General features: G+C 45.2%; 3 protein-coding genes and 1 pseudogene across 3 annotated transcripts; all 4 read left to right on the top strand.

The window, feature by feature from the left end:
* Window positions 1-642: 642 nt before the first annotated feature.
* LOC112107592 lies at window positions 643-1,589 on the top strand (annotated as a pseudogene).
* A 22,991-nt stretch (window positions 1,590-24,580) lies between these two features.
* LOC112107587 (olfactory receptor 52E2-like) lies at window positions 24,581-25,528 on the top strand. Its single transcript, XM_024201348.1, has one exon. The coding sequence runs from the start codon at window positions 24,581-24,583 to the stop codon at window positions 25,526-25,528; it is 948 nt and encodes a 315-aa protein (XP_024057116.1).
* A 16,914-nt stretch (window positions 25,529-42,442) lies between these two features.
* LOC112107591 (olfactory receptor 52E4-like) lies at window positions 42,443-43,390 on the top strand. Its single transcript, XM_024201353.1, has one exon. It carries the CDS (start codon window positions 42,443-42,445, stop codon window positions 43,388-43,390), a length of 948 nt encoding a protein of 315 aa, XP_024057121.1.
* A 19,645-nt stretch (window positions 43,391-63,035) lies between these two features.
* Window positions 63,036-63,983, top strand: LOC112107595 (olfactory receptor 52R1-like). Its single transcript, XM_024201357.1, has one exon. The coding sequence runs from the start codon at window positions 63,036-63,038 to the stop codon at window positions 63,981-63,983; it is 948 nt and encodes a 315-aa protein (XP_024057125.1).
* Window positions 63,984-72,089: the final 8,106 nt, after the last annotated feature.

Here is a 72,089-nt window from a genome sequence, read left to right on the forward strand (position 1 = left end):
CCTTGGGGAAAATACCTGGGCGTCATTGATAGTGGCTCAAGAGAAACACCTGCTCATTTGCAGCAGTGGACAAAACAAAAGAAATGTTCAGATCCCTAAGATATGGGATGGAGAATAACATGTTCGGGATATGTGATCAGGTTTGGTCACCCAGTCTCTATTAAGGATATAGCAAAAGTTTCTTTTTTTTTCACTCTCTGATTTCGAGCAACTGGATGAATGGGGAACTCCCTTCAGTATAGACTCCCTATCCTGGCTCTCATTGCATTAAGGAATAATGATGGATAACCAGTATCCACACTTGTGTTTCCTGCTTGTGACTCTTAAGGTTCCCCACCACATAGTGTAGGAATTATTAACTAAGGCAGCACCACAAAATATGGAATTGGATTTAGTAGGGTTCGTAGTTATTTTCAATGAATAATGAAAATATAATTTTTCAGTGTGTGAAGAGCGATCAATCTGCTTCTCCCATGAGAACAGTCTCCACTAGTGCATGTAGTGTCTCATATTAACTTTCTCTCCATTCAGGCATTTCTACTCCGACCATCACCCTGGGAACACACAGAAAGTCAGGGGAAGATACGGTAAATGCAGGAGACACCCTTATTCCTTAGAGTTGGACACTTTCTCCACTACGCCATGTCAGATTGGAACACAAGCGACTTCACCAACCCCTCCACCTTCATCCTACTTGGCATTCCTGGCCTAGAGGCAGCCCATATCTGGATCTCCATTCCCTTCTGTGCTATGTACGCCATAGCTGTGTTAGGGAACTTCACCATCCTGTTCATCGTGAAGAGGGAGTCGAGCCTCCACGGACCCATGTTCTATTTCCTCTGCATGCTGGCCGTCACCGACCTGGTCATCTCCACGTCAACCGTACCCAAAATGCTGAGTATCTTCTGGTTTAAATCCAGGGAGATCAGTTTCAGTGCCTGCCTCACGCAAATGTACTTCATTCACTCCTTCTCTGCGATGGAGTCTGGAATCCTAGTGGCCATGGCTTTTGATCGCTACGTGGCCATCTGCAAACCTCTGAGATATTCAATGCCCTGACAAACTCTGTTGTGGCCAAGATAGGCCTGGCCGTGGTGCTGCGAAGTGGCATACTCAGATTACCCTATCCCTTCCTGGCGAGGCAATGGCCATATTGCAGAACCAACATCATCCCCCACTTCTATTGTGGGCATATGGCTGTGGTGAAGTTGGCCTGCGCTGACATCCGCATCAGTAGTTACTATGGCCTGTTTGATCTTTTCTCTGAGATCGGAATGGATTTATTTTTTATTGCCGTGTCCTATACTCTGATCCTCAGGGCCATCTTCCGCCTCCCCACAAAGGATGCCCGGCTCAAAACTTTTCGGACCTGTATCTCTCATCTTTGTGCCATCTTAGCTTTGTACATCCCAGATTTATTCTCCTCTCTCATTCAGCGGTTTGGCCACAATGTGCCACTGCACCTACTTGTTCTCATTGTTAGTGTGTACCTGCTGGTGCCCCCCGTGCTACACCCTATCATTTACGGGGTGAGGACCAAACAGATCCGGGGCAGGCTGCTCCAACTCTTTGCTCATAAAGAGACTTAAATGTTTCTCCTTGTGCTCTGACTCTCAGATTGAACTCTGTGCAGAGATGGCTGGTGCATGGTGCTGGGGCCTCTTCCCTCAATCAGTTACTGGACAGACAGAGAGACATTAAACCCTTTCCTGTCATTACTGTGCTGTGTCAATGTGATGAACTGGGGAATCAGTCTATGTACACTACACTGGGTTGCCACCTTTCTAATTGCTGGTAGCTGGATCCCTGAAATTGCAATCTTGCCCCATCTCTTCTGTCAAGCTTCAACCCTGCTGTGTGTCTTCTCCCCAAGGCCCTTGCCCTTCACTTGCTCCTGTCTTCCCCTCCTCTTGTGAGCTGCGACCCAGTCATCTCTAAAACCAATATGTTTTTCACATCTTACAGCAAGTCACTTAAGGGACACTGGTTAGTGTTAAAATTTTAATGTTTATTCTCAATTTGTTCCTAACTCTGTGGAGAGAGAGACCTCATCAGGACTCCTGGGATCTATCGCAGCTCTGGGAGGGTAGTGGGGTATAGTGTGTTACAGCAGGAGGCAGATACATCTGGGGTCTAAATAAGAAGATCAGAATGGCCATACTGGGTAAAACCAATGGTCCATGTAGCCCAATAGCCTGTCTTCTGAGAGTGCCCAGTGCCAGGTGCTTCAGAGGGAATGAACAGAACATGGCAATCACCATGTGATTTCTGTGGAGCAGCTCAGCAAAAGGGTGCAGAAGCCCCGAGCCTGGGCTTCCTCAGCTTCAGTTGGCAGGAGTTCAAGCCTCCAGCCCCAGAAGGAGCCGCAGGGGAGGGGAAGAGCCCCAGGTGGTGTGGCAGAAGAAGCCATCAACTCAGGCTGCCCCGAGGCCTAGCCACAGGAACAGAGTAGAGGCAGGGGCTGTAGGGGGAGGAGGGGAGAGAAGTCCTACTCATTTTTCTCCCCTCTGTCTTCCATTCTGCTCCCACCCAGGGGTTTTCTCATTTTCCCTGTCCTTGGGCAAACCTCAGGAGGCATTGTTTTGTCTCCTCTCCCTGACCCCTTAGGGGCTGCTTTCCTCCCTTCACCTCCCTTTCCCTTTCTGGAGATAGAGACGGGTTGCATGGCACCACTGGTACATTTGCCACAGCGGTGGTCTGCTCCCTCTTTGCCCATCTTCATGGGCCACAGGGTTGTAACAGGAGCCCAGCCAGAGGATTATTATAGGTCCACGACACCGTCCCACACTGTGCTGTGGGATGAGCTTCACCGTTTTCTGGTGGACACCTGTGGGTTCAAGGGTAAGGTGAAGCTCCCTCTCCAGCATTGGGGAGAATTCCATCTCGTCGTCTGGGCCACAAGGTTTGTTTTGGAGGAGTGGAGGGGAACAGGGAGGGAGGATATCCTGGTCTACCGGTGGGCCCGCCACTTCTGTGACAAGCCTTTCAGGTTGGTCAGCGATTGTTGCATGGCTGGATGGGGATTTCCTGCCCACGAGGATCCTCCTCAGCCCTCCGAATGAACCCAACCATCTTTCAACATTGAACACCAGAGGCTCTAGGGTGGGTCTCCACAGTAGCCAAGTGCTCTCCTTCCTTTGTGATGTAGGGTACCCTGTGGTTTGCCTGCAGGAAACCCACATGGATCCAGCCGCCGAGACTAGTTGGCGGCTGGAGTGGGGGAACAGGGTATATTTTGGACACCTCAGCACTCAATTGGCTGGGGTGGCCACCCTATTCTCCCCTAACCTACACCCTGAGATGCTGGGAGTTGCCGAGGTCATGCCAGGTCACCTTCTGCACCTCCAGGCCTGGGTGGACAGGCTGACATTGAATCTGTTCAATGTCTACCCCCCAAATGCAGACCTGGAGTGGGTGTGTTTCTATCAACAGGTGTCTGCCTTCCTTGGCACTTTGGATCCTCACTAGTGCCTGGGCCTAGGTGGGGATGGAAATTCCATCTTTGAGTACCAGAATCGTTCAGGGATTAAGAGCAGCCAGGTTGCTGCAGGCATCCTCAGAGAGATCATCAATCATCACTCCCTGGTAAACATCTGGGACGATCAATATGCGGATGACAATTCCACCTTTATCTATGTCCAGGTGGAAGTCGATCGGTTGCACCACTCCTGATTGGACCGCATGTATGTATTTTGTTTCCATCTTGCCCCAGCCCACTCCTCCAGCATTTAACCGGCCCAGTTCTCGGCCCACCATTTAGTGGCCATGATGGCCTCTTTCATCTTGGAGCTCACCTTGGGCTCTTCACCCTTCAGACCCCTCTACGCATACTGCAGGAGATGGTGGCCACTGTATTGCCTACAGCTTGCGTTTTCCTTGAACAGGTCCTACAAGAGGGTGCTCCCCACCCATCCCTCTCCTCAGGACCTCTTGAATTCTTGATTGGGCTCCTGTCCCATGAGTCCCCCGGCCCCCACCCTTTCATAACCCGAGCCAGCTGCACACCCTGCAGCTGGTTCATTTCTGAATTCCACCAAGGGAACAACTTTACATGCTCATGCTCCACATGCTTCACTTTCTCAGATGCCCTGATATCAAGTGGTGGACCTAGTAACACCTTCGGATGGTGAAGAACCCCGGTGGGCCAGAAATTACTCCACCCTGGTCCCACGGCCCACTGGGGATATCGGTTGGTGGCTCCTTCATGGAGCCATGAGCACAGACATGTATGTGGCACAGTTCACCCCCATTCCAGATGCCTGCCCATTTTGTGGCATGAGGCAGACCCTGGTGCATGCCTATCTAGAATGAGCAAGGTTACAGCCCCTATTCCAACTCCTCCACAACTTCAACAGGAGGTTCTGGCTGCACTTTTCCCCACACCTTTTCATATATGCTACCTGCTTTAGCTCAACATACAGGATGTGGCCTGCAGGTCCCTTGTGTTACAGGTGAAATATACTCTAATCTAAATCTGTAAACTTATTAATAAAACAAATAATCAAACCCAGAAGGAAATAAGAAACTTAGGCAGGCAACTAGAGTAGACTATAGGCTACCACAGCTGCAGGCTTCCACCCAGACAGCAAAGTCAAGTGTGATGATTATTGAAAATCTTGTTCATCATATAATAAAGTTCTACCGATCCCAAAGGATTATACACATCACCTTCCAGGTGAATGAATATTTCAGATATTACCCAAATACTCACTTAGAGCCAATTCTTATTAACTGATTTAAGATGCATTTAAAAAAAGAGAGTATTGGTTAAAAGATAACTATACACAGAGACATGATTAGAGTTTTTAAGTCAGTTTCATAGTAGAGATGGCTGCCTTCAGAGTTCCACAGAGTTCTTTCAGAATTAGTCAAGAGATTATAGTCCAGTGTTGAAATATTCATTATCAGGGTGGTCCAGGGTGTAATTGTCATAGACTGCAAAAGTCCACATTCCTGACCAGCCCTTGTACAGAACAGGCAACTTGGCTGTAGGCAAGGTTAAAGAGTTTGACATGAAGCATTGAATTGTCACCAGAGCCTCTGGACTGATGAATTTGGGGTCCAGTAGGGATTGGTGGATAGTCAACACTTGTGCTCCAGTGTCCCTCCACGTGATAACCTTCTTTCCGCCCACTCTCAAGGTTTTCCTTCGCTCCGAGGGTATGAGAGAGGCATCTGGGCCTGGGGAACTTTGGTGTGATTGTGGTGTAATGAACTGTAATTGGTTGGGGTTCTTGGGACAGTGGGCCTTTATATGTCCCAGTTCATTACATTTAAAACATCCCCCTGCTAAGGTATCACCGGGATGAGGTGGGTTACTGGAGACTGGTCTGGTGGGACGATAAGGGGTTTGGGTTTTACCTTGGGATGTAGGTGGGGCCTTGGGCTGCCCTCGGTGGTAGGGTGTGGTTTGAGGGTTCCCCTTCTGATCTTCGCTCATACTGCAACCTGGGTTTTTCCTCTGTGCTCCCTCCACCCATTTTGTGTTGATTTTCCCCGCCTCACTGGTGGCCTGGGACTGCTCGTATTGATCAGTGTAAGAAGCAAGACTTTCGACTGAGTCCATGTTCTTATCCCACAACCACTGTTTAATATGATCCTTGGTCATATTCATGAATTGTTCCTGAGTCATCAAATCAATCATTCCTTCAAAGGCAGTTACACCCCTGCCGTCAACCCATTTCTGTAACAGATCCTTTATCAGGTGTGCATAAGCCATATTACTTAGTCCAAGCCCTCTCTGTGACTCTGTAAGTGTCAGGTGTAACTTGAAATTGTTTTAAAACCAAATCCTTAAATTTACCATAGTCAGAAGCCTCCCCAATAGGCATCTTGTTGAATACGTCCAGAGCTCTTCCTGTCAATTTTGCTACCAATGTGGTCATCTTTTGATCTTCAGGAATGGTATGGAGGGTGCACAGTCTCTCAAAGGTGAGGAAATATTCAGCAATATCACTGGATTCAGTGTACTGTGGACATAGTCGCTCCCACCCGTGGACTTTTGGTAGAGGATGGTTAGGATTAGGTGGTGCATTTGCCTGAATATTTGCTAACTCCAGTGCCTGCTGTCTTTCTTTTTCTTTCTCCTCCATCTCTTTTTGTTTCTCCTCCATAGCTCTTTTGTGGGCATCCTCTTTGGCTTTTTCTTCTTTTTCCCTCTCCTCCATAGCTCTTTTGTGTGCAGTCTCAGCCCTGGCCATCTGTCTGTCATGTTCCTTTTTGTTCTCCTCAGCCTGGAATTTGGCTAATTCTAGGTCCTGTTGCATAGTATTTTCTCCTTTGCCTGACATTTCCCCCCTGTTCTCCCTTAGCTATCTGGGGGGGGGGGGGGGGGGGACAGCTTGGAATGTTTGGTTACTGTAATGTGACTGTTTAGAAAAAAAAAAGTAAAACACATTTTTGTGACTTGTCTTGGCAATATGTTAATGACCCTTCAGTGATCACAGCTGGAGATTCCCTTCTAACAAAAAGCCCTCTGTTACAAGCTCTTATCTGTTTGCTGTCAGGGTATCTGCTTCCCCAGCATTTCAACACAGGGAAAAAAATCTGGCTTTTGGTTCCTTTAAAATCCCTCATCGCTGCTCACCATGTCATAGGTTTCACCCCCACTCTGAACTTTAGGGTACAGATGTGGGGACCTGCATGTGAACCCCTAAGCTCAATTAACAGCTTAGATCTGGTCTGGCTGCCACCACCCAAATGATTTATGAGTTATTTGAGAAACTCTGTCTTCCCCCCCAAAACCTTAACCTCCCTGGGTAGCCTTGAGAGACTCCTCCACCAATTCCCTGGTGAACACCGATCCAAATCCCTTGGATCTTAAAACAAGGAAAAATCAATCAGGTTCTTAAAAATAAGACTTTTAATTAAAGAAAAGAAAGGTAAAAGAAAACCCTCTGGGAGAGATTAGCATACCAGCTACTGTCACAGAAAACAGATTCAAAACACAGAGGATGTTCCCCTGGGCAAAAACTTAGTTATACAAATGAATACCCAATTTGATTATTCCTCTAATTGCACAAGAAAAGTTACAAAACAAAATAAACATAAACCTATTTATTCCCTTCAGTAATACTCACTACTTGATAAGAGGCTGAATTCTGGAGCTTTCCCACTCCGGTCAAAAGTGAAACTGACCCAGACAAAGGGAACTTCCCTCCTTCCTTTTGAAACATTTTGTCCCCCCATTGGTTCCTCTGGCCAGGTGTCATCTAGGCTAGGTGAACTACTTAACCCTTTACAGGTAAAAGAGGCATTAACCCTTAACTATCTGATTATGACAGAAGGAGATTCCACCACCTCCCTAGGTAACCCATTCCAGTGGTTCACCACCCTCCTAGTGAAATAATGTTTCCTAATATCCAAACTAGACCTCCCCCACTGCAACTTGAGACCATTAGTCCTTGTTCTGGTATCTGCTACCACTGAGAACAGTCTAGATCAATCCTCTTTAGAACCCCCTTTCAGGTAGTTGAAAGCAGCTATCAAATCCCCCCTCATTCTTCTCTTCTGCAGACTAAACAATCCCAGTTCCCTCAGCTTCTCCTCCTAAGTCATGTGTTCCAGCACTCTAATAATTTTTGTTGCCCTCTGTTGGACTCTTTCCAATTTTTTCACATCCTTCTTGTAGTGTGGGGCCCAAAACTGGCCACAGTACTCCAGATGAGGCCTCACCAATGCTGAATAGAGGGGAATGATCATGTCCCTCGATCTGCTGGCAATGCCCGTACTTATAAAGCCCAAAATGCCATTAGTCTTCTTGGCAACAAAGGCACACTGTCGACTCATATCCAGCTTCTTGTCTACTGTAACCCCCAGGTCCTTTTCTGCAGAACTGCTGTCTAGCCATTAAGTCCCTAGTCTGTAGCAGTGCATGGGATTCTTCCGTCCTAAGTTCAGGACTCTTCACTTGTCCTTGTTGAGCCTCATCAGGTTTCTTTTGGCCCAATCCTCTAATTTGTCTAGGTCCCTCTGTATCCTATCCCTACCCTCCAGCGTATCTACCACTCCTCCCACTTTAGTGTTGTCTGCAAACTTGCTGAGGGTGCAATCCATGCCATCCTCCAGATCATTAATGAAGATATTGAACAAAACAGGCTCCAGGACTGACACTTGGGGCACTCCGCTTGATACTGGCTGCCAACTAGACATGGAGCCATTGATCACTACATGTTGAGCCCGACAACTTAGCCAGCTTTCTATCCACCTTATAGTTCATGCATCCAGCCCATACATCTTTAACTTGCCAGCAAGAATACAGTGGGATACAGTATGAAAAGCTTTGCTAAATTCAAGGAATAACACATGCACTGCTTTCCCCTCATCCACAGAGCCAGTTATCTCCTTGTAGAAGGCAATTAGGTTAGTCAGGCATGACTTGCCCTTGGTGAATCCATGCTGACTGTTCCTGATCACTTTCCTCTCCTCTAAGTGTTTCAGAATTGATTTCTTGAGGACCTGCTCCATGATTTTTCCAGGGGCTGAGGTGAGGCTGACTGGCCTGTAGTTCCCCGGATCCTCCTCCTTCCCTTTTTTAAAGATGGGCACTACATTAGCCTTTTCCCAGTCATCCAGGACCTCCCCCGATCGCCATGACTTTTCAAAGATAATGGCCAATGGCTCTGCAATCACATCCACCAACTCCTTTAGCACCCTCGGATGCAGTGCATCTGGCCCCATGGACTTGTGCTCATCCAGCTTTTCTAAATAGTCCCAAACCACTTCTTTCTCCACAGAGGGCTGGTCACCTTCTCCCCATATTGTGCTGCCCAGTGCAGCAGTCTGGGAGCTGAACTTGTTGGTGAAGACAGAGGCAAAAAAAGCATGGAGTACATTAGCTTTTTCCACATCCTCGGTCACTAGGTTGCCTCCCTCATTCAGTAAGGGTCCCACACTTTCCTTGACTTTCTTCTTCTTGCTAACAGACCTGAAGAAACCCTTCTTGTTACTCTTAACATCTCTTGCTAGCTGCAACTCCAAGTGTGATTTGTCCTTCCTGATTTCACTCCTGCATGCCTGAGCGATATTTTTATACTCCTCCCTGGTCATTTGTTCAATCTTCCACTTCTTGTAAGCTTCTTTTTTGCGTTTAAGATCAGCAAGGATTTCACTGTTAAGCCAAGCTGGTTGCCTGCCATATTTACTATACTTTCTACACATCGGGATGGTTTGTTCCTGCGACTTCAAAAAGGATTCTTTAAAATACAGCCAGCTCTCCTGGACTCCTTTGCCCATCATGTTATTCTCCCAGGGGATCCTGCCCATTAGTTCCCTCAGGGAGCCAAGTCTGCTTTTCTGAAGTCCAGGGTCCATATTCTGCTGCACTCCATTCTTCCTTGTGTCAGGATCCTGAACTCAACTATCTCATGGTCACTGCCTCCCAGGTTCCCATCCACTTTTGCACCTCCTACTAATTCTTCCCAGTTTGTGAGCAGCAGGTCAAGAAGAGCTCTGTCCCTAGTTGGTTCCTCCATCACTTGCTCCAGGAAATTGTAACCTACAAAAAATTTCCTGGATTGTATGTGCCCCGCTGTATTGTTCTCCCAGCAGATATCAGGGTGATTAAAGTCTTCCATGAGAACCATTGCCTGTGATCTAGTAACTTCTGTTAGTTGCCGGAAGAAAGCCTCGTCCACCTCATTCCCCTGGTCTGGTGGTCTATAGCAGACTCCCACCATGACATCACCCTTGTTGTTCACATTTCTAAACTTAATCCAGAGACACTCAGATTTTTCTGCAGTTTCATATGGGAGCTCTGAGCAGTTATACTGCTCTCTTACATACACTGCAACTCTCCAAAATTTTCTGCCCTGCCTGTCCTTCCTGAACAGTATATATCCATCCATGACAGTACTCCAGTCTTGTGAGTTATCCCACCAAGTCTCTGACAGATTGTGAGCCCATACCAACTCCGCACGAACTCGGGTGCTGGAGAGGTGAGTAAGGACTTGCTTTTTACCTAACATTGGTATGGGCTCACAATCTGTCAGAGACCAGACACCAATTCATTGATCAACGAGCTCACACTATCCTTAGCTTAAAAGGATTCAGAGTAATGTGGCAAGTTTATTAGGGGTGAGCATCAATATTTATACACAGAAGTAAACAAAGTGATTCACAGATCATAATGGTCATGCATAATCAATCAAGATTCTACAGGATAAAACAGGTTAAAATGTAGATTCAAAAAGACAAAAGGGGAGATGGCTACTTAAGGGGAGGAGGGTGTCATGAGTACAGGGGCGGCTCTAGGCACCAACAAAGCAAGCACGTGCTTGGGGCAGCCCATTTGCAGGGGCGGCAAGGATCCAGCATGGGAGCTGAGAACCAACAAGGAGCCCTGGGAGCTGTAGTTCCTTGGTTAGCTCCCTGCCTATAGAGCCAGCCCTGGAGCAGGGAAAGAACTACATTTCCCAGCATTCCCTTGGCCACTACCAACAGGAAAGAGGGGGAGGGAGTGAGGTAGCTGAGACCTCATGCTGCAGCTTGCTACGAATGGAGAGCTGCGCTGTGAGTAGGGATTCCATATTTTAACATTCAAAAAATAGGACACGCCACGGGGAGGGAGGGTAGCCCCACCCTGCCACCATCCACTCCCTCTGACTGCCCCCCCCAGAAACCGTCCAACTCCTCTGCTCCCTGTCCCCTGATCACCCCCTCCCGGGACCCCTGCCCCAACTGCCCCCCAGGACCCCACCTCTATCTAAGCCCCACTGGTCCTTGTACCCAACTTCCCCCTTCCTGAGACCCCCCCCCCAACTTCCCCTCTAGGACCCCACCCCCTACCTGTCCCCTGACAAACCCCTGGGACTCCCATGCCTATCCAACTGCTGCCTGTCCCCCCAAACCCCTGACCCATCTAACCCCCCCTTCTCCCTGTCCCTGACTGCCCCCCTGAACCTCCGCCCCATCCAACCCCCCCTGCTCCCTGTCCCTTGACTGCCCCACCCCCCCCGGAACCCCCTACCCCTTCTCCAACCCCCCAACCCCCTTACCGTGCCACTCAGACCAGCGTGTCTGGCTTCGTGCAGCACCAGACACGCTGCTGCATACATGCTGCCGTGCTCCCCTGCGGAGCCACAGGCTCCCCCTCTCTCCCCCAGCACCTGCCTTCCAGATTTGAACACCTCAAAATTCAGGAGTGCTCAAGCTCAGTTTGGGCAGCTGTTACTTCATTTCTACCAAATTAAATATACTGATCCACTGTAACTTGCTGTAGAAAAAGTAGGATAACATTGAGCAAGAAATGCTTCTCAGTGGTTATTAGGCCTGGAATTGCTATTTTCAACAGCCATTGCCGTTTGTTTGTTTGTTTGTTTGTTTAAAAGGAAGACAGTGATATTGCATTGGCAAATTCCCCATAGAAAGAAAGAATGGAACAAAAGAATAATAAAGGCACCTCAACTTTTCCTCATTTATGTAGGACAGTCTTATAATATGCATCCAGATATCCTCCAATCACACAAGCTGAAAATTGTTCCACTTTACTGCAGTTCTGTAACCATATGGGAACCAATCCTGTCTGTGTTCTGTGCACATCTAAAATTCCTGCTGAATGACCTGCTGTGGGAGCGAGTTACCAGTGGCCCAGGGCTGCAGCGGAAGGAGGGTGCAGGGGGGGGGGGGGGGGCCGGGGGGGGTGTGTGTGTGTGTCGGGGGGGCAATGGTGGGGGGGTAGGGGGAACCCAGAGCTGGGGCAGCAGGGTGTGTGTGTGGGAGAGCCCAGGCCTGGGCGGCAGGGGGGTGCGGGTCAGGGGGGTGAGAGCCCAGGGCTGGGGAGGCAGGGGGGTGCGGGTCAGGGGGTGAGAGCCCAGGGCTGGGGAGGCAGGGGGGTGCGGCAAGGAGCCCAGGGCTGGGACGGGGGGCAGCCAAAAATTTTTTTGCTTGGGGCGGCAAAAAACCTAGAGCCGGCCCTGCATGAGTAGTTCGCAGGTCAGAGCTTTGATTAAAAGTTCAGACAGAGACATCAAGTCTGGGTTAAGTTTAAGCTTATCAAAAGTTCAGACTCAACATTCCTCCATTTGTAGCTTTGGGATAACTATATACCAAAAGCTACACCCCATTTTAAGGAGCCAAGGGCCGCTTGGCAATTTCAGCCTGGGCCAACTCGAAGAGAGTAAGGCCCTTGGCTGAAGTAGGAAAAGAATAAACTGACCCACATGAGTCTATGAGGGAGGGGACACACTGAATACAGCAACACAGTATTATAAGGATTACTATGGCCCCAACAATACCCACCAAGAGTTTTTTAACCCACCCAAATCCAGGCAGCCAATTCCATAAGGCTCCCCACCAATCATAAGGTGGCTGGCCAGAGGAGTAGTTCTTAGCCATTTCCCTTAGATGTTTGGTACGTTGAAAAGTGTCAGAGTAGGTGTCATTTACAAAAACACAGCATTCTTCATTTATGAGGGCGCAAGTTCCTCCCTGGGCTGCTAACATTATGTGTAAAGCCATTCGGTTTTGCAAAGCTAACTGGCGCAGCTGGGACATTTCCCCGGCCTGATTCTCAAATAGGGTCGCAGTTTCATTGGTTAAAGATTCTAGTAGTCCCTGTTCTGCATTTACTGGAAATTGAGTACATACCCAGCAATTACTTCTATTTCCTAAAATACGAGTTTTAACCTCGTGGGAATATCTAATAAAAGCATTATCTTCATAAGCAGAAAATAAACTAAAAAGGCATAATAAAAAACATACAGTTGTCAGAATAAAAGGTCCTCTCATTTTTTCCGAGTCAATTTAAGTCTGATGTCTGAAAGAGGTAAGCTGGTCCACTGGTCAGAGGCAGTGTCCTCAGTGGTGGCAAGAGCTGCTGGTCCACTACGGCTGGCTTGACGTGGGAGTGGTGGATCCAGGATTTGCGTCCTTCCAGGAACACTGCAGTCTGGGTTGTTAAAAGAACCTGGTGGGGTCCAGTAAACCTCGGCTGGAGGGTGTCACCACGAATGAACTTTTTGGCCCAGACGAAGTCCCCTGGTTGGAACGGGTGGATCTGTTCTTCCAGGGGCACGGTTTGGGAAAACTGCGAGGCTTTCCAAAGGGTACGGAGGCCAGCCTGTAGGGAGAGAAACTGGCACGCGGTCATATGATCCCCTCCCAATAGTGAAACATCAGCACGTGGTAGCGCCCCGCCTTTGAAAGGGGGGTGTCCATAGAGCAGTTCAAAGGGGGATAATCCCAATACACGGGTTGGGCGAGTACGAAGGTGAAACAGGACCAAGGGAAATACCTGAGTCCACTTTAACCCTGTTTCCTGACAGTATTTAGCCAATGTAAACTTAAGCTCCCTATACATACGCTCAACTTTCCCGCTAGACTGGGGGTGGTAGGGTGTATGAAAGGAGTGTGAAATGCCCACTCCTTGTTCTAAACGGCCAAGGACATGACCAGTAAAGTGAGGTCCGCGATCTGAGTCAAGCATGAGAGGGATGCCAAAACGGGGTACAATGTCTCTAAGGAGAATCTTCGCCACTGTGGCAGCAGTACAATTAGCAGTAGGAAAAGCTTCGACCCAGGAAGTCAGAGGGCAAACCAAAACAAGGAGGTACTTTTTCCCAAAAGCCTTTGGCATATCTGCAAAGTCAATTTGAAGATGTTGAAATGGAGCAGCAGGCGGAGGTCTTCCACCCTTAATTTTGTTAAAAGGCGGAGCAGGTCCATTACGCTGACATGTGCTGCATGCTTTCACTATTGACAGGCAGTAGGGTTGAATGCCTGGAGCATACCAAAAGCGAGCGATGGTGTCCACAAGGGCGTGTGTTCCGTAGTGACCCCCCTTATCATGGTGCCAGCGAACTGCCACGGGGTATGTGGAGCGAGGGAGGCAGGCTCGGCCATCCGGCATAAGCCAGGTCCCTTTGACCAGAGTGGCTCCGAGGCTCTCCCACAACTGTAGTTCAGCAGCGGGTACTGGTACGGGGTGCGGTGAAGTAAAGGAGGAGGCTGCAATAGCCAACGTGGGCATGGCTAAGGGTAAGACGGCAGCCGTCTTGGCGGAGGCGTCAGCCAGGGCATTCCCACGGGTGACGGGGCTGTCATTTTTAGTATGGGCCCGGCAGTGAACTACAGCCAGGACCGAGGGTTCTTGGAGGGCGTCCAAAAGCTTGTGGATGAGGGGGAGGTGCTGAATGGGTTTTCTGGCAGCTGTCTGGAAACCTCGAAACTTCCAGAGGTCGATGTGACAATGCACAACTGCAAAAGCATACTTGCTATCAGTAAAAATGGTAACGGTCTTACCAGCGGCCAACTGGCAAGCTCGGGCCAGGGCATAGAGTTCTGCGGCTTGGGCTCCCCAGTTGTCTGGTAGTGAGGCGGCCTCTTGAATGTCCCATTCAGAGGTGACTGCATAACCGGTGAAACGCTTGCCATCAACATAGAAGGAGCTTCCGTCCGAGAAAAGGATGCAATCAGGGTTGTCCAGTGGCACGTCAAACAGGTTGTCCCTTATCTGTAAGATGCTATAAACTACTTCCACACAGTCGTGCTGATCCTGGAGGACTGGCAGGTCAGGAAGCAAGGTAGCTGGATTAAGGGGCCCACACCTTTCAAAAATTAGGTTAGTGTCTTCTAAGAGTTCGGCCTCTAGCTGTTGCTGACGATGGGCCGAAAAGACTTGGGTTGTGCCCCTACGCAGAAGGGCTGACAAGGCATGAGAGGTCCAAACCGTGGTAAAATGACCCAGGGTCAGGCTCTTTGCCTTTGTGATCAGCAGGGCAGCTGCTGCCAGAGTCCGGGTGCAGGATGGGGTTCCCTGAGCGACAGGGTCGATCTGCTGAGAGTAAAAAGCAAGCGGGAAATGGTGGGGCCCGCTCAGCTGGGTAAGGACGCCACTAGCAATTCCGCCCCTCTCGTGGACAAAAAGGTGAAAGGGTTTGCTGTAATTGGGGGGGCGGAGAGACATGGAGGAGGCCACACTGTCCTTGAGTAACTGAAAGGCTTGGATCGTGTCCGGGGACCACTGCAAAGGGTCAGGAGCAAGGTTAGCAGTGAGTCGGTGGAGCGGTTTGCTTAACTCCCCGCAGGACGGCAACCAGGGGCGACAGAAGCCAATTAATCCTAAGAAACCTCGAAGTTGTTTCTTGGTGTTTGGCAGAGGGCAGTTTTGGATAGTCTTTATGCGGACTGGGTCCATTTGTCTCCCCTCTGGGGTTAACAGGAAGCCCAGATATTGGACCTTCTGTGAGACCCACTGAATCTTGTTAGGGTCTACCTTGTGGCCTCTGGTGTGTAGGTATAATAAAAGTGCCTTACCATCGATGCGGAGGGCAGCTTCTTCGCGGTTACCTAATAGGATGTCATCTACGTATAGGACTAACGTGGATCCCTGCGGACTGGTGAAGCCTTCCAAGTCGTGGCGGAGGCATTGGCTGAAAATCGTGGGGCTGTCTCTGTAGCCTTGAGGAAGTCGTTGCCAGACATAACTTTGTCCCTCCAAGGTGAAACCAAAGAGATACTGAGAGTCTGGGTGCACAGGAATGCTGAAAAAGGCTGATTTTAAGTCAATAACAGTGAACCACTCAGCATCCCAGGGGATTTGGCTGATGATAGTAGCTGGATCAGGAACTACTGCATGAAGAGGGACCACATACTGATTAACAACCCGTAGATCCTGTACAAAGCGCCAACGAATAGGGTCTCCGTCCTTTTTAGGAGGCTTTTTGACAGGCAGTATAGGGGTGTTACAGGGAGTGCGCTGAGGGCGGACTAGCTTTTGTGCAATGAATCCCTCGATAATGGGGCGGATGCCCTCCCGGGCTTCCAGCGACAGGGGGTATTGAGGGACTGACGGGGGGGTTAAGGAGGGCTTCACTTGAATCCTTACTGGCTCTGCCGAAAGGAGCAGGCCAACATCAGTGTCACAAATTCCCCAGAGGGTTAAAGGCAAGTCAGTGAGGTCAGGGGAGAGAGAGGGGGGGGTTTCCCAATTACCCTGAGTTGGGGCCGAATCTCCTAACACTGTCATCAATAATCCTACCCCTTCAGGAGTGCAGGTTAAAGTAGCCTCAAGCTTACAGAGTACATCCCGGCCCATCAAAGGGATCGGACAAGCTGGGGAAAAAAGAAAACGGTGAGAAAAACATTTATCAGCATAAATAACATTTAGAGGCAAAGTGAGTCCCAGAGACTGTGGGTTGCCCTCCACCCCAGTTGCAGTTTTAACCTCAGAGGATAGCCAGGGAGAGGGGGCATGATTTAAAAGAGAGAAAGTAGCTCCAGTATCAATGAGGAAAGAGACAGGCAGTCCTTGGACTGAAAGGGTTAGAGGAGGCTCTTTGCTGGGAGGGGAGAAAGTGAGGAAGGAGCCGGCTAAAGACATTAAGGAAATAAGACCATCACATTGTTTGCCTTCGCCCCCGGGATACCGTCATTGAGGAGGCTGAGTTTGCTGCAGCTGCTGCTGTTGCCCGTAGTTGATCCAGGCCTGGGGAACGGGCTGAGCTGGTGGTGCAGGGGTGTATTTGTCCCTGGTGTAAGTATCTGCGGATGCGACCGGACCCTCTGGGCATCCCCAGGGGCATTCACGTTTAAAGTGACCAGGCTGTCCGCACTGAAAACAATTTCCTGGTGCCTGGGGTTGCCAGGACCCTCTTCCCCGAGCGCCCTGAAATCCCCTGCCACGGCCACGGCCTCTGCCTCGAACACCGCCGCGAAAAGCTAAAGCCATCAACTTATATTCTTCCTTTTTCTCTTTCTTTTTACTACTTTCCCTTTCTTTCTCCCATGCAAAATCAGCTACGTCCAACACTGAAGTGACTGACTCACCTCCCCAACCAGGGCGAAACTTTAAGAAATAATCCCTTACAGGGGGCACTGACTGATTCACAAAAAACGAAATAAGAGTAGGGTGGTCTGCTTCTCTCTCAGGATCCATCTGAGTGAACATTCGGGCCCCCTCCAATAGCCTCGACCAGAACTTTCTGGGTGGCTCATCAGATTCCTGCCGAATCTGCATGAACTTAGCCTGATTAGGCGAGCGGCGAGCCATTTCTTTGAGTCTCTCTAACAATCGCTCTCAATCTGTTCGCAGCTGAGTCAGCCTTGGCTGACTCCAGTCTAGGGGATTCCAGCCAGCGGCTTGATCCCGCCTATCCATCCAAGTGGTATTAACCGCATCGCTATCCCCCCATGTCCTTTCTGCCATCCACAATCTACTACGTTCTTCTCCGGTCAAAACTCTACTTAACAACTGATCTACATCCGTATAAGTAGGATTATGACTTGAAAACAATCTTTCTAAAAGTTCTGTGATCTTTCGGGGATTTTCCCCAAAGGACCCTGACAACCGTCCCCACTCTTTCAAGTCCCATTCTAGCCATCCTTTATATTCCACAATATTAGTATGTTGTAACTGGCCATTATTGTCCACAAAAGGTTGGTCGTGCACCTGTAAAGGCATTTCTCTACTTACACCTTTATCACTCACAAAAGGTTTGGCGGAGGCAGCCTCTGGGCTATCCTCAGGGGAGGGGTATGCATCCTGCTGCATCTGCTTGATCTTTTGCCTAGTAATTACTCCTCCCGAGGTGTGCCCCTCCATTTCCCCCTTATCCCTCTGCAGAGATTCCGATCTGGAGTCCTGCAGATTCCCCTCTGCGCCCTGGAGAGAGTCCCCCTGCGGAGGAATAGGGGCAGGTGCAGTGGGGACCAACTGACGAGTCAAAACACGCCGTGGTTTACACCCTTCATTGAAATAACATGGAGGGGGTTCACTCTCGGGAGAATACCTGACTGCCATAATTTTTAAAGATTTCCACAGCTCTGCTGCTGTGTCCCAACAAAACCAGTAACATAACTGTCCCGGATGGTCTTTTTCGATCTGGCTCCTTACTCCTCTTAAGGCAGCCTGTTCGAAAGAGCCATACGAAGGCCACCTCACCTCCGGGTCAGCCAATACCACGGTATACCCAGTCCAATTCCTTACACACAGTGTGTACAACTTCCTTCTAGACATTCCTGTCTGTACTGGGAGTTTCCCTTCGTTCCATAACTTATTTACAATCCCCAGCGGACTCTCAAGAGGCACGCTAGTCCCTTGACCCATGGTGTCTGACAGGAGCCCTCCAACTGGCGTTTATCCTGCTGTCCAGTACACGACCCCTCAATATTGAATTGGCTGGGAGAAATCTCCCGTGGCGCCTGCCAATTCGTATATGAGTGGTCTGACCACTGGACAGAGGCACCGCACCAGAAGGAAATCCCGGACGAGCCCCCAAATTGTTAGGTAAAAAGCAGGTCCTTACTCACCTCTCCAGCACCCGAGTTCGTGCGGAGTTGGTATGGGCTCACAATCTGTCAGAGACCAGACACCAATTCATTGATCAACGGGCTCACACTATCCTTAGCTTAAAAGGCTTCAGAGTAATGTGGCAAGTTTATTAGGGGTGAGCATCAATATTTATACACAGAAGTAAACAAAGTGATTCACAGATCATAATGGTCATGCATAATCAATTAAGATTCTACAGGATAAAAGAGGTTAAAATGTAGATTCAAAAAGACAAAAGGGGAGATGGCTACTTAAGGGGAGGGGGGTGTCATGAGTAGTTCGCAGGTCAGAGCTTTGATTAAAAGTTCAGACAGAGACATCAAGTCTGGGTTAAGTTTAAGCTCATCAAAAGTTCAGACTCAACACAAAGTTAGTTGCTAATGGCAAATCTTATGACAAAAACATTTGGTTCTGATGGTAAACCTATGAAAAGGTGAAGCAGGCATGATTTTGGGAGAAAGCTTTTGGACATGCTAGGAGTAATCAACAAGAAGCTGTACATGGCTATTGCTTTTCAGCTAACACCCGTTCACAGGCTCAAAGCCTGTCACAGGAGGGAAATGATAATAAACCTGGCCTGCTGTCTGGAGGGGGAAACTGAGGTAGAACACCTCATGGCGTTGATGAATATATGTATTGAGTTACAACTAGTTGGAAAAACACAGTGTTTAACAATACTGCACAGAAAGCACACTAGCCAACTTTTGATATCACTAGGCTGATCTACGAAGTGTGGAAAGGTATACAGAAGCTTGCAAGAAGACCTGTGGATAAACATTACAACACTTGGGAGTTGTATGGTGTAAAAGTAAAGAGAGCCTTGAGCACACTGCTTCTGCATCAGGCAGTGACTAACTCTCCTGCAGTAAACTAAGGGGAGAGGTGTGACGTTCTGTCCCCAAAGCAACACCCTGGGACCCCCATATTTACCTTGGTGATATGATTATGATGTGATTTTTACAAAGTATATAAAATATGTCATGTTAGAGAAAAGTTATGATTTGCTGAATATGATTACCCTATTTGTATGCATATATCATTTTTGTTCCTAATGTTCTGAAAGCATGACAGGGCATGTGACCAGCTCCTGTGACACTGGACTCCATATTGTGTCTGTACTTTTCCACTAACTGTGCTGGGGGCTTTTGCTTGGAAAAATGAAGCTCCCTCTACACGGCAGAAGCTATAAAATGTGGAAGCGACATCATCACTTGGCCTCACTCCCCCCACAACTCAACACCAAAGACGTTAGAACCTGGGACTGAACTGGGGCTGTGGTCCCAGGCTGAAGGGGTTTCTAGCCTGTGTATGGAAGATTGGTGGATTGTTTGTCCCATCAGGGTGAGACACTGTTTGATTCAAAACCTAAATGAAAAAGAGAAATCTTCTCAGGCTGTTGTATTGTTAATAAATCTGTTTTATATTTTTTTTACTTAGTACAGGATGTTGTTTGAAACATAAAAGCAAAATCTGCTCAGGCTGATGTATTGTCCTCTCCACATTGAGGGAGGGGCAGACTGGGAAATAAACTGATACTGGTCAGGCTTTTGGCCAGGGTAAGAGGGTACAGCTCTTGGGTGCTAGGCTGGGGAGCTGGGGGAACTGGCTGGAGTCTATCTATTGTTGTTGTTTCATGGATGGCTTCTGAAAGCATTCATGGAACTGGAGCTGGGTGTGTCCCTGTCTGCATATGGCTGTGTAAGTGCAAGACCTGATATTATTGCAGCTTGTCACAGCCTCACAGTGTGAGGTGCACAGATTGGTATGCCAGAGGGCTCGGCTGTCCCCAATTCCAGGTTGCACCCCAGGGAATTCTGTCACCCACCCACCCAGTGACCAGGCCCCGCAAGACCATATTTCCATTTCCCTGTTGTCATGTGGTCACTTACTGACAGAGAGACTGTGGTTATGGAAGGGAAATCAGGAGACTTAGGTTCTGTCAGTCCATGTCTGTGTGACCTTGGATAAGTCATGTCTCCCCGTGCCTCAGTTTACTGATCAGTGAAATGGGGATGGTTCATAGTGTCTTTCCTTTGCTGGGTGTTTTGAATATCCATCAATGAAAGGTGCTACACAGTATGACGATAGTTACTGATGAGAAGTACTGATCTCTGATCCCTTAGCTACAGCCCCATGTGTTTGCTGTAAGTGCTTGTGTCTCCTCTTAGTCAAGTTTCTCCAGATCTCTGTGTGTACTATCTACCCATCTATCCCGAGAATTAGGCATTATTTCTAATTTTCTTTCTCATCAATTATAATTTTTAAATACATACACACAAACGTACAGAGCAGCCAATTCCTCTCTGACTGAGCACACAGCACAAGAGTTCTCATCTGCTTTTGGGTTCCTTAATTGCTGTTTACTCCTAAAGTTGGATAATTAGAACATAAGCAGATAGTTGCTTGTCTACAGCCTGTTTACACGCAGATCCTCCTTTCTTCTCTAGAGGCTGAGCGAACCCCACTGGGATTACACAGAGCTATATTATAAACTGTGCACACAGTTTGTTGGCTATTGGCATTGGAAGATGCTGCAAATATTGGGTTCAGAGAGGTGTGGGTCACGGATACCTGAGGGGGATTCCTAGGGAGGACACTTCCATCTCAGAATTCACAGGTACCCATTTCTTGCTGAGGAGTTCACCTGGTCGACAAACCCTATGCAATGTTTGTGTGGTGGGATAGAGAGTAAGTCTGTGGTCCTTTCTGCTCTGCACAAACATGACACATTCAAGGGCCCTTGCCGTATGTGCTGAGTTTGCTAAAGAATCACTGGCCAAAATGTCACTTTTTTCTGTGTACCCCTGTGCATCCCGCCTGATGGCCTCCAGCCCCAAATGGTGCATTTCAGTGGCTCAATGAGTCCTTCAGGATGAAAGATGTTAGTTGATGTGCAATACAAGGCCAAATTCTGAGCCCACGGCCCATGCTTTGCTCAGGCCCCAGTGAGGCAAAACTCCCCTTGGAGTAAGAACTGAGTAGAGACATCAGGAGCCAACTGTGTGTTAATGCACAGACACTGTCACACCCTCCTCCTGCATTTCAGGGCTCTGTCTGGCTTACATTACATCCCTTGGATAACATTTGTTACTTGCCTATGGATCCTTTCCAGGTTGTCTACATCCTTTCTGTTAATTGGTGTGCAAAATTGGACACATAACTCCAATTGAGACCTAGCCCACACCGAATAGTAGTACCATGACTTGCATGTTATACTTTTGCTAATATAACCTAACATTGCATTTGCCTTTTTTGAAACATTTTTCCTCGTGTCCAACCTAAACTGCCCTTGCTGGAGTTTAAGTCCATTGCTTCTTGTCTTCTCTTCAGAGGTTAAGGAGAACAGTTTTTCTCCCTCCTTATAACAACCTTTTCGGTATTTGAACATTATTATCATGTCCCCCCTCAGTCTTCTCTTATTCAGACTAAACAAAACTAGATCTTTCAATCTTCCCTCATAAGTTGTGTTTTCAACTCCCCTAATTATCCTTTTCTCCAGTTTTTCCAGATCATTTTGAATGTTTATCCGATTCTCAAAAAGCTTGCAATCTCTCCCAACTTAGTATCATGTGCAAACTTAATAAGTGTACTCTCTATGCCATCTTCTAAATCGTTGATGAAGACATTGAAAAGAACTGGACCCAGAATTGATCCCTGCAGAACCCCACTTGTTATGCCCTTTCAGCATCACTGTGAACCATTGATAACTACTCTCTGGGAGCGGTTTTTCAATCAGTTATGCATCCACCTTATAGTAGCTCCATGTAGGTTGTATTTCCCTAGTTTAATAATGAGATCATGCAAGATTGATAAGAGAATTCTTTTTGTATGCAATTGCATTATTTGTTGAGGCAAAAATATATGTACATATATTTGTAACTGAAACCTTTTTGAAGCATTTTTGAGATCATGCAAGACGGTATCAAAAGTTCTACTAATGATATACCACATCTACTGCTTCCCTCCATCCACAGGGCTTGTTATCCTGTCAAAGAAAACTATCAGGTTGGTCTGACATAATTTGTTTTTGACTAATCCATGCTTCCTATCACTGATCACTTTATAATCTTCCAGATGCTTGCAAATTGATTCCATAATTATTTGTTTCATTATCTTACCTCATATAGAAGTTTAGCTGACTTGTCTGTAATTGCGTGGGTTTCCCTTCTTTCTCTCTTTATAGATAGGCACTATGTGTGCTCTTTTCCAATCTTCTGGAATCTCCCCTCTCTCCCATCACTTTTCAAAGATAAGAGCTAATGGCTCAGATATCTCCTCAGTCAGTTCCTTCAGAGTACTCTTGGATGCATTTCATCAGGCCCTGGTGACTTGAAGATATCTAACTTGTCCAAGTAACTTTTAACTTGTTCTTTCCCTATTTTAGCATCTGAATCTACCCCATTTTCACTGGCATTCTCTATGTTAGGTGTCCAAACACCACGAACTATCCTGGTGAAAACCGAAATAAACAATGGTTAATCACCCTCACTGCTAAATATTTGGCCTTAATTTCGAGCTGGAATTTGCCTGGCTTCAGACTCCAGCCCCGCGGACTTGCTTAGCCTTTCTCTGGTAGATTACAGAGCCCATAATTACCCATGATTTTCTCCCCATGAAAATCTCCGCTTGATCATCTTTTTGATAAGTTAAAGAGATGTACACCTTCAAGTCTACGATCCAGTTTTTTCTCTATCCTCCAAAAATTTTTGTGGCTCTTTTCTTCACCCTCTCCAAGTTTTCAACATCTTTTTTCCATGTGGACACCAGAACTGGATGCAGTTTGTTTCACCAATCCCATGTGCAGAGGTAAAATCCTTCCCTTGCTCCAACTCACCAACTCAATATTTCCCACTACTAAATCAAATGCCTCTAAGAAATCAAGGTACATTGCATATGCATTGTTCCCTTGATCCTTCAGATGTGTACCCTTCATCAACTAATGTGTACTCTCAAAAAAAGGATGAAATCAGGTTTATTTGAGAAGATATCTTTTTTTTATAAACCCTGTTGGTGATTGGCATTACTTATATTTCTAGACTTAATTAATTCCATACCAGCTTTTCGATCCTTTCTTAACCTTATCAATTCTTTTATTAAAAAAAAAAACACTTACCCTTTATTTTTAATACTTTACATTTAAGACAGGAATTGACATAAATCTTTTCTAGGATTTTATTTGTTCTTAATATACTTAATAACCTCCTCTTTGTGATCCATAGCCCTGCCAAACATGGAGTTTTCTCTGATGTCTTAATGTTATTTGTCAATTTTCTTAACTTCTGATTTCTATTCTTGGCTCGCTATTTTCCCTTTTTCCTCTTTGTTACATATTGCTTCCCTCCCCCTAATTGCTGCCTTCACTTTAACACTAAACTGAGTTTTTACACAAAGTTGTTCACTTTGTTGACTGTGGAATCATAAGTTTTCTGCTATCAAATAAACTGTTATCAAAGAATTACCAATATTCATTCATATTTTTCTCTCTAAATTCCATTCCCCCCCCCCCAATCAGTTCTGCTAACAATTTTCCTCAAATTTGGGGAATTACTCCTCTTGGATCACTAAGTGTCTATCAATAATACTGGTTGGGAACTGTCCATTTGAATGTAAATAAGTTTCCATTTTATTTTCCTCTTCTATATCATATGCTCTCATCGTTGTCTCTTGTGTAAACTAAAGAGTCCCAGACATTTCTGTCCTTAATAGAGACCGGGTGACCAAAACTGACCACATATGCAGAACATGTTATTCTCCATCCCATATCTTAGGGAGCTGAACATTGTTTTGTTTTGTCCACTGCTGAACAGGTGTTTCTCTTGAGGTGCTATCAATGGCGCTCAGGTCTTTTCCTTGAGGTATGTTCTACTTGGGATGTTTCTCCCAGCACGTCTTTGAAATTTTTTTTTTTTTTTTTTTGCCCAGCCTCTCATTGCATTAAGGAACAATGATGGATATCCAGTTTCCTGATGGTGCCTCTTAAGGTTCCCCCACCACAAAGTGTATGAATTATTAACGTAGGAAGCAGAATAAATTTATGGAATTGGATTTAGTAGGGTCATTGTTCATAGTTATTTTCTCAGAATAATGAAAATGTCATTTTTCAGTGTGTGAAGAGTGATCAATCTGCTTCTTCCATGAGAACAGCCTCCACTAGTACATGTAGTGTCTCATATTAAAGTTGTCTCTCCATTCAGGCATTTCCACTGCGACCATCACCTGAGATCCTAGAAACACAGAGAAAGTCAGGGGAGCATACGGTAAATGCAGGAGACACTCTAATGCGTCAGAGTTGGACATTTTCTCCCCTACACCATGTCGGATTCTAACACAACCGACTTCACCAACCCCTCCACCTTTCTCCTACTTGGCATTCCTGGCCTAGAGGCAGCCCATATCTGGATCTCCATCCCCTTCTGTGCTATATACTCCATAGCCATGTTGGGGAACTTCACCATCCTGTTCATCGTGAAGAGGGAGCCCAGCCTCCACGGACCCATGTTCTATTTCCTCTGCATGCTGGCCGTCACCGACCTGGTCATGTCCACATCCACCGTACCCAAAATTCTGAGCATCTTCTGGTTCAATTCCAGGGAGATCAGTTTCAGTGCCTGTCTCACCCAGATGTATTTCGTTCACTCCTTCTCAAAGATGGAGTCTGGAATCCTCGTGGCCATGGCTTTTGATCGCTATGTGGCCATCTGCAATCCTCTGAGATATTCCACGATCCTGAAAAACTCTGTGGTGACCAAGATAGGTCTGGCTGTGGTGCTGCGTAGTTGCATAATCACATTACCCTATCCCTTCCTGGCCAGGCGGTGGCCATATTGCAGAACCAACATGATCCCCCACTTCTATTGTGCGCATATAGCTGTGGTGAAGCTGGCCTGTGCTGACATCAGCATCAGTAGTTACTATGGCTTGTTTAATCTTATATCTGTTAGCGGAATGGATTTATTTTTTATCGCCATGTCCTATACTCAGATCCTCCGGGCCATCTTCCTCCTCCCCACAATTGATGCCCGGCTCAAAACTTTTGGGACCTGCATCTCTCATCTTTCTGCCATCTCAGCTTTATACATCCCAGATTTATTCTACTCTCTCATTCAGCGGTTTGGCCACAATGTGCCACTGCATTTCCTTATTCTCATTACCAGTGTGTACCAGCTGGTGCCTCCCATGTTACACCCCATCATTTATGGGTTGAGGACCAAACAGATCCGGGGCAGGCTGCTCCAGCTCTTTACTCATAAAGAGAACTAAATGTTTTCTCCTGTTGCTCTGGCTCTGAGATTGAGATCTGTGCAGAGCTGGCTGGTCCATGTTGCTGGGGCCCTCTTCCCTGAATCACTTACTGGACAGACAAAAAGACATTTATCCCTTTCCTGTCCTTAATGTGCTGTGTCAATGTGATGAACTGGGGAATCAGTCTTTGTACACTACATTGGGTTGCCACATTTCTAATTGATCTTACTGGGGTGCCTGAAATTGCAATCTTGCCCCATCTCTTTTGTCAAGCCTCGATCCTGCTGTGTGTCTTCTCCCCAAGGCGCTGCCCCTGTCACTTGCTCCTGTCTCCCCTCCCTAGTCAGCTGCGACCCAGTCATCTCTAAAATAATTATGATCTCACATCTTATGGGAAGTCACTTAAGGGGCACAGATTCCTGTTAAAATTTAAATGTTTATTCTTAATTTGTTACTAACACTGTGGAGAGAGAGACCCTGTCAGGACTCCTGGGATCTATCACACCTCTGGCAGGGGAGTGGGGTATAGTTGGTTAGAGCAGGAGTCAGATACATCTGGAATCTAAAGAAGAGACCAGAATGGCCATACTGGGTAAAACCAATGGTCAATGTAGCCAGGTGGCCTGTCTTCTGACAGTGACCAGTGCCATGTATGTGCTTCAGAGGGAATGAACAGAACATGGCAATCAGGATGTGATTCATGTGGAGCAGCTCGGCAGAAGGGGGCAGAAGCCCCAAACCTGGGCTGCCTCAGCTTCATCTGGCAGGAGTTCAAGCCTCCTGCCCCAGTAAGCGCCGCTGAGGGAGGGGAAGAGCCCGGGCTGCCTGGGTGGAATGGCAGAATAAGCCCTCAATTCAGGCTGCCCCGAGCCATAGCTGCAGCCACAGAGTGGAGGCAGGAGCTGTGGGGGGAGAGGGGGAGAGAAGTCCTACTCATTTTTGTCCTCTCCATCTTCCGTACTGCTGCCGTCCAGGGAATGTCTCCTTTTCCCCGTCCTTGGATGAACCTTCCCTCCAGCTCCCTTTCCCTTTCGGGAAATATAGATGGGTTGCACAGCTCCACCCGATATGGCGGGTAGCGAAGACATACTCTGAGGGTGCTAAAGGAGTTGGCAGATGTGATTGCAGAGCTATTGGCCATTATTTTTTAAAACTCATGGCGATCGGGGGAGGTCCCGGATGACTGGAAAAAGGCTAACGTAGTGCCTATCTTTTAAAAAGGGAAGAAGGAGGATCCGGGGAACTACAGGCCAGTCAGCCTCACCTCAGTTCCTAGAAAAATCATGGAGCAGGTCCTCAAAGAATCAATTCTGAAGCACTTAGAGGAGAGGAAAGTGATCAGGAACAGTCATCATGGATTCACCAAGGGAAAGTCATGCCTGACTAACCTAATTGCCTTCTATGTGGAGATAACTGGTTCTGTGGATGAGGGGAAAGCAGTGAACTTGTTATTCCATTACTTCAGCAAAGCTTTTGATACTGGCTTCCACAGTATTCTTGCCAGCAAGTTAAAAAAGTATGGGTTGGATGAATGGACTATAAGGTGGATACAAAGCTTGCTAGATCATCATGCTCAATGGGTAGTGATCAATGACTCCATGTCTAGTTGGCAGCCAGTATCAAGTGGAGTTCCCCAAGGGTCGGTCCTGGGACCGGTTTGTTCAGTAACTTCATTATTGATCTGTAGGATGGCGTGGACTGTACTCTCACCGAGTTTGCAGACAACACTAAACTGGGAGGAGTGGTAGATATGCTGGATGGGAGGGATAGGATACAGAGGGAACAAGACAAATTAGAGGATTGGGCCAAATGGAATGTGATGAGGTTCAAAAAGGACAAGTCCAGAGTTCTGCACTTAGGACAGAAGAATCCCATGAACTACTACAGACTAGGTACCGAATGGCTATGCAGCAGTTTTGCCGAAAGGGACCTATGGGTTACAGTGGATGAAAAGCTGGATATGAGTCGACAGTGTGCCTTTGTAGCCAAGAAGGCTAATTTTGGGCTGTATAAGTAGGGGCATTGACAGCAGATCGAGGGATGTGATCATTCCCCTCTATTCGGCATTGGTGAGGCCTCATCTGGAGTACTGTGTCCAGTTTTGGGCCCCATACTACAAGAAGGATGTGGGAAAATTGGAAAGAGTCCAGTGGAGAGCAACAAAAAATGATTAGGGGGCTGGGGCACATGACTTATGAGGAGAGGCTGAGGGAACTGTGATTATTTAGTCTGCAGAAGAGAAGAATGTGGGGGGATTTGATAGCTGCTTTCAACTACCTGAAAGGGGGTTCCAAAGAGGATAGATCTAGACTGTTCTCAGTGGTAGCAGATGACAGAACAAGGATTAATGGTCTCAGGTTGCAGTGGGGGAGGTTGGATCTTAGGAACAACTTTTTCACTGAGAGGGTGGTGAAGCACTGGAATAGGTTACCTAGGAAGGTGGTGGAATCTCCTTCCTTAGAGGTTTTTAAGGCCTGGCTTGACAAAGCCCTGGCTGGGATGATTTAGTTGGGGATTGGTCCTGCTTTGAGCAGGGGATGGGACTGGATGACCTCCTCAAGTCCCTTCCAATCCTGATATTCTAATATTCGATGATTATGAAATCTCATAATGAAAAGTTAGTTGGTAATGGTAAATCTTATGACATAAAAAATTTGTACTAATGGGAAACCTATGAAGGCATGATTTAGGTAGAAAGCTTTTGGACATCCTAGGAGTAATCAACAAGAAGCATTACATGGCTATTTTTTCTCAATGGACACCTGTTCAGAGATTCAAAGCTCGTCACAGGAGTGAAATTATAATAAGCCTGGTCTGCTGTGTGAAGGGGGCAACTGATGAATATATCTGGCGTTGATGAATATATCTGGATTGAGTTACAACTAGTTGGAAAAGCACAATGTTTAATAATGCTGTATAGAAAACACACCTGCTGACTTATGTGATCACTAGGCTGATCTACAAAGTGTTGAAAGGTACACCGAAGTTTGCTAGAACACCTGTGGATAAACACTGCAATGTTTGCAACACTTGGGAGTTGTATGGTGAAAAAGTAAAAAGAGCCTTGAGCACACTGCTTCTGCATCAATCAGTTATTAACTCTCCTGCAGTAAACGAAGGGGAGAGGTGTGACGTTCTGTCCCCAAAGCAACAACCAGTCACCCCCATATTTACCATGGTGATATCACTATGATATGATTTTTATAAAGTATATAAAGTATGTCATGTAAGATGTCAATGGAAAAGTTATGATTTGCTGAATATGATTACACTATTTGTATGCATATATTGTTTTTGTACCTAAAGTTCTGAGAGCATACAAGGACATGTGACCAGCTCCTGTGACTCTGGACTCTGTATTGTGTCTGTACTTTTCCACTAACTGTCCTGGGGGCTTTCGCTTGGAAATATGAAGCTCCCTCTACATGGCAGAAGCTATAAAATGTGGAAGCAACATCATCACTTGGCCTCACTCTCCCACAACTCAACACCAAAGATGTTAGAACCTAGGACTGAACTGGGGCTGTGGTCCCAGGCTGAAGGGATTTCTAGCCTGTGTATGGAAGATTGGTGGATTGTTTGTCCCATCAGGGTGACACATTGTTTGATTCAAAGCCTGTCTAGTGTATGGAACTTAGATTGTGATATTGTTTATTTCTCAGATTTCAACTTTGTTCTTTACACTATTACTTATAATCACGTAAACAATCGATCTTTCTGTAATTAATAAATCTGTTTTATATTGTTTTCCTTAATAAAGGATGTTGTTTGAAACATAAAAGGGAAATCTGCTCAGGCTGATGCATTGTCCTCTCCACATTGAGGGAGGGGCAGACTGGGAAATAAACTTATACTGGTCAGGCTTTTGGACTGGGCAAGACGGTACAGCTCTTGTGTCCTAGGGCGGGGAGCTGGAGGGAACTGGCTGGAGCCTCTCCATTGTTGTTTCATGGATGGCTAGTGAAATCATTCATGGAACTGGAGCTGGGTTTGTCCCTGTCTGTGTATAGCTGTGTAAACACAAGACCTGAGAGGATTCCAGCTTGTCACAGACTCACAGTGTGAGAGGGGGCCCAGATTGGTATACCACAAGGCTCGGCCGTCCCCAGGTTGCAACCCAGTGGAACCAGACTTCTGTCACTTAACATTAAACTCTGTGGTTATTGGGGGTTCTCGTTGGGTTTGCTGTGTCAGCTATCTGCAGAGCTGGGACAGCACACAGAGGTAACACATGCATGCAGCTGAGTGATATCAACACAGGAGAAAGCAGAGCACCACACCGGTAGCATCTGACAACACCTGTGACCCCGACCGCTGATCTGGTGAGTAAGCGAACCTGCCGTGGTAAGAATAGCAATCCAATATGGCAGCAAACCTCGAGCTAGGGAACCCCCTGATCCCCTCCCTTATGATCCCCACAGAGTTTGATAACTCTTGGACCTGCTGGATTGCCAGTAAAGGGGGTCCATATGAATTTAAAAAAGAGAGTGGGGAAACATGGACTGGCATATGCAGAGCGATGGTAGAAACCGAGGCTCTGAGAAACAGTAATAAAAGTAAAAAAGCAAGAATTTTGCAACTCTTGTCTATGGCAGTGAGATGGCTCAGACAGCATGCTGGCATGCTGGCCAAACAAGTAACAGAAAAAACAGGAGAAGTAAAAGAGGTAACCCAGGCAGTCGAGCACTGGAAAGCCCAAGCTCTGTTAGCAGGGCAACAGGTGGTCCAAACTGATGATATGCTCGAGCAAGTGAAGCAGGAAAATAAAAAATTGGAAACAACTGTGAAAAACCTGCAGAAGCAAAAAGTGCCGTTCCCTGTTATAAATATTGGTGGTAAACAGCAGGCTTCAGGTAGCTACCCTGTGCCTGAAGAATGGGGACAGAAGTGGTAAAAAGTGGTCCTAGTAAAATTAAAAGATGAAACGGGGTCCACTGCATTGCAACCACTACCTTATGATAAAAGCCAGGTTCCAGTTAAACTTAAACTGAGACCTAGACTGGTGCCTGTCAGAACGGGACAAGTAAGTGCACAGAAGGAAAGAGTAGCAAACAATACTTTCACAGAATTGGTAAATCAGATGAAGGAAAATATGGAACAGTTCACAGAGCACATTAGGAGACAGGAGCTGCGACTTGGTCGCAGGGGAGTGAATAAAAAAGAATTTCAAAGTAAAAAACTAACATTAAGTGGGTTAACACCTAAAATTGATGCCTTAACACATGGAGTTGCCCAAAACCAGTTAACTGCAGCAAAAAAGGGCACTCCCGCCATCCATTTGGCATGCACACAAAAGCAACAGACATTGGGGGAACAAATTCAGGTTTTACAAGAGCAGGAAACTACCCCCATTCTCCCCTCAAAGCCAAGATAAAAAACAGGGGCGCGGTTCCTAACTGTGCAGGTTCCGAACTGCTTTGACCCACGGAACCACACTCCGCGCTCATATCTGAAAATAGAACCTTCTTTCTCAAATATTTTTACATACCGGTTAAGTTTTGTCCTTTATATGCGTTCTTAGTTTGCTAAACTTGCTGCTGCTGCCTGTACTTTCAAATATCTGGATAGAGTTAATCTCTCTTGGCTCTCGCTACCTTCCTAGGTTGCTCTTCACCCCCCCCTTTCCCCCACCTCTCCTCAATTCTGCTCTCTCTCTTTGTTTTAAAAGTTAAAAGTTATAGTTTTTACAGAAACCTCCAAAAGTTACAGCAATTGAAAACAGAATAATACAAAAAACAAACAAACAAACAAAAAAAACAAGGTAAAAACTTTACTTTAAATAAATCCAGTAAATTAAGTATTTTAACCCTTCAGGAATGCAATAGCTGGAATTATTCCTAACTTTCTTGAAGATATGGTTGCCAAGCAACAGAAATGCACTCTCTGCTTCTAATCCTAACCACTAACTAATATTTGAAACATGGGCTTTTCTTATTTCCATACAGCAGAGGTTTAAAATAATGTTAAATATAAAGTAATGCAAAATTCCTTGTTACCAAATTAATACAATACATTTGGCAAATAGTAATATATTTTTTACCAATTTATGTTACAAATTTTAAATAAGGAAATAATTTGTTTATTCAAATGTTTAACCCTTTTTATTTTTTTTTTTATTTTTTTTTGTTTGCCTTATTTTGTATAGTTATGAATAGAATTCTGGCGCCATTTGTTTTTAATTGTAAGTTTGTCCTGTATGTCATGTGTGTTGTCTTGTGTTGTATGTTGTGTGTGTCACGTGACTATTTTTTATTATTTTTATTTTGTTGCAACAAAAGTCAATTTTATACCCTTTTAAAAATTTATGTATATGTGGTACCACACTATTTTAAAATCATGGTTAGGGTATAATCATAGTATTATTAGCACCATTTTTTTTGTGCAAAGTTCAAAAAGGTTTCAGTTACGAATATATGTACATATATTTTTGCCTCAACAAATAATGCGATTGCATACAAAAAGAATTCTCTTATCAATCACAGTTTTGTTTTGTTTTTTAAGATTTTTTTATTTGTTATTCAAAGAAAAAATGTAAGGGGAAACCTCAACATTAAGGTAAAGATAATATTAATAAAATATTAATTTCTTGTTTGGGCTTTTTATAAACTTGTTTGCACTTTTAAATATAGTTATAAGAATATCATAACCAAAATGTTTTAAAATAACAATTTATGCATAAAGCTAACCAAACAATTTGAACAGGTTTCCACTTTTGGCTCCCAAACATAACAAAGCATCATGAAAGTATACCCTCAAATACCCTCAAAGTACTGTATTTAAAATTTATTTTGGTTTAATTTTATAGTTGGTTTCATTTTTTATGCTTTTCTTTTGTTATGTTATGTTAATGGGAAGCAGTGGTTGTTAAAGTTGTGCTTCTAAACAGTTAACAAGAGTGAAATTGGTATCACAAGCAAATTAACTCTAAAAAGCTTGGTAAAAATTCTGTTAATTCCTTTGCTGAAACAAATTGTTCAGCAAGGGAAAGCAATACACCTTCTCATGGAAGATTGTGAGCATTTATTTTAGCCGTTAAGCATTACATTTCGTATAAAAATATTAGTAATGCACTTCAAATGAAAATGAATGTCTATACAACAATTGCAAAAGTATAGCTTGTGTTATAACAGGCTTGGTCCCTATTATATTGTTCTTATTACATTGTAAACAAACTAAGTTAAACTGTGTATTAAGTTTGGGTTACTGAAAACAAAAACAAAAAACAAACAAACAAAAACCCATTATTATGTTAACTAACTAGCTGTTTAAGTTGCATCCCACAGACCAAAGACACCAGAAAAGATCACACCCTGAAGACACCAGAAAATATCAGTATATAGCGAAGAAACCCCCAAGCATCAAGAAAAGAAAAATGAAGTGCTTTATAAATAAGAGACTGGTTAAATACACCTCTACCTACCATATATGGACAATTAAGTTAACAATCAGCTAAAAAACACTAGCTGGACCAGGATAAGCCGTCATTTAATTTCAACTTGGTTACTATGTAAAAACAACTGTATTATTGCTGTACTATTATATTATTGTTGTACTGTTATCTTATTGCTGTATTGTATTATTGCTGTACAACATTTACAATGTGCATAACCTTGCTAAACTGTTTAACCAACACACAGGTAAAAATCAACAAACAAATGGCAGCAAACAACATGAAGGCAAGAAAAAAACAATGTGGTAAACAAACAAAAAGTTACATAGTAACTACAAATTGGGTAAACAAATTGCCTGTTAGTACCAGTCATAATTTGGGTCAGTGACACTGCATCCTAAGTAAGGCACACGTTATTCAAAACAATCTTGTTCAGTGTCTGGGTACCAATACTACATCCTGACACAGCAATATTTGATAAATTGGTTACTGTCCATTCAGTAGGTTATCTGGAAGACAGCATCCATAATAAACAACTGGATCTATGTCAACTACTGGTGTATCACAGAACCATGCAACCAATGGAACAGAGAAGCTAGCCACTTCTATTTCCTGCGCAGTGAAGCTAACCAGAGGGTGACAACCAGCCATAAGGGTAAGCTATAACATGAATGGACAGTACGGTGTAGTAACTAATTACAATATATTTCTATATAAAGGCCTCAGTGGTAGTGTCACTACTCCACATTTCTGTTTTACTTCTCATATACATAGCACTGTGGGACACACTATCACAATCCCTACCCCAGTATTTCAAAACACTCAGCCTACTACTAATGATAAGACAGGTAATAACTGGAATTGCCCTAATAGGAGTGTGTTTCTATCTGTGTCACCAAAGTAAAAGGGCCAGAGTACAACTCTGGACTGGAAAAACATGGTTATGCTTGGATATAAGGTGGTGTCATATGTACACATACATACTATACATATATGCCCATACACACTCCAAATATATATGCCATATCCATATAATTCATATATATGAATTATTTGGCAGTGCCTCTATGGCTCAGTCATAATACTACATTCCTCAGTCATGGTCCCGGGCCTAACATTCCCAGGCCCACCATAAGGGACTAAAAAATAATTGAATAATAAAATCTGTCTGCCAGTCGTACGAGGGAATGTGCAGACTAAACAGACGGATGGGGCATGAGTGTATGGATGGTAAAAGAAGGTAACCGCATAACAGTGTTTAGCCCACTGGGTTATCTTTACTCCATGCATTATACTTTTCCGGGATGGTGGGTAAACATCCTCCCCCTAAAAAGACAAAAAGTGGGGGAATGTAGTAAGAGGAGGCCCTGAGATATAAACCTTGGTATCAGAGGCCTGGTATGAGGCCTAAGGCCTGAACTAAAGTAATGGTCAAGACTTTGCTAACATAAAGCAAAGTTAAGCTGTGAGCCAGAGGCAGGTCCTGCTCACAGAAGCTGGCAAGGAAAGGGCTGATGCTGCAAAAAGAGACATACCTAAAAGGTACTGGACAGCAGATATCAGAACATACAATATACCGGAACATTCCACAGATAACATGGAACAGGCCGACCCATCCCAATGACAGGGGCAAAAGGGTAAAATGATGGAAAGAGTTGTTTTGATCAAACCAACATGTACAAGGTGAGAGGCGGCACCTTACTACGTAGAGGGGTTGTACCTTGCTGCGTAGAGGGGTTGCACCTCAATATGTCAGGAGTGATGAGTAACTTGTTTGTACCTGTGTATAAGAACGTATCCCTGGGGTGGTGTCTTTGTCCGGCCGAGGGGGCAGTGGAAAGTCCCGCCACTGATTGAGCCGAGTCCATTGCCAAGAGACATCTATTAGTAGTATGCCCGGTAGACTAAGTAATCTACGGGGAACTGCAGTTGTGTCCGAGGTCGCAATAAACCTAGTCGACGTGACTTTGCATCTTACTAGACTCTGTGGTCATTGGGGGTTCTCGTCGGGTTTGCGGTGTCAGCTATCTGCAGAGCTGGGGCAGCACACATAGGGAACACACGCACGCAGCCGAGTGATATCAACATAGGAGAAAGCAGAGCACCACACCGGTAGCATCTGACAACACTAGGCATGACAGAAACCTGGTGGACTGAGGACAATCAATGGGACACAATCATTCCGGGATACAAAATATATCAGAAGAACAGAACAGGTCGTGCGGGGGAGGGGGGAGTGGCACTATATGGGAAAGAAAATGTAGAATCAAATGAAGTAAAAATCTTAAGTGAATCCACATGTTTCATAGAATCTCTATGGATAGAAATTTCATGCTCTAATAAGAATATAACATTAGGGATGTATTATCGACCACCTGACCAGGACACTGATAGTGACAATGAAATGCTAAGGGAACTTAAAGAGGCTACCAAAATTAAGAACTCAATAATAGTGGGGGATTTCAATTATTCCCATAGTGACTGGGGACATTTCACTTCAGTACGAAATGCAGAGATAAGATTTCTCAATACTTTAAATGACTGCTTCTTGGAGCAGCTGGTACGGGAACCCACAAGAGGAGAGGCAACTCTAGATTTAGTCCTGAGTGGAGCGCAAGAGCTGGTCCAAGAAGTAATTATAACAGGACTGCTTGGAAATAGTGACCATAATATAATAACATGTAACATCCCTGTGGTGGGAAGAACATCTCAAAAGCCCAACACTGTGGCATTTAATTTCAAAAGGGGGACCTGTGCAAAAATTAGGAGGTTAGTTAAGTAGAAATTAAAAGGTACAGTGACTAGAGTGAAATCCCTGCAAGCTGCATGGACACTTTTCAAAGACACCATAATAGAGGCCCAACTTAAATGTATACCCCAAAGTAAGAAACACAGTAAAAGAACTAAAAAAGAGCCACCGTGGCTTAACAACCATGTAAAAGAAGCAGTAAGAGGAGTTTGAAGAACGGCTAGCCAAAAACTCCAAAGGTAATAACAAAATGTCTTTTAAGTACATCAGAAGCAGGAATCCTGCTAAACAACCAGTGGGGCCCCTGGATGATCGAGATACAAAAGGAGTGCTTAAAGATGATAAAGTCAATGCGGAGAAACTAAATGGAATCTTTGCTTCACTCTTCACGGCTGAGGATGTTAGGGAGATTCCCAAACCTGAGCCGGCTTTTGTAGGTGACAAATCTGAGGAACTGTTACAGATTGAAGTGTCACTAGAGGAGATTTTGGAATTAATTGATAAACTTAACATGAACAAGTCACCGGGACCAGATGGCATTCACCCAAGAGTTCTGAAAGAACTCAAATGTGAAGTTGCGGAACTGTTAACTAAGGTTTGTAACCTGTCCTTTAAATCAGCTTCTGTACCCAATGACTGGAAGTTAGCTAATGTGATGGCAATATTTAAAAAGGGCTCTAGAGGTGATCCCGGCAATTACAGACCGGTAAGTCTAACGTCTGTACTGGGCAAACTGAAACAATAGTTAAGAATAAAATTGTCCGACACATAGAAACACATAAACTGTTGAGCAATAGTCAACATGGTTTCTGTAAAGGGAAATCATGTCTTACTAATCTATTAGAATTCTTTGAAGGGGTCAACAAACATGTGGACAAGGGGGATCCAGTGGACATAGTGTACTTAGATTTCCAGAAAGCCTTTGACAAGGTCCCTCACCAAAGGCTCTTATGTAAATTAAGCTGCCATGGGATAAAAGGGAAGGTCCTTTCATGGATTGAGAACTGGTTAAAAGACAGGGAACAAAGGGTAGGAATTAATGGTAAATTCTCAGAATGGAGAGGGGTAACTAGTGGTGTTCCCCAAGGGTCTGTCCTAGGACCAATCCCATTCAAGTTATTCATAAACCATCTGGAGAAGGGGGGTAAAAAGTGAGGTGGCAAAATTTGTGGATGATCCTAAACTGCTCAAGATAGTTTAGACTGAAGCAGACTGTGAAGAATTTCAAAAAGATCTCATGAACTAAGTGATAGGGCAACAAAGTGGCAAATGAAATTTAATGTGGATAAATGTAAAGTAATGCACTTTGGGAAAAATAACCCCAAGTATACATACAATATGATGGGGACTAATTTACCTTAACAAATCAGGAAAAAGATCTTGGAGTCATCGTGGATAGTTCTCTGAAGACTTCCACGCAGTGTGCAGAGGCAGTCAAAAAAGCAAACAATGTTAGGAATTATTAAAAGGGGGTCCCATATGAGGAGAGATTAAAGAGGCTAGGAGTTTTCAGCTTGGAAAAGAGGAGACTAAGGGGGGATATGATAGAGGTATATAAAATCATGAGTGATGTGGAGAACGTAGATAAGGAAAAGTTATTTACTTATTCCCATAATGCAAGAACTAGGGGCCACCAAATGAAATTAATGGGCAGCAGGTTTAAAACAAATAAAAGGAAGTTCTTCTTCACACAGTGCACAATCAACTTGTGGAACTCCTTGCCTGAGGAGGTTGTGAAGGCTAGGACTATAACAGAGTTTAAAAGAGAACTGGATAAATTCATGGAGGTTAAGTCCATTAATGGCTATTAGCCAGGATGGGTAAGGAATGGTGTCCCTAGATTCTGTCTGTCAGAGGGTGGAGATGGATGGCAGGAGAGAGATCACTTGATCATTACCTGTTAGGTTCATTCCCTCTGGGGCAGCTGGCATCAGCCACTGTCGGTAGACAGGATACTGGGCTAGATGGACCTTTGGTCTGACCTAGTACGGCCGTTCTTACGTTCTTATGTTATTACATGTTCCCTCCTTCCAGTGAACAGGCCCTGAAAGACTATGAGTCCATTTCCCCATTTTCATGTGGTCACTGACTGACAGAGACCGTGGTTATGGAAGGGAAGTCAGGAAATTTGGGTTCTGTCTGTCCGTCTCTATGTGACCTTGGACAAGTCATGTATCGCCATGCATGAGTTTACTGATCATTGACGTGGGGATGTTTCATGATGACTTTCCTTTGCTAGATGTTTTGAAGATCCATGAATGAAAGGTGCTACCTAGTATAATGATAGTTACTGATGAGAAGTACTGATCTCTGATGCCTTAGCGTCAGCCCTATGTGTTTGCTCTAACTGCTTGTGTCTCCTTTTAGTCAACTTTCTGCAGAACTCTCTGTCTACTATCTACCCATCTATCCTGAGAATTTACAGGATGTGTAAATAGTTAGGCATTATCCCTAGTTTTCTTACTCATCAACTATAATTTTTAAATATATGCACACAAACGTACAGAGCAGCCAATTCCTCTCTGACTCAGCACAGAGCCCATTAGTTCTCATCTCCCTTTGGGAAGGTCCCTTAATCACTGTTTACTTCTAAAGCTGGATAATTAGCACAGAAGTGAAGACATGCTTGTCTACAGCCTATTTACATTCAGAGTCTCCCTTCTCCTCTAGACGCTGAGCGAACCCCACTGTGATTACACAGAGCTATATTATAAATGGTGCACATCCCCGTGTTGTCTCTCTGTGTGGGATGCTGCTGCAGATGCTGGGTTCAGAGAGGTGTGGGTCATGGATACCTGAGGGGGATACCTATGGAGGACACGCCTGTCTCAGAATTCACAGGTACCCATCTCTTGCTGAGGAGTTCACCTGATCGACAAACACTGTGCAATGTTTCTGTGGTGGGATAGAGAGTAAGTCTGTGGTCCTTTCCGCTCTGCACAATCAGGAATAATCCCAGGGCCCTGGCAATAAGTGATCAGTTTGCTAAAGAATAACTGGCCAAAATGTCACTCTTTTCTGTGCACCCCTGCTCATCCCACCTGATGGGCTCCAGCCTCAAGGTGGTGCATTTCAGTGGCACAGTGAATCCTTCAGGATGAAAGGTGTTAGTAGATGTGCAATACAAGGCCAAATTCTGAGACCACCGCTTGTACTTTGCTCAGGTCCCAGTGAGGCAAATCTCCCTTGGAGGAAGAAGTGAGTACAGATGTCAGGAGCCAACTGTGTGTTAATGCACAGACACTGTCACCCCCTCCTCTTGCATGTCATGGCAGAGAGACAGGGGCTGTTATCTGACTTTTATCTGCTGGAAACCTTGGAGGTGCTAGGTCATGGGAGACTGTATCGAAAGCTGTACTAATGTCCAGATATACCACATCTACTTCTTCCCCTCATCCACAGGGCTTGTTACCTTGTCAAAGAAAGCTATCAGGTTGGTTTGACGTGTTTTGTTTTTGACAAATCCATGCTGACTATCACTTATCACCTTATTATCTTCCAGATGTTTGCAAATTGATTCTTTAATTATATGCTTTATCTTACCTTGTACAGAAGTTAAGCTGACTGGTCTGTAATTGCCTGGGTTTCCTTTATTTCCCTTTTTATAGATAGGCACTATATGTGCTCTTTCCAGTCTTCCGGAATCTTCCCTGACTCCCATCACTTTTCAAAGATAATAGCTAATGTCTCAGATATCTCCTCAGTCAGTTCCTTCAGAGTATACTATGATGCCTTTTGTCAGGCCCTGGTGACTTAAGAGTTACTTGGACAAATTAGTTATCTTCAACTTCTTCTTTCCCTATTAGCATCTGAACATATCCCATTTTCACTGTCATTCTCTGTGCTAGAAGTCTAAACACCAACAACTTTCTTGGTGAAAACTGAAACAAAAAAGTCATTAAGCACCTCTGCCATTTCCACATTTACTGTTTTTGTTTTCCTCCCTTCATTTAGTAACAGACCTACCTGGTCCTTGGTCTTCTGCTTGCTTCTAATGTATTTGTAGAATATTTTCTTGCTACCCTTTATGTCTCTAGCTATTTTGATCTCATTTTGTTCCTTGGCCTTTCTAATTTTGCCCCTATATACATGTATTACACTCTACCCCGATATAACGCTCTCCTTGGAAGCAAAAAATCTTACCGCGTTATAGGTGAAACTGTGTTATATCAAACTTGCTTTGATCCACCAGAGTGTGCAGCCCCGCCCCGGAGCACTGCTTTACAACGTTATAACCGAATTCGTGTTATATAGGGTTGTGTTATATAGGAGTACAGGTGTATTTGTTTATATTCCTCCTTTGTAATTTGACCGTACTCACAGCCAGGTAAGTCGACCTAAAATACGCAACTTCAGCTACGGTATTCACGTAGCTGAAGTTGCGTATCTTAGGTCGGACCCCCGCTGTAGTGTAGACCTAGCCTGTGTCTTGGCCTTTCTAATTTGCCCCTACATACATGTGTTATTTGTTTGTATTCCTCCTTTGTATTTTGACCTTGTTTCCACTTTTTGTAGGATCCTTTTTTGTTTTTTAGATCATTCAAGATCTCCTGGTTAAGCCATTGTGGTCTCTTGCCATACTTCCTATCTTTCCTGCAGTGGGATAGTTTGATTTTGTGCCCTTAATAACATCTCTCTGAAAAACTACCAGCTGTCTTCTATTGTTTTTCCCCTTAGACTTGCTTCCCATGAGATCTTACCTACCAACTCTCTGAGTTTGCCCAAGTCTGCCTTCTTGAAATCTATTGTCTTTATTTTGCTGTTCTCCCTCCTACCATTCCTTAAAATCATGAACTCTATCATTTCATGATCACTTTCCCCCAAGCTGCCTTCCAGTTTCAAATTCTCAACTAGTTCCTCCTTATATGTCAAAATCAAGTCTAGAAAAGCCTCTCTCCTAGTACCTTTCCCCAGCTCCTGGACCAAAAAATTGTCTCCAAGACATTCCAAGAACTTGTTGGATAATCTGTGCCCTGGTGTAGACAGCATGAGATGAATTCTTCCATAGAACTAGCTACCACTTCTCGGGGATTACCTATGCTGAGGGGAGAACCCTTCCATCTGTGTAAGTAGTGTCTATATTGAAGCGCTATGGCAGTAACGATGTAGCATTATAAGTGTAAACAACCCTTCAAGCAGATCTTCCAGAAAAACATCCAGTCTGGATCTGCCAACATGAGGAATTGGAGAATCCAGCAATTCCCTTCACAGTGTGTCCCAATGGTTAATCACCATCAGTGCTAATATTTGGCCCTAATTTCAAGCTGGAATTTGCCTGGCTTCGGCTTCAAGCCCTTCGGTCTTGCTCCGCCTTTGTCTGGTGGATTACAGAGCCCATTATTACCCGTGATTTTCTCCCCATGAAAGTCTCCACTTGATCATCTTTTTGATAAGTTAAACAGATATAAAAGTTCAAGTCTAACGATCCGGCCTTTTCTCTATCCTCCACTCATTTTTGTTGCTCCTTTCTGCCCTCTCTCCAAGTTTTTTACATTCTTTTTCCAAGGTGGACCCCAGAATTGGATGCAGTTTATTTCACCAATCCCATGTGAAGAGACCAAATCCTTCCCCTGCTCTAACTCACTAACTCAATATTTACCCCTACTAAATCAAATGGCTCTGAGAAATCAAGGTTCATTACATCAGCATTTTTCCCTTGATCCACCAAATGTGAACCCGTGTTCCACCAATGTGTACTCTCAAAAAAGGATGAAATCAGGTTTATTTGACAAGATCTGTTTTGCATAAACCGTGTTGGTGACTGGCATTACTTACATTTCTAGACTTTTTTTTTAACTAATCCCATACCAGCTTTTCCGTTGTTTCTTAACCTAGTCAATTCTTTTATAAAAACAAAACAAAACAAAAAAAAAACCTTTCACTTTATTTTTTAATACTTCAAATTTAACACAGGAATTGACATAAAACTTTTCCAGGATTTCTCTTGATGTTAATATACTTAATAAACTCTTTTTTGTGAGTTTTCCCTGATATCCTAATGTCCCTTATGAATTTTCTTAATTTCCAATTTCTGTTCTTGGCTATCTATTTTCCCTTTTTCCTCTTTGTTATATATTGCTTCTCCCCCTCCTCCCGACATTTGCTGCCTTCACTTTGCCACTGATCTGGATTTTTACCCAAAGTTGTTCACTTTGTTGACTGTGGAAACATGAGTTTCCACTATCTAATAAACTGTTATCAAAGAATTACCAATATGCAGTCATATTTTTCTGCCTACATTTTTCCTCCCAATCAGTTTTGCTGATAATTTTCCTCAGCTTTGGGGAAATAGTCCTCTTGGACCACTAAGTGTCTATCTATAGTAATGGTTCAGAACTGTCCATTTGAATGTAAATCAGTTTTCTTTTTTATTTTCTCCCCATATCATATGCTCTCATCTTTCTCACTTGTGCTCCCCCATTCTCAAAGCCTGCCTTGGAAATCCCTTTTACACATGCTATACCGTTAATAGAGATTGGTTGACCAAAACTGAACACGTACCATGAACCTGTTATTCTCCATCCCATATCTTAGGGATCTGAACATTGTTTTCTTTTGTCCACTACTGCGAATGTTCTAGTTGGGATGTTTCTCTCAGCACAATCTGCTTCTCCGATGAGAACAGCCTCCACTACTGAATGCAGTGTCTCATATTAACGTTGTCTCTCCATTCAGGCATTTCTACTGTGACCATCACCCGAGATTCTGGGAAAACACAGAAAGTCAGGGGAGCATATACTAAATCCAGGAGATACCCTTACGAGTCAGAGTTGGACTCTTTCTCCCCTACTCCATGTCTGATTCGAACACAACCGACTTCACAAACCCCTCCACCTTCATCCTACTTGGCATTCCTGGCCTGGAGGCAGCCCATATCTGGATCTCCATTCCCTTCTGTGCTATGTACACCATAGCCGTGTTGGGGAACTTCACCATCCTGTTCATTGTGAAGAGGGAGCCGAGCCTCCACGGGCCCATGTTCTATTTCCTCTGCATGCTGGCCGTCAGCGACCTGGTCATGTCCACATCCACTGTACCCAAAATGCTGAGCATCTTCTGGTTCAATTCCAGGGAGATCAGTTTCAGTGCCTGCCTCACCCAGATGTACTTCATTCACTCCTTCTCAGGGATGGAGTCTGGAATCCTCGTGGCCATGGCTTTGGATCGCTACGTGGCCATCTGCAATCCTCTGAGACATTCCAGCATCCTGACAAACTCTGTTGTGGCCAAGATAGGCCTGGCCGTGGTGCTGCGTAGTGTCATAGTCACATTACCCTATCCCTTCCTGGCGAGGCGGTGGCCATATTGCAGAACCAACATCATCTCCCACTTCTGTTGTGGGCATATAGCTGTGGTGAAGCTGGCCTGCGCTGACATCCGCATCAGTAGTTACTATGGCATGTTTGATCTTCTCTCTGTGATCGGAATGGATGTGTTTTTTATCGCCGTGTCCTATACTCAGATCCTCCGGGCCATCTTCCGCCTCCCCACAAAGGATGCCCGGCTCAAAACTTTTGGGACCTGCATCTCTCATGTTTGTGCCATCTTAGCTTTGTACATCCCAGATTTCTTCTCCTCTCTCATGTACCGGTTTGGCCACAATGTGCCACTACACTTCCTCGTTCTCATTGCCAGTGTGTACCAGCTGGTTCCCCCCATGCTACACCCCATCATTTACGGGGTGAGGACCAAACAGATCCGGGGCAGGCTGCTCCAGCTCCTTACTCATAGAGAGACCTAAATGTTTCCTCCTTGTACTCTGGATCTCAGATTGAGCTCTGTTCAGAGCTGGCTGGTGCATGATGCTGGGGCCTCTTCCCTGAATCACTTCCTGGACAGGCACAGTGAGATTAAACGCTTTCCTGTCCTTACTGTGCTGTGTCAATGTGTTGAACTGGGGAGTCAGTCTATGTACACTACACTGGGTTGTTACCTTTCTAATTGCTGATAGCTGGATCCCTGAAATTGCAATCTTGCCTCACCTCTTCTGTCAAGCCTCGACCCTGTTGTGTGTCTTCTCCCCAAGGTGCTGCCCCTCTCACTTGCTCCTGTCTTCCCCTACCCTTGTCATCTGCGACCCAGTCATCTCTAAAACCAATATGTTCTCACATCTTATGGCAAGTCACTTAAGGGACATTGGTTAAAGTTAAAATTGTAATGTTTATTCTTACATTGTTACTAACTCTGTCGAGAGAGACCACATCAGGACTCCTGGGATCTATCTCAGCTCTAGGAGGAGAGTGGGGTATAGTGTGTTACAGCAGGAAGCAGAAACATCTGGGGTCTAGCTAAGAAGATCAGAATGGCAAAACTGGGTAAAACCAATGGTCAATTTAGCCCAGTAGCCTGTCTTCTGAGAGTGCCCAGTGCCAGTTGCTTCAGAGGGAATGAACAGAACATGGGAATCATAATGTGATTCGTGTAGAGTAGCTCAGGAGAAAGGGAAAGAAGCCCCGAGCCCGGGCTGCCTCAGCTACAGCTGGCAGGAGTTCAAGCCTCTAGCCCCAGTAGGAGCCACTGGGGAAGATCAAGCTACCCTGGCAGCAGTGGCAGAAGAAGCCCTCATTTCAGGCTGCCCCAAGCCCTAGCCGCAGCTACAGAGCAAAGACAGGAGCTGCGGGGGGAGAGGGGGAGAGAAGTCCTACTCATTTGTGTCGCCTCCACCTTCCATACTGCTGCCAACCAGGGGCTGTCTCCTTTCCCCTGTCCTTAGATGAACCTGATGGGGTGGTTTTTTTGCCTCCCCTCCCTTACCATTTAGGGGTTGATCTCTTCCTTCGATCTCCCTTTCCCTTTCTTGAGATAGAGACATGTTAATTAATTTCATTGGATGACCCCTAGTTTTTGTGTTATGACAAAGAATAAATTACATTTCCCTATTTATGTTCTCCACACCATTCATGATTTTATAGACCTCTCTCATATCCCCCCTTAGTCGTCTCTTTCCCAAGTTGAAATGACCCATTCTTCTTAGTCTCTCCTCATATGGTAGTTGTTCCATACCCCTAACCATTCCTGTGCCCTGTTTCCATAACTTGCCGTGCATTTATAAAGAGGTAATATGATATTTTCAGTCTTATTATCTTTCACTTTCTAACTGATTCCGTGATGCACAAGGGGTGGATGTTTTCAGAGAACTATCCACAATGAAGTCAAGCTCTCTTTCTTGAGTGGTAACAGATAGCTTAGACCCCCTCATTTTATATGTATAGTTGAGATTATGTTTTCCATTACATTGTCCACAAGTCCCTGGAGCATACTTTGTCCCTCCTGCAATTCATGGCTTCTCCTCCAGCTTGAGTCTGTCTGTCTGCTGCAGCCATAGCCCTGCAACCCAAAAGTCCCCTCTGGCACCCTCTTGCCTCTCTCCTGCTGCAGCTGCTCCTGACTCATCCAGTCTCTTTGGTTTTGAAGGGCTGAACAACACTTCCTCTCTCTGATCCCTCTTCTGGGCACAGCTAAAGGCAACAAAAATGATAAGGGGTATGGAACATTTTCCATATGAGGAGACATTAAAAAGTCTGGAATGTTTCATTTTGGAAAAGAGATGATGAAGGTGGGATACGAGGTCTGTAAATCATGCATGATTTGGGGGGGAAAATGAATAAGGAAATGTTTACTCCTTCACATAACAGAAAAACTGGGGGTCACGCAATGAAATTAATAGGCAGCAGCTTTGAAACAAAAAAAATAAAGTATTTATTCACAGTCAAACTGAGCAACTCTGGTCCAGAGGGTATTGTGAAGGCCAAGACTGTAACAGGGTTCTAATAAGAGCTAGATAAGGTCAATCAATGGCTATTCACCAGGATGAGCAGAGATGATGTCTCTAGCCTTTGTTTGCCAGATTCTGGGTGTGGGCGACATGAACCACTTGATGATTTCCATTTTCTGTTCATTCCTTCTGAGGCACATGGCATTGGCCACTCTCGGCAAACAGGATACTGGGCTAGATGGAGCATTGGTCTTACTCAATATGGGCATGCCAATGTTCTTATATAGTCCCAAGATTTATCTCCCCCCCACACTGGAACCCACTCCGCTTCCAGAGCTGTGGCACGGTGTCACATGGAAACCACAGGTAGGTGCTTTACAGACTATTGCTCACTACTTCCAGGAGGTATCCCCCTTTTACAGATGGGAAAATTGAGGCAGCAGAAGAGGAAGTGTCTTGAGCCAGGAAAATCAGCCAAGAGTCCCTAGATGCCAATCCATTGCTTAGTGTCTCTCAGACCTGGCTCGTATGTTCCATGCAACAGCAGAGGTGTGATGTTCTCTCTCCCTTTATTTCTCTAGTGAAGGATTTTCCCCTGATTTCCATGGGGCTGCACCCACTTACAGCAGCTGAGGATTTGGCCCAAGTGAATGAATTATAGATAAAGCATGAACAGTGAGCTCAGAGCAAAGAGTCCAAGCTCCACCATGGATTCGCTGGGTGACCTTGTCACTGGGTGACCAGAGTAACTTCCTCACTCTGAACCACAACCTCTACATGCATTACATGAAAATTATTAGTTATTATCCCCAGTGTATTTCTACCAAAAGGCCCTAATCAGGGCTGTAGAATCACACACTGCATTGATTTGATACCCTGCAGCACATCTATGGGCTCTATCCATTATGTATAGAGAAGTGTGCTGCTTTGCATTATGTATAGAGAAATATGCAGCCCAAGAAGTGTGCTGCTTACCCGGAGCTCGAATTCAGGATGTGACAGAGTGTCTGCCAAGACTGATCAAGACCTCAGACGACTACCCCTTCTTACTTCTCCACATGGGCACCAATGGCACTGCCAAGAATTACCTTGAGCAGATCACTGCAGACTACGTGGCTCTGGGAAGAAGGATAAAAGAGTTTGATGCACAAGTCGTGTTCTCATCCATCCTCCCTGTTGAAGGAAAAGGCCCAGGTAGAAACCGTGGAATTGTGGAGGTGAATGCGTGGTTATGCAGATGGTGTCAGAGAGAGGGCTTTGGATTCTTCCACATGGGATGTTGTTCTGGGAAGAAGGATTGCTAGGAAGAGATGGGCTCCAACTAACAAAGAGAGGAAGTAGCATCTTTGCAGACACCCTTGCTAACCTAGTGAGGAGGGCTTTAAACTAGGTACGCCGGGGGGTGGGGACCTAAGCCCAGAGGTAAGTGGGGAAGTAGAATACCAGGAGGAAACACAAGGAGGATGTTACAATTCGGGAACCCTCCTGATTCATACTGAGAAAGCAGGGCAATCAGCTAGTTATCTTAGGTGCATGTACAAGAATGCAAGAAGCTTGGGAAACAAGCAGGAAGAATTGGAAGTCCTGGCACAATCAAGGAACTATGATGTGATTGGAACAGCAGTGACCATGAGATGGTTGAGTTCCAGAGACCCAGGGCCTGGTCTTGCTGAATATAAATGTTTGCTCAACCCCTGCCCGAGGGCCGGAGGGACTGAATCTTTGTTGCTCTGCCCCGACCCAGGGCCAGTGCCTGCTCGTTATATAGAAGTTGCTCAGCTCCTGTCTGAGGACCGGAGCCCGAGACTCACTACTGCCCGCCAACCAGGTGTGAAAAACTGTTTTGTTTTGCCTCTACAACTGCCGCAGCGCAAATCCCCCAGGGACAGGCTAGTTCCCTGACATAATTGAAAGGAAGTAGCGACACCCTCTTAAGCAGATTCCCAGAGATCGATCAGGGCAGCATTCGGTTTCTAAGGAGGCTAAATTCCTTTGGGATTTGCCATGAAGATAAGAACATAAGAATGGACATACTGGGTCAGACCATCAAGCGCAGTATCCTGTCCTCTGACAGTGGCCAATGGCAGGTGCCCCAAAGGGAATGAACATACAGGTTATCATCAAGTGACTCATGCCCTGTCACCCAATCCCAGCTTCTGGCAAACAGAGGCTACGTACACCATTCCTGCCCATCCTGGCTAGTAGACATTCATGGACGTATCATCCATGAATCTATCTAGCTCTCGTTTGAACCCCATTATAGTATAGGCCTTCACAACACCCTCTGGCAAGGAGTTCCAGAGGTTGACAGTACGTTGCATGAAAAAATACTTTCTTGTGTTTGTTTTAAACTTGCTACCTATTAATTTCATTTGGTGGCCCCTTGTTCTTGTATTATGAGACTGAGTAAATAACACTTCCTTATTTACTTTCTCTATATCACTCATGATTTTTAGATCTCCATCATATCCCTGCTTAGTCGACTCCTTTCAAGCTGAAAAGTCCCAGACTTATTAATCTCTCCTCATACGGAAGCCATTCTATGCCCCTAATCATTTTTGTTGCCCTTTTCTGAACCTTTTCCAATTCCAATATATCTTTTTTGAGATGGGGCGACCACATCTGCACGCAGTATTCAAGGGGTGGGCTTATCATGGCTTTATATAGAGGCAATATGATATTTTCTGTCTTATTATCTATCCCTTTCTTGATGATTCCCAACATTCTGTTTGTTTTTTTGAATGCCGCTGCATATTGAGTGGATGATTTCAGAAAACTGGGATAGAGACTATGATGGAGAATATCTTATTGCCCTTATATAAATCTATTGTATGCCCATATCTTGAATACTGCGTACAGATGTGCTCTCCTCATCTCAAAAAAGATACACTGGCATTAGAAAAGGTTCAGAGAAGGACAACTAAAATGACTAGGGGTTTGGAATGGGTCCCATATGAAGAGAGATTAAAGAGGCTAGGATTTTTCAGCTTGGAAAGAGAAGACTAAGCCCTGGTGTACACTATGATTATAGGTCGAATTTAGCAGTGTTAGGTCGATTTAACCCTGCACCAGTCCACACGAACAAGCTCTTAAAATCTATTTCTGTACTCCTCCCCAGCAAGGGGTTTAGCACTAAAATCGACCGTGCTGGGTCGAATTTGGGGTAGCGTGGACACAATTTGATGGTATTGGCCTCCGGGAGCCATCCCAGAGTGCTCCATTGTGACCGCTCTGGACAGCACTCTCAACTCAGATGCACTGGCCATGTAGACAGGAAAAGCCCCGCGAACTTTTGAATTTCATTTCCTGTTTGGCCAGCATGGCTACCTGATCAGCCAGGTGACCATGCAGAGCTCATCAGCACAAGTGACCATGGAGTCCCAGAATCACAAAAGATCTCCAGCATGGACCGAACGGGAAGTACTGGATCTGTTTGCTGTATAGGGAGAAGAATCCGTGCAGGCAGAACTCCATTCCAAAAGACAAAATGCAAATATATTTGCCAAAATCTCCAAGGGCATGATGGACAGAGGCTACAACAGTGACACACAGTAGTGCCACATGAAAGTTAAGGAGCTGAGGCAAGCCTACCAAAAAACAAAGGATGCAAATGGCCACTGCGGGACAGAGCTCCGTACATGCTGGTTCTATGATGAGCTGTATGAAATTCTGGGGGTGGCTTCTACCACTACCCCACCACTGTCCATGGACACCTGCAAGGGGGGAGTCTCATGCAACAGGTATGATGAGTTTGAAGATGAGGAAGACGATGAGGAGGAGGAGGTTGAGGATAGTGCACAGCAGGCAAGCAGAGAATCCCTTCTCCCGGGCAGCCAGGAACTGTTCATCACCCAGGAGCCAATACACTCCCAACCCTCCCAACACTGGCTCCCGGATCATGAAGCCGGGAAGGAACCTGTAGTGAGTGTACCTTTCTAAATATAATACAGGGTTTAAAAGCAAGTGTGTTTAATGATTAATTTACCGTGCCAAGCTAGTAGCAAGTAGTCTGGAATCATTGCAGAATAAAACCTTGTAGCGAATAGGCCGGGCTTTGGCTGTTTGCCTTTGGATGAAAATAAATCATCCCCCATTAGCCACGCAGTGGGGGGAGGCCCGTTCATGACTGACCGGGATCTTCCCTGATACTAGCCATGCGGGGTGAGTGGGGTGGGGAGGTGAAGCGATCATCCCAGAGAATTGGGTGTGTGGGGGTTGGATTCTGCTGCACATTCACCCTAAAACCCAATGGGCTTTGCTTGGTATGGGAAAGTTGGGCACTGCTGTTTTAAACCGTTCCCACATGTTATGAAGGTTGAAGAAGCCTTACCATGGCTGCCTGCAAGCCGAATTCTGTTCCCCAGCCGAGCATGTGTGATGTCTCACACCAGACCAGCAGGCACTCAATATAAGAGGCAAAATGCGACCTTTTAGCAAAAGCACATGTGCTATGTAATGTGAATCACTTGATTCAGTGTGAAATAGTCTTCCCTTTGTTCTCTAAAAGGTATCTTTTTAAATACTACTCTTCCTTTTTTTCCTCCTGCAGCTGCAAATGTTTCTATGCTCCCCCAATCATCTCCGTCCCAGAGGCTAGTGCAGATTAGAAGGTGAAAAAAACGCACTTGCAACGAGGTGTTCTCAGAGCTCATGAAGTCCTCCCACACTGAAAGAGCGCAGCAGAATGTGTAGAGGCAAACAATGGCAGAGTCCAGGACAGCATTAAATGAACGCAATGAGAGGAGGCAGGATGCAATGCTGAGGCTAATGGGGGAGCAAACTGACATGCTCAGGCTTCTGATGGAGCTGCAGGAAAGGCAGCAGGAGCACAGACCGCCACTTCAGCCCCTGTATAACTGCCTGCCCTCCTCCACAAGTTCCATATCCTCCTGACACAGACGCCCAAGAATGCAAGGAGGGGGAGGCTACGGGCACCCAGCCACTGCACCCCAGAGGATTGTTCAAGCAACAGAAGGCTGGTATTCAATAAGTTTTGAACTGTAGTGTGGCCCTGTCCTTCCCTCCTCCCCTCATCCACCACCCCACCCAGTGCTTTCCTACTCCCTCACCCCTCCCAGGCTACCTTGTGAGTTTCCCCCCTGTGACGGTCCATGCTCATGGGGTAAGGGCAGTGTGGACTATCAGTCACAGTTTATAGCACCACCGTGCGGTGCAGGGCAGCATGGCCTAGCAGCCGGAGTCTATAGTGCTCCCTTTGTTGCAGGGCAGTGTGGCCTAGCGGCCGGAGTCCATAAAGTGACCCTTTGGTGCAGGGTAGCGTGGCCTAGTGGCCAGAGTCTATCGCATTGGGGTGTGGCTACCCCAGTAGGGGGGCCCGGGCCCACCCGACTCCACAGGGCCCAGACCAAGGACCCTAACAGTGGCGTAGCTGCTTGCAACAGACTCAGTGGGGGGAGGTCCTGCCAAAACACGCTGAGTTTCCCTGGGTGGGAGGTACCGCTCCAACACCCTCCCTGGGTCACTTCCTACCTGAGTCTGTGGTGCAGTTTCCCATGAGACATTGATACCCCTGTGTTTGACAGGTCCAGTCATCTCCAGGGTCTCCTCCAGTCGCTGGGGTGCAGGCGAGCTCTGGACGGCTGCGATTCCCGGTGTGGTCAGAGGTTGTGGCTGGCCCTCCGCAGGAGCTTCCTTGGCAGGTCCTTCCCCTGCGGCCTCCAACCCAGAATGAGCCAGTCTCCCTCCCTTTATACTACTAGAGCACTTGGAGCATGCCCAGTCTTGCCAGGGAGGCGGGACTTCCGCTGTCAACGCCTGGGGCCTAACCCTGTCTGGGCTAGTGCGGGGAACGCCGACCCCATCACACCCCCTATTTGTGTGATGAATTAATAAAGAATGCATGATTTGGAAACACTAATGACCTTATTGCCTCTGAAAGTGGTGATCAAAGGCGGGAGGTCGGTTGGCTTACATGGAAGTAGAGTCAACCAAGGAGGTGGATTTTCATCAAGGAGAAACAAAGAGAACTGTCACACCGTAGCCTGGCCAGTCATGAAACTGGTTTTCAAAGCTTCTCTGATGTGCAGCACGCCCTGCTGTGCTCTTCTAATCGCCCTGGTGTCTGGCTGGTGTAATAGGCCACCAGGCGATTTGCCTCAACCTCCCACTCCGCCATAAACGTGTCCCCCTTACTCTCACAGATATTGTGGAGCGTACAGCAAGCAGCAATAACAATGGGAATATTGGCTTCACTGAGGTCTAATCTAGTCAGTAAACTGCACCAACACACTTTTAAATGTCCAAATGCACATTCTACCACCATTCTGCACTTGCTCAGCCTATAGTTGAACTGCTCCTTACTACTGTCCAGGGTACCTGTGTATGGCTTCAGGAGCCATGGCATTAAGGAGTAGGCTGGGTTCCCCAAGGATAACTATAGGCATTTCAACATCCCCAACATTAATTTTCTGGTCTGGGAAGTTAGTTCCTTCCGGCAGCTGTTAAAACAGACCAGAGTGCCTGAAGTTGCGAGTGTCATATACCTTTCCCAGCCATCCCACGTTGATGTCGGTGAAACATTCCCTTATGATCCACCAGTGCTTGCAGAATAATTGAAACGTACCCCTTGTGGTTTACTTACTGGCTGCAACTGAGACTGCCTCTGGCCTTCTACTCAGATGAACCAGAGGAACCCCTAGCGATCCAGGTGCCAACCGACGGGAGGGTAGCAAGTGGCCTGAAGCAGCCGACCCTAGTCTGATTGCGTTGTGGCCAGAGATCCAGTCAGCGTGTTTTGGCTGGAATCCCAGCGGAATTCTACAGCACTCTTCGGGCTGGGACGCAATGGAGTCAGGAAGGCCCACATCCCTCTACCCCTGCCACCGCAGCCCTGGGGTGGAAGTCCCCCCTCTCTAGGCTAATGAGCCTGCAATTGTCAGCCATCCAATGGAGCTAGGATGCCCAACCCTTTTTCTGTTCGGCCCTGAATAGAGGCCTGAGCCATGGATTTTTTGCTGCCCACCCTGACTGAGGACTTGGGGATAATAACGATTCCTTTGCTGCTCAGCCCTGGGTACAGGCCCGAGCCACAGACCCTTTACCACCCGCCCTGACTGAGGGCCAGGGGCTCATAACTGATTGTTTGCTGCTCAGCCCTGAATACAGGCCAAAGCCATAGACTCTTTGCTGCCCTGCCCTGATGAAGGGCTTGGACTCAAAACATTTTTCTCCTTTGCCTGATTGCAGGTTAGAGACCCTAAATGACAACTGGTTTACCCGGACTGCTGTCCAGAGACACACGCTTTGGGTTGCCTTTCAAATTCCCTAACTGTGGGTGACAGCAAGCAGTGTAGTGAGGCAAAGTGACCTCCAACTGACCCAGAAGGCGAGGAAAAACCACAAAGCAAATACAACGAATCTTAAGAGGGGTGCTGGTATGAGTAATGTGGAATAAGTAAACAAACTGAAAGATCTGATGGGAAACTGTGTAAGGAGCAAAGGTGTTACAAGTTTGATTGAATGTTTGACCTTGTTGCTCAGGAGTGTTTCTTAAACATATGTACAGATGATGTAAAACAGTGTCTATCAGACAAAAAGGTGAAAAATATGGATGAGATGGTTTCTCTAGCAGTTGATTTTGAGCAGACACGAGCATCTATTGTGAATAAACCAGAGAGAAAGGGGTATAAATTTGTTGGAAAACATGGTTCTCTTTTACTCCATTCCTCTAATCCTCGACTCATATCTCCTGTTAAATCAGAAGAGTCCAGCAGGTGCTATCATTGTAATTCCACTGACCACAAGAGGAATAAATACCCTGTGCTGGAAGGAAGCAGGCAGCATGTAAGCCATGTGAATGCTGCAACCCTGAGCACAGAAACTTCTCAGTCACCTGTCATTTATCATACTGGTTTTGTAAAATTATCCTCTACACAATCACATATGAGGCACATCAAGGCTGTCAGCATTAATTGCAGGGAACACCTTCGGTGGGAAGATACAAGGCAGAAGTTTCTGTGGTTAGCAGGGTATAGAGCAAGAAGACAAGACACTGCCAGGACAGATGGTAGAGCTTCTAGTAGAGGAGGTCAAAAAATCCTTGTGCCTTCGGCTCAAGTGCACATACAAACCGAGTCTTGGGAAGCTTTATTATCAGTTTGGGTAGTACAGGTGTGGCCAACCTGAGCCTGAAAAGGAGCCAGAATTTTCCAAGGTACATTGCTAAAGAGACAAAGTATTACGTCTGCCGCTCCCCCATCATCCCCCTCTTTGCTCCCAGCTCTGGCGAGGCATGCAGGAGGCTCTGGGGAGGGGGAGGGGGAGGAGTGAGGGCACGGCAGGCTCAAGGGAGGGCACAGGAAGATGTGTCCCAGAAGGGAGAACAGAGAAGGGAGACGGAATCCTAGAAACCACTGGGGAGGTGGGTATGAGTTCTTTTAAGACGGCAGCAGGAGGCAACAGCACCTCAGGAAGGGAGGGGGGAGTAGCACCTCTCAGTGTGACAGCTGTCCAGTCTGTTAGCTGTGAGCCCTTCACAACTGAACAGGGGGCAGATCCCACCCTAGAGAGCCAAGGGGTATCTGTCTTGGGGAGGGGAGCAGAGGGGGAATCTGGGAAAGGAACAGTGGGAGTACAGGAATGTCTCCTTACTGGTCACTTGGGACAGGATGCCCAGGACAGAATGGCTGATTCAGTATCTGTCCATCCAGGCACTCCACCTGTGACTCAAGTTTCACGAGGGAACTGTGTAACTGACCACCTGGAGGGGAGCAGTCACACAACTGACTTCTTGGGGATAGAGAGAGGGGTGACAGAGGGTACCCCAATCCAGGTTCCTGGCATGCTTGTGAAAATGAACTGTCTCTATAGAATCATAGAATCACAGATTAGGGTTGGAAGTGACCTCAGGAGGTCATCTCGTCCAACCCCCTGCTCAAAGCAGAACCAGTCCCCAACTAAATCATCCCAGCTAGGGCTTTGTCAATCCAGGCCTGAAAAGCCTCTAAAGATGATGATTCCACCACCTCCCTAGGTAACCCATTCCAGTGCTTCACCACCCTCCTAGTGAAATAGTGTTTCCTATTATCCAACCTAGACCTCCCCCACTGCAACTGGAGACCATTGCTCCTTGTTCTGTCATCTTCCACCATTTAGAACAGCCGAGCTCCATCCTCTTTGGAACCTCCCTACAGGTAGTTGAAGGCTGCTGTCAAACCTCTCCTCACTCTTCTCTTCTGCAGACTAAACAAGCCAAGTTCTCTTAGCCTCTCCTCGTAAGTCATGTGCCCCTACCGCCTGATCATTTTATTGCCCTCTGCTGGACTCTCTCCTACTTCTTCACATCCTTTCTGTAGTGGGGAGGCTGAAAACTGGACACAATACTCCAGATGTGGCTTCACCAGTGCAGATTAGAGGGGAATAATCACTTCCCTCGATCTGCTGGCAATGCTCCTACTAATACAGCCCAATATGCTGTTAGCCTTCTCGGTAACAAGGGCTCACTGCTGACTCATATCGCACTTCTCATCCACTGTAATCCCCAGGTCCTTTTATGCAGAAATACTGCTTAGCCAGTCGGTCCGCAGCCTGTAGCAGTTCATGGGATTCTTCCATCCTAATTTCAGGACTCTGCACTTGTCCTTGTTGAACCTCATCAGATTTCTTTTGGCCCAATCCTCCAATTTGTCTAGGTCACTCTGGACCATATCCCTACCCTCCAGCATATCTACCTCTCCCCCCAGCTTTAAGAGAGGATGTAGATCTGACTGAATAAATAGTTGTCTGTGAAAATACTAATTACCCACCTGACAGAGGGGAGGAGGAAATTCTCTGGGCTGGTAAGACGCAGAAAGAGGCCAGGTATGATCTGCTGGGAGAAGGCACAACTCTTTGCCCAGAGAGCACAGATCACCATCACAACCCTCTAGGAAAAAAAGTGTTATGAGTGGGGATCACAGGGAAAGCCTGATGAGTTAAGAATGTAAGAGCACTTTGCATGTTGTCTAGCCCTCACCACACTGTCGAAGCAGAAGGCGTGGTGTAATAATTATACTTGAAAACGCCTAGCTGTAATAAAAGATTTGATGGTATTGGTAAATATCATGATGGAAAGTTAGTTGCTAATGGTAAATCTTATGACAAAAAAAAATTAGTACTGATGGTAAACCTATGAAAAGGTGAAGCAGGCATGATTTTGAGAGAAAGCTTTTGGACATACTAGAAGTAATCAACAAGAAGCCGTACATGACTATTGCTTCTCAGAGAACACCAGTTCACAGGCTAAAAGCTTGTCATAGGAGGGAAATTATAATATACCTGGTGTGCTGTCTGGAGGGGAAACTGAGGCACAACACCTCATGGTGTTGATGAATATATGTATTGAGTTACAACTAGTTGAAAAAACACAATGGTTAACAATACTGCACAGAAAGCACACTTGCTAACTTTTGAGATCACGAGGCTCATCTACAAAGTGTTGAAAGGTACATAGAAGTTTGGAGGAACATCTGTGAATAACACTACAATGTTTGTAACACTTGGGAGTTGTATGGTCAAAAAATAAAGAGGGCCTTGAGCACACTGCTTCTGCATCAGTCAGTGACTAACAGTCCTGCAGTAAACTAAGGGGAGAGGTGTGACATTCTGTGCCCCAAAGCAACACCCAGTCACCCCCATATTTACCATGGTGATATGACTATGATGTTAGTTTTTATAAAGTATATAAAATATGTGATGTATTTGTATACATATATTATTTTTGTACCTAAAGCTCTGAAAGCATACAAGGGCATGTGACCAGCTCCTGTTCACTGGACTCCATATTGTGCCTGTGCTTTTCCACTAACTGTGCTGGGGGCTTTTGCTTGGAAATATGAAGTTCCCTCCACGTGGCAGAAGCTATAAAATGTGGAAGTGACATCATCACTTGGCCTCACTCCCCAAACAACAGAACACGAAAGACCTTAGAACCTGGGACTGAACTGGGGCTGTGGTCCCAGGCTGAAGGGATTTCTAGCCTGTCTATGGAAGATAACTGGATTGTTTGTACCATCAGGGTGACACACTGTTTGATTCAAAGCCTGTCTAGTGTATAGAACTTAGATTGTGATTTTGTTTATTTCTCAGATTTCAACTTTGTTCTTTACATTATTACTTATAATCACGTAAACAATCGATCTTTCTGTAATTAATAAATCTGTTTTATTTATTTTTTTACTTAATACAGGATGTTGTTTGAAATGTAAAAGGGAAATCTGCTCAGGCTGATGCATTGTCCTCACCACATTGAGGGAGGGGCAGACTGGGAAATAAACTGATACTGGTCAGGATTTTGGCCAGGGTAAGATGGTACAGCTCTTGGTTTCCTAGGGCGGGGATCTGGGGGGAACTGGCTGGAGCCTCTCTATTGTTGTTTCATGGATGGCTAGTGAAATCATTCATGTACCTGGAGCTGGGTGTGTCCCTGTCTGTGTATAGCTGTGTAAGTGCAGGACCTGAGAGGATTGCAGCTTGTCAATGCCTCACAGTGTGGAAAGGGGCCCAGATTGGTATGCCAGAGGGCTCGGCGGTCCCCAGTTCAGGGTTGCAACCCAGGTAATTCCCCGCCCCACTCCAGTGAACAGGCCCTGAAAGACTGTGAGTCCATTTCCACGTTTTCATGTGGTCACTGACTGACAGAGAGACCGTGGTTATGGAAGGGAAGTCAGGACACTTGGGGTCTGTCTGTCTGTCTCTATGTGACCTTGTCTCCCCATGCCTCAGTTTACCGATCATTGAAATGGGGATGTTTCATGATGACTTTCCTTTGCTAGGTGTTTTGAAGATCCATCAATGAAAGCTGCTACACAGTATGATGATAGTTACTGATGAGAATTACTGATCTCTGATCCCATGTGTTTGCTGTAAGTGCTTGTGTCTCCTCTTAGTTAACTTTCTCCAGATCTCTCTGTCTACTACCTACCATCTGTTCTGAGAATTTACAGGATATCAGATCCTCTGGAGAGTTAGGCATTATCCTTAGTTTTCTTACTCATCAACTATAATTTTTAAATATATGCACACAAACGTACAGAGCAGCCAATTCCTCTCTGACTCAGCACAGAGCCCAAGAGTTCTCATCTCCCTTTGGGAAGGTTCCTTAATTACTGTTTACTCCTAAAGCTGGATAATTAAAAGAGAAGCGGAGAGTTGCTTCTCTACAGCCTGTTTTCTTTCAGATCCTCCCTTCTTCTCTAGAGGCTGAGCAAACCCCACTGTGATTACACAGAGCTATATTATAAATGGTGCACATCCCCGTGTTGTCTCTCTGTGTGGGATGCTGCTGCAGATGCTGGGTTCAGAGAGGTGTGGGTCATGGATACCTGAGGGGGATACCTATGGAGGACACTTCTGTCTCAGAATTCACAGGTACCCATCTCTTGCTGAGGAGCTCAACTGATTGACAAACCCTGTGCAATGTGGGTGTGGTGGGATAGAGAGTAAGTCTGTGGTTCTTTCCGCTCTGCACAACCATGAAACTTCCCAGGCCCCTTGCCATAAGTGATGAGTTTGCTAAAGAATCACTAGCCAAAATCTCACTCTTTTCTGTGCACCCCTGCACATCCCGCCTGATGGACTGCAGCCCCGAAGTGGTGCATTTCAGTGGCACAGTGAATCCTTCAGAATGAAAGATGTTAGTAGATGTGCAATACAAGATCAAATTCTGAGACCACTACCCATGCTTTGCTCAGGCCCCAGTGATGCAAAACTCCCTTGGAGGAAGAACTGAGTACAGATGTCAGGAGCCAACTGTGTGTTAATGCACAGACACTGTTACCCCCTCCTCTTGCATTTCAGGGCAGAGGGACAGGGGCTGTTATCTGACTTTTATCTGCTGGAAAGCTTGGAGGTGCTAGGGCTCCTCGCTAGAACAATACTGAGAATTTTTCAACATGGGTAACACATACTTTCTCCTAGATTCATTCAAGAAGTCGGCTGAAGTATAATGCCTGAAACTTTCAAAAAAACAATTCTTCTCAAAGCAGACACCCAGCATGGGAAATTTCAGTAAAAACACAGAAAATTTGGCAAACTTATAAGCAACTGGAAATGAGGCCGTCTAATGGAAGGTGTCAGACAGCCTTAACTACAGGTGATGCTACCAGCATCACGTACAATGGCCAATCCATTTGTGAATCCCATTCTTCGATTCTCTTTGCTCCAATAATGTTGATAGCAGGCCAAATAGAAATTATGTTAGCAATTATCTTTTCTTAATGTTATATGTTTAGACTTTCAATTTAACTAAATGTTCCCTTGTTCATGTTGTGAGACACGTTAAATATAAATGCCTGATCTACTTTTTTATCAACAGATCCATAGGGTTTAAGGTCAGAAGCGACCATTTGATCATCCAGTCTGACCTCCTGTAAAACACAGGCCCACTAAATTTCACTCAGTTACCTCTGTATTGAGGCGAAAGAATTGTGTGTGACTAAAGCCGGGTCTACACTAGGATTTTACAATATAGAATGATAGATCCATAGCGTTATAAGGGATCGCGAAGGAGAGCTAGTCTACCCCCCTGACAAGATACAGGATTTTTGTCTTAGTCTCCAATTGAGACCTAGTCCACACCAAGTTGAGGAATGCTATCACGTACCATGATTTGCATGTTATACTTCAGATAATATAACCTAACATTGCATTTGCCTTTTTTGAAACATTTTTCCTAATGTCCAACCTAAACTGTCCTTACTGCAATTTAAGTCCATTGCATCTTCTCTTCAAAGGTTAAGGAGAACACTTTTTCTCCCTCCTTGTAAGAACCTTCTAGGTATTTGAAAACTGTTATCATGTCCCCCCTCAGTCTTCTCTTATTCAGACTGAACAAACCTTGCTCTTACAGTCGTCCCTTATAGGTCATGTTTTCAAGACCCCTAATCATCCTTTACTCCAGTTTTTCCAGATCATTTTGCGTTTTTATCCGATTCTCCAAAGACTTACAACCCCTTCCAATTTGCTATAATCTGCAAACTTAATAAGTGTACTCTCTGTGCCATGATCTAAATTGTTGATGAAGACATGGAAAAGAACCGGATCCAGAACTGTTCCCTGTAGTACCCCACTTGTTATGCCCTTACAGCATCACTGTAAACCATTCATTACTACTCTCTGGGATTGTTTTCCAACCAGTTATGCATCCACAGTATAGTACCTCCATCTAGGTTGTTTTTCCCTAGTTTCTTAATGAGAAGATCATGCGAGATTATATCAAAAGCTGTACTAATGTCTAGATATACCACATCTACTTCTTCCCCCCATCCACAGGGCTTGTTACCTTGTCAAAGAAAGCAAACAGGTTGGTTTGACATGTTTTGTTTTTGACAAATCCATGCTGATTATCATTTATCACTTTATTATATTCTACACATTTGCAAATTGAATCCTTAATTATATGCTCCATTATCTTACCTGGTACAGAAGATAAGCTTACTGGTCTGTAATAGTCTAGGTTTCCCTTATATCCCTTTTTATAGATAGGCACTATATGTGCTCTTTCCTGTGTTCCAGAATCTTCCCTGACTCCCATCACATTTAAAAGCTAATAGTTAATGGCTCAGATATCTCCTCATTCACTTCCTTCAGAGTACTCTAGGATGCATTTCGTTAGGCCCTGGTGACTTGAAGACATATGACTTTTCCATCTAACTTTTAACTTGTTATTTCCTTATTTTATCATCGGAACCTATTCCATTTTCACTGTCATTCTCTATGTTAGGTGTCCAAACACCAACAACTTTTCTGGTGAAAACCTAAACAAAGAAGTCATTAAGCACCTATGCCATTTCCACGTTTATTGTTCTTGTTTCCCCCCCCTTCATTTAGTAACAGATCTACCCAGTCCTTGGTCTCCTGCTTGCTTCTAATGTATTTGTAGAATATTTTCTTGCTACCCTTTATGTCTCTATCTGGTTTGATCTTGTTTTGTGCCTTGGTCTTTCAAATTTTGCCCCTACATACATGTGTTATTTGTTTATATTCCTCCTTTGTAACTTGAACTTGTTTTCACTTTTTGTAGGATCCTTTTTTGTTTTTTAGATCATTCAAGATCTCCTGGTTAAGCCATTGCGGTCTCTTGCCATACATCCTAACTTTCCTACGCAGTGGGATAGTTTGCGCTTGTGGCCTTATGAACGTCTCTCCTAAAACCTGCCAGCTGTTTTCTATTGTTTTTCCCCTTAGATTTGCTTCCCATGAGATCTTACCTACCAACTCTCTGAGTTTGCCCAAGTCTGCCTTCTTGAAATCCATTGTCTTTATTTTGCTGTTCTCCCTCCTACCATTCCTTAAAATCATGAACTCTGTCATTTCATGATCACGTTCCCCCAAGTTGCCTTCCAGTTTCAAATTCTCAACTAGTTCCTCCTTATATGTCAAAATAAAGTCTAGAACAGCCTGTCTCCTCGTACCTTTCCCCAGCTCCTGGAACAAAAAATTGTCTCCAAGACATTCCAAGAACTTGTTGAATAATCTGTGCCCTGGTGTAGACAGCATGAGATGAATTCTTCCATTGACCTAGCTACCACCTCTCCTGTATTACCTATGATGAGAACCCCTTCCATCTGTGTAAGTAGTGTCTATATTGAAGTGCTATGGCAGCACTGCTGTAGCATTTTAAGTGTAAACAATCCTTCAATCAGATCTTCCAAAAAATATCCAGTCTGGATCTGCCAATATGGGGAATTGGAGAATCCAGCAATTCCCTTCACAGTGTATCCCAATGGTTAATTACCCTCAGTGCTAAATATTTGCCCCTAATTTCATGCAGGAATTTGCCTGGCTTCAGCTTCCAGCCCTTCGGTCTTGCTCCGCCTTTGTCTGGTGGATTACAGAGCCCATTATTACCTGTGATTTTCTCCACATCAAAGTCTCCACTGACCATCTTTTTGATAAATTGAACAGATATACATGTTCAAGTCTAAAGACCCGGCCTTTTCTCTATCCTCAAATCATTTTTGTGGCTCCTTTCTGCCCTCTCTCCAAGTTTTCTTCATCTTTTTCCAATGTGGACCCCAGAATTGGATGCAGTTTGTTTCACCAATTGCATGTGAAGAGGTCAAATCTTTCCCCTGCTCCAACTCACCAACTCAATATTTACCTCTACTAAATCAAATGGCTCTGAGAAATCAAGGTTCATTGTATCAGCATTTTTCCTTGATCAACCAATGTGTACTCTCATAAAAGGATGAAATCAGGTTTATTTGACAAGATCTGTTTTGCATAAACCGTGTTGCTGACTGGCATTATTTACATTTCTAGACTTGTTTTTTAACTAATCCCGTACCAGCTTTTCCGTTGTTTCTTAACCTAGTCAATTCTTTTATATATTAAAAAAACCCTTTCCCTTTATTTTTTAATACTTTATATTTAACACATAAAACTTTTCCAGGATTTCTCTTGGTGTTAATATACTTAATAAACTCCTTTTTGTGATTCATAGCCCTGCCAAACGTGGGGTTTTCCCTGATATCTTAACGTCCCTTATGAATGTTCTTAACTTCCAATTTCTGTTCTTGGATATCTATTTTCCCTTTTTCCATTTTGTTATATATTGCTTCCTCCCTCCCCACCCTTGCTGCCTTCACTTTGCCACTGATCTGGGTTTTTACCCAAAGTTGTTCCCTTTGTTGACTGTGGAATCATCAGTTTTCCGCTATCTAATAAGCTGTTATCAAAGAATTACCAATATTCATTCATATTTTTCTGTTTACATTTTTCCTCCCAATCAGTTTTGCTGATAATTTTCCTCAGCTTTGGGGAAATAGTCCTCTTGGAGCACTAAGTGTCTATCAGTAATAATGGTTAGGAATTGTCCATTTGAATGTAAATTAGTTTTATTTTTTATTTTTCTCTCCTATATCATACTCTCTTCTTTGTCTCTTGTGCAAACTACAGAGTCCCAGACTCTTCTATCTGTTTGCATATGGCAGCCTCCCCCATTCTCAAAGGCTGTCTTGCAAATCCCTTTTACATATGCTATACCCTTAATAGAGACTGGATGACCAAAACTGAACACATATCCCGAACCTGTTATTCTCCATCCCATATCTTAGTGATCTGAACATTGTTTTGTTTTGTCCACTGCTGTGAATGAGCAAGTGTTTATCATGACCTGCTATCAATGGCACCCAGGTCTTTTCCCTGAGGTATGTTCTAGTTGGGATGTTTCTCTCAGCATGTCTTCGCAAAAGTTTGTTTTTTTCCCCTTGCTGATTTCGAGCAACTGGATGAACGCGATACTCCCTTCAGGATGGACTCCCTATCCTGGCTCTCATTGCATTAAGGCACAATGATGGATGACCAGTATCCCCAATTGTATTTACTGCTGATGCCTCTTAAGGTTTCCTCCCCAAAAAGTGTAAGAATTATTAATGCAGGGAGCACCACAAAATATGGAATTGGATTTAGTAGGGTCATTGTTCATAGTTATTTTCTCAGAATAATGAAAATATAATTTCTCAGTGTGTGAATAGTGATCAATGTGCTTATCCCATGAGAATAGCCTCCACTACTGCATGTAGTGTCTCATATTAACATTGTCTCTTCATTCAGGCATTTCCACTGCGACCATCACCTGAGATCCTGGGAACACACAGAAAGTCAGGGGAGCATACGCTAAATGCAAGAGACACCCTAACGCATCAAAGTTGGACTTTTTCTCCCCTACACCATGTCAGATTCTAACACAACAGACTTCACCAACCCCTCCACCTTCATCCTACTTGGCATTCCTGGCCTAGAGAAAGCCTATATCTGGATCTCCATTCCCTTCTGTGCTATGTACACCATAGCCGTGTTGGGGAACTTCACCATCCTGTTCATCGTGAAGAGGGAGCCGAGACTCCACGGGCCCATGTTCTATTTCCTGTGCATGCTGGCCATCACTGACCTGGTTATGTCCACATCCACCATACCAAAAATGCTGAGCATCTTCTGGTTCAATTCCAGGGAGATCAGTTTCACTGCCTGCCTCACCCAGATGTACTTTGTTCACTCCTTCTCAGGGATGGAGTCCGGAATCCTTGTGGCCATGGCTTTTGATCGCTACGTGGCCATCTGCAATCCCCTGAGACATTCCAACATCCTGACAAACTCTGTTGTGGTCAAGATAGGCCTGGCCATGGTGCTGCGCAGTGGCATAGTCACATTACCCTATCCCTTCCTGGCGAGGCAGTGGCCATATTGCAGGACCAACATCATCCCCCACTTCTATTGTGGGCATATGGCTGTGGTGAAGCTGGCCTGCGCTGACATCCGCATCAGTAGTTACTATGGCCTGTTTGATCTTCTCTCTGTGATCGGAATGGATGTGTTTTTTATCACCGTGTCCTATACTCAGATCCTCCGGGCCATCTTCCGCCTCCCCACAACGGATGCTCGGCTCACAACTTTTGGGACCTGCATTTCTCATGTTTGTGCCATCTTAGCTTTGTACGTTCCAGATTTCTTCTCCTCTCTCATGTACCGGTTTGGCCACAATGTACCACTGCAGTTCCTTGTTCTCTTTGACAGTGTGTACCAGCTGGTGCCCCCCATGCTACACCCCATCATTTATGGGGTGAGGACCAAACAGATCCGGGGCAGGCTGCTCCAGCTCTTTACACATGGAGAGACCTAAATGTTTCCTCCTTGTGCTCTGGCTCTCAGACTGAGCTCTGTGCAGAGCTGGCTGGTGCATGATGCTGGGGCCTCTTTCCTGAATCACTTCCTGGACAGACAGAGAGACATTAAACCCTTTCCTGTCCTTACTGTGCTGTGTCAATGTGATGAACTGTGGAATCAGTCTATGTACACTACACTGGTTGTGACCTTTCTAATTGCTGGTAGCTGGATCCCTGAAATTGTAACCTTGCCTCATCTCTTCTATCAAGCTTCAACCCTGCTGTGTGTCTTCTCCCCAAGGCGCTGTCCCTGTCACTTGCTCCTGTCTTCCCCTCCCCTTGTCATCTGCGACCCAGTCAACTCTAAAACTAATATGTGCTCACATCTTATGGCAAGTCACTTAAAGGACACTGGTTAGTGTTAAAATTTTAATGTTTATTCTTACATTGTTCCTAACTCTGTGGAGAGAGAGACCCCATCAGGACTCCTGGGATCTATCTCGGCTCTGGGAGGGGAGTGGGGTATAGTGTGTTACAGCAGGAGGCAGATACATCTGGGGTCTAAATAAGAAAATCAGAAGGGCCATACTGGGTAAAACCAATAGTCCATGTAGCCCAGTAGCCTGTCTTCTGATAGTGCCCAGTGCCAGGGGCTTCAGAGGGAATGGACAGAACATGGCAATCCTCATCTGATTCGTGTAGAGCAGCTCAGGAGAAGGGGCCAGAAGCCCCGAGCCCAGGCTGCCTCCGCTGTCACAGCTTCAGCTGGCAGGAGTTCAAGACTCCAGCCCCAGTAGGAGCCAATGGGGAAGGGGAAGAGCTCAAGCTGCCCTGGCAGCAGCGGCAGAAGAAGCCCTCAGTTCAGGCTGCTCCGAGCCCTACCCGCAGCCACAGAGCAGAGGCAGGAGCTGCAGTGGGGAAGGGGGAGAGAAGCCCTACTCATTTGTGTCCCCTCCACCTTCCATACTGCTGCCAACCAGAGGTTTTCTCCTTTCCCCTGTCCTTAGATGAACCTCATGGGGTGGTTTTTAGCCTCCCTTCCTTCGCTATATAGGGGCTGATCTCTTCCTTCCATCTTCCTTTCCCTTTCTGGAGATAGAGACGTGTTGCGCATCGCCACCGGTACAGTTGCCGCACCGGTGGTCTGCTCCCTCTATGTAGATCTCCGTGGGCTACCGGTGGGCCCGCAACTTCTGTGAAAAGCCTTTCAGGTTGGTCAGTGATTGTTGCAAGGCCAGATGGGGATTCCATACTCACGAAGATCCTCCTCAGCTCTCAGAATGAAGCCATCCATCTTTTCTGAATGTTTTTTTTTAATCTGTGCAATGTCTACCCCCCAAATGCAGACTCGGAGTGGGTGTGTTTCACTCAACAGATGTCTGCCTTCCTCGGCACTTTGGATCCCCAAGGGTGCCTGGCCTGGGTGGGGACTTTAATACCATCTTTGAGGCCCAGAATCACTCAGGGTCCAAAAGCAGCCATGCTGCTGCAGGCATCCTCGGGGAGATCGTCAATCATCACTCCCTGGTGGACGTCTTGCACGACCAACACCCGGATGAGAATTCCATCTTTACCTGTGTCCAGGTGGAGGTCAATCAGTTGCACTACTCCTGGTTGGACCGCATGTATTTATTTTGTTTTCACCTTGTCCGGGCCCACTCCTCCAGCATTTCACAGGCCCAGTTCTTGGCCCACCATTTAGTGGCCAGGATGGCGTCTTTCATCTTGGAGCTCACATGGGGCTCTTCAGACCCTACTGCGCATACTCCAGGAGGTTGGGAGCCACCATATTGCTTACTGCTCTGGTTTTCCTTGAACAGGTACTACAAGAGGGTGCTCCCCACCCACCCCTCATCCCAGTGCCTCTGGAATTCTTGATTGGGCTCCTGCCCATGAGTTCCCCCGGCCCCCTCCCTTTCATAACCTGAGCCAGCGGCACACCCTTCAGCTGGTTCATTTCTGAATTCCACCAAGAGAACAACTTTACATGCTCATGCTCCACATACTTCACTTCCTCAGATGCCCTAATACCATGTGGCAGAACCTAGTACCACGTTTGGATGGTGAGGAACCCCGGTGGGCCAGAAAATACTACACCCTGGTCCCACGGCCCCCCGTGGATATCGGTTGGTGGCTTGTTCATGGAGCCATGATCACAGGCATGTACATGGCACAGTTCACCCCCATTCCAGATGCCTGCCCATTTTGTAGCATGAGGCAGACCCTGGCGCATGCCTATTTAGAATGTGCAAGGTTACAGCCACTATTCCAACTCCTCCACAACTTCAACAGGAGGTTCTGGCTGCACTTTTCCCCACACCTTTTCTTATATGCTAACTGCTTTATCTCAACATACAGGATTTGGCCTGCAGGTCCCTTGTGTTACAGGTGAAATCTGTAAACGTATCAATAAAACAAATAATCAAACCCATAAGAAAATACAAAACTTATAAGAAAAGATATATAGACAAGCAAGTAGATTAGACTGTAGGCTACCACAGCTGCAGGTTGCTAGTTGGTAATGGCCAGGGACTTAGAAGTGACAGAGAGAGGGAGACACGTGTGTGTGGGGGGGTGAGTTACAAAGGAAAGAGAGAGCTGGTCCTAAATGCACCAAGAGAAAGAGAGAGAGAGTGAAAGAGAGAGAGAGAGAGAGAGAGAGATGGGACAAAACCCACTAGAACAGGGACTCCCTGTCTCTGCCATTCTGGGGAGCACTTTCCAAGGGAGACACAAACTCTCTCCCTGATTGCAAACAGGCACTGTGTGTTCCACAATCATTTCCCTCAGGGAAGCCCAGATGGACCAGTTCTGGAACGAGAGCACTTGGGGAAACACAGATGGCAGAGGAGCCAAATATGGGTGAAGGAAATATCTTGTGGCACTTCCCTGGCGTGGCCCACTTCCCTTCCACATCTGTGTAGCAGCTCCAGGTTTGCTGTCACAGCCCTGCACAAGCTCGTACAGCTGGACACTCACCAGCCGAGCGTGTTTGGGGCCCACAAACAAGCTCCTTCTACATGGCAGAAGCTATAAAATGTGGAAGTGACATCATCACTTGGCCTCACTCCCCAAACAACTGAACACCAAAGACGTTAGAACCTGGGACTGAACTGGGGCTGTGGTCCGAGGCTGACGGGATTTCTAGCCTGTGTATGGAAGATTGGTGGATTGTTTGTCCCATCAGTGTGAGACACTGTTTGATTCAAAGCCTGTCTAGTGTATAGAACTTAGATTGTGATGTTGTTTATTTCTCAGATTTCAACTTTGTTCTTTACATTATTACTTATAATCACGTAAACAATCAATCTTTCTGTAATTAATAAATCTGTTTTATATATATATTTTTTACTAAACACAGGATGTTGTTTGAAATGAAAAAAGCGAAATCTGCTCAGGCTGTTGTATTGTCCTCTCCACATTGAGGGAGGGGCAGACTGGGAAATAAAAGTATACTGGTCAGGCTTTTAGCCAGGGCCAGATGGTACAGCTCTTGGGTGCTAGGCTGGGGAGCTGGGGGGAACTGGCTGGAGACTCTCTAGTGTTGTTTCATGGCTGGCTAGTGAAAGCTTCCATTTACCTGGAGCTGGGTGTGTCCCTGTCTGTGTATAGCTGTTTAAGTGCAAGACCTGGAGAGGATTGCAGCTTGTCACAGACTCACAGTCTGAGGGGGCCAAGATTGGTATGCCAGAGGGCTCGGCGGTCCCCAGTTCCAGGTTGCACTCCAGGGAATTCCTTCCCCCCCTTCCCCTGCCCCAGTGAACAGGCCCTGCAAGACCGTAAGTCCATTTCCCTGTTGTCATGTGGTCACTTACTGACAGAGAGACCGTGGTTATGGAAGGGAAGTCAGGACACTTGGGTTCTGTCAGTCATTCACTGTGTGACCTTTGACAAGTCATGTCTCCCTCTGCCTCAGTTTACCAATCGGTGAAATGGGGATGGTTCATAGTGACTTTTCTTTGCTAGGTGTTTTGAAGATCCTTCAATGAAAGGTGCTACACAGTATAATGATAGTTACTGATGAGAATTACTGATCTCTGATCCCTTAGTGACAGCCCCATGTATTTGCTGTGAGTGCTTGTGTCTCCTCTTAGTCAACTTACTTCAGATCTCTCTGTCTACTATCTACACATCTATCCTGAGAATTAGGCTTTATCGCTAATTTTCTTTCTCATCAACTATAATTTTTAAATACATGCACACAAACGTACAGAGCAGCCAATTCCTCTCTGACTCAGCACAGAGCCCCAGAGTTCTCATCTCCCTTTGGGAAGGTTCCTTAATTACTGTTTACTCTAAAGCTGGATAATTAGCACAGAAGCGGAGAGTTGCTTGTCTACAGCCTGTTTACACTCAGACACTTCCTTCTCCTCTAGAGGCTGAGCGAACCCCACTGGGAATACACAGAGCTATACTATAAACTGTGCACAACGTGTGTCAGCTCTCGGTGTGGGATGCTGCTGCATATGCTGGGTTGAGAGAGGTGTGGGTCACGGATACCTGAGGGGGATTCCTAAGGAGGACACTTCTGTATCAGAATTCACAGGTACCCATCTCTTGCTGAGGAGCTCACCTGATCAACAAATCCAGTGTAACGTGGGTGTAGAGGGATAGAGAGTAAGTCTGTGGTCCTTTCCGTTCTGCATAACCATGAAACACCCCATGGCCCTTGCCATAAGCACTGAGTTTGCTAAAGAATCACTGGCCAAAATGTCACTGATTTCTGTGTACCCCTGCGCTTCCTGCCTGATGGACTCCAGCCCAAGGTGGTGCATTTCAGTGGCACAGTGAATTCTTCAGGATGAAAGATGTTACTAGATGTGCAATACAAGGCCAAATTCTGAGACCACGCCCCATGTTTTGCTCAGGCCCCAGTGAGGCAAAACTCCCCTTGGAGAAAGAACTGAGTACAGATGTCAGGAGTCAACTGTGTGTTAATGCACAGACACTGTCACCCCCTCCTCTTACATTTCAGGGCTCTGTCTGTTAATGGGTCAGAGGGACAGGAGCTGTTACCTGACTTCTATCTGCTGGAAAGCCTGTAAATCAGTTTATTTTTTTTTATTTTGCTCTCCTATATCTACTGCTTCCCTCCATCCACACTGCTTGTTACCCTGTCAAAGAGTCTGTCAAAGCTCTGGCTGTTAACATAAGAACATACATCAGAACATAAGAATGGCCATAATACACAGGCCCATTGCATTTCACTCAGTTGCCTCCGTATTCAGCCAAAAGAGTTGTGTGTGACTAAGGCCAAGTCTACACTAGGATTTTACATCATAGAATGATAGAGCCATAGAGTTATAAGGGAACACAAAGGACAGCTAGTCTGTCCCCCTGACAAGATGCAGAATTTGTTTTGTCTTAGTCGTCTAAGACTCATGGCTATTCACAGGTCTGTGAAAAACCTCTACAGAAGGAGCTTCCATGACTTCCCTGGGAGTCTGTTCCATTCGCCTCCTGTTCTAAAAGTCAGGAAGATTTTCCTGAAATCTAATTTATATCTGCTATCCTGGAATTTAAACCCATTGGCTCTTGTCCTGCCCCTCTGTGGTAAGATAGAATAACTTTCCTCCACCTTTTTATGGCCGCCTTTCAAGTGTTTGAGGACCACTTTCATGTCCCCCATTAATCTCCTATTTTCCAAATAAACATACTGGTTCCTTTGGCTTGCTCATATGGCTTGCTTTCCATCCCTTGTGTAACATTTGTTACTTGCCTATGGATCCTTTCCAGGTTCTCTACATCCTTTCTGTTAATTGGTGAGCAAAATTGGACACATTACTCCAATTGAGACCTAACCCACACCGAGTAGAGGAATACTATCACGTAACATGACTTGCATGCTATATTTCTGCTAATATAACCAAACACTGCATTTGCCATTTTTGAAACATTTTTCCTAATGTCCAACCTAAACCTCCCTTGCTGGAGTTTAAGTTTTTTACTTTTTACATTGCTTCTTGTCTTCCCTTCAGAGGTTAAGGAGAGCAGTTTTTCTCCCTCATTGTAACAGCCTTTTCGGTATTTGAAAATTGTTATCATGTCCCCCCTCAGTCTTTTCTTATTCAGACTAAACAAACCTAGATCTTTCAGTCTTCCCTCATAGGTCGTCTTTTCAAAACCCCTAATCGTCCTTTTCTCCAGTTTTTCCAGACCATTTTGAATGTTTATCCAATCCTCCAAAAGACTTGCAACCCCTCCTAACTTAGTATCGTCTGCAAACTTAATATGTGTACTCTCTATGCCATGATCTAAATCATTGATGAAGACATTGAAAAGAACCGGACATAGAATTCATCCCTGCGGAACGCCACTTGTTATGCCCTTTCAGCATCACTGTGAACCACTGATAACTACTCACTGGGAGCAGTTTTTCAATCAGTTATGCATTCCCGAATAGTAGCTCCAACTAGCTTGTATTTCCCTAGTTTGGTAATGAGAAGGTCATGCAAGACGGTATCAAAATCTGTACTCAGGTTGATTTGACATGATTTGTTCTTGACAAATCCATGCTGACTATCACTTATCAATTTATTATCTTCTAGATGTTTACAAATTGATTCCATAATTATTTGCTCCATTATTTTACCTGGTACAGAAGTTAAGCTAACTGGTCTGTAGTAGCATGGGTTGCCCTTATTTCCCTTTTTATAGATAGGCACCAGTCTTCTGGAATCTCCCCCATCTTCCATGACATTTGAAAGATAATAACTAATGGTTCAGATATCTCCTCAGTTAGTTCCCTCAGAGTATTCTAGGATATATTTCATCAGGCCCTGGTGACTTGAAGATATCTAACTTGTCCAAGCAACTTTTAACTTGTTCTTTCCCTATTTAACATCTGAACCTACCCCATTTTCACTGGCATTCACTATTTTAGGTGTCCAAACATCACCAACCATCTTGGTGAAAACTGAAACAAACAATGGTTAATCACCCTCACTGCTAAATATTTGGCCCTAATTTCTAGCTGGAATTTGCCTGGCTTCAGCTTCCAGCCCCTCGGTCTTGCTCAGCCTTTCTCTGGTAGATTACAGAGCTTGTTATTACTCATGATTAAAGTCTCTGCTTGATCATCTTTTTGATAAGTTAAAGAGATATACACCCTCAAGTCTAATGATCCAGCTTATTCTCTATCCTCCAATCATTTTTGTGGCTCTTTTCTGCACCGTCTCCAAGTTTTCAACATCTTTTTTCAAATGTGGACCCCAGAACTGGATGCAGTTTGTTTCACCAATCCCATGTGCAGAGGTAAAATCCTTCCCCTGAATATTTTCCACTACTAAATCAAATGCCTCTGAGAAATTAAGGTTCGTTGCATCAGCGTTGTTCCCTTGATCAACCAATGTGTACTCTCATAAAAGGATGACAAGATCTGTTTAACTTAAACCCTGTTGGTGGCTGGCATTACTTACATTTCTAGACTTTTTCTTGAACTAATCCCATATCAGCTTTTCCACTGTTTCTTAACCTTGTCAATTCTTTTATAAAAAACCCTCTCCCTTTATTTTTTAATACTTTATATTTAACACGGGAATTGACATAAATCTTCATTAGGATTTTATTTGTTCTTAATATAATTAATAACCTCCTTTTTGTGATCCAGAGCCCTGCCAAACATGGAGTTTTCAAAGATGTCTTAACATTCTTTATCAATTTTCTGAACTTCCGATTTCTATTCTTGGCAAGCTGTTTTCCCTTTTTCCTATTTGTTACATATTGCTTCCTTCCCCCTAATTGCTGCCTTCACTTTGCCACTGATCTGGGTTTTACCCAAAGTTGTTCACTTTGTTGACTGTGGAATCCTGAGTTTTCCACTATCTAATAAACTGTTATCAAAGAATTACCAATATTCATTCATATTTTTTGTCAAAATTTTTCCTCCCAATCAATTTTGCTGATAATTTTCCTCAGCTTTGGGGAATTAGTCCTCTTGGAGCACCTAGTGTCTATCGATAGTACTGGTTGGGAACTGTCCATTTGAATGTAAATCAGTATCATTTTTTTATTTTCCTCTCCTATATCATACGTTCTCATATTTCTCTCTTGTAAAAATAAAGAGTCCCGGACTTTTCTAGCCTCAATAGAGACTGGGTGACCAAAACTGACCACATATCCCG

The sequence above is a fragment of the Terrapene carolina genome, unplaced genomic scaffold (assembly GCF_002925995.2).
Source record: "Terrapene carolina triunguis isolate 2854851 unplaced genomic scaffold, T_m_triunguis-2.0 Scaffold34780, whole genome shotgun sequence".
Lineage (NCBI taxonomy): Eukaryota > Metazoa > Chordata > Testudines > Emydidae > Terrapene > Terrapene triunguis.

What these genes read in the sequence shown, in the direction of transcription:
- LOC112107595 (XM_024201357.1), top strand. Translation starts at nt 63,036, where the DNA reads ATGTCAGATTCTAACACAACAGACTTCACCAACCCCTCCACCTTCATC.
- LOC112107587 (XM_024201348.1), top strand. Translation starts at nt 24,581, where the DNA reads ATGTCGGATTCTAACACAACCGACTTCACCAACCCCTCCACCTTTCTC.
- LOC112107591 (XM_024201353.1), top strand. Translation starts at nt 42,443, where the DNA reads ATGTCTGATTCGAACACAACCGACTTCACAAACCCCTCCACCTTCATC.